Source organism: Leopardus geoffroyi, chromosome B4 (genome assembly GCF_018350155.1).
Source record: "Leopardus geoffroyi isolate Oge1 chromosome B4, O.geoffroyi_Oge1_pat1.0, whole genome shotgun sequence".
In the NCBI taxonomy this organism is placed as follows: Eukaryota; Metazoa; Chordata; class Mammalia; order Carnivora; family Felidae; genus Leopardus; species Leopardus geoffroyi.
Window position 1 is genome coordinate 79,605,659 of NC_059341.1, and position 52,667 is coordinate 79,658,325.

At 49.4% G+C, this 52,667-nt stretch overlaps 2 protein-coding genes across 2 annotated transcripts; both read right to left on the reverse strand.

The window, feature by feature from the left end:
* Positions 1-6,102: 6,102 nt before the first annotated feature.
* Positions 6,103-24,975, reverse strand: LOC123591829 (keratin, type II cytoskeletal 3-like). Its single transcript, XM_045466479.1, is given in 12 exon segments — positions 6,103-6,200; positions 6,203-6,334; positions 6,632-6,666; positions 7,305-7,525; positions 8,137-8,262; positions 9,365-9,529; positions 9,767-9,862; positions 10,488-10,548; positions 11,520-11,740; positions 13,488-13,669; positions 23,082-23,547; positions 24,898-24,975. Coding segments are annotated over 12 exon segments (1,881 nt in total).
* An 8,519-nt stretch (positions 24,976-33,494) lies between these two features.
* LOC123591830 (keratin, type II cytoskeletal 2 oral-like) lies at positions 33,495-47,844 on the reverse strand. The gene is given in 12 exon segments (XM_045466481.1): positions 33,495-33,638; positions 33,756-33,894; positions 41,772-41,880; positions 42,399-42,528; positions 43,091-43,255; positions 43,738-43,834; positions 44,786-44,845; positions 45,862-45,902; positions 45,905-46,087; positions 46,205-46,359; positions 46,648-46,771; positions 47,839-47,844. Coding segments are annotated over 12 exon segments (1,353 nt in total).
* Positions 47,845-52,667: the final 4,823 nt, after the last annotated feature.

The window sequence follows — 52,667 nt, forward strand, 5'->3', positions numbered from 1 at the left end:
ATATAGTTACTCTCAGATCCTGGTAAGATGACCAACTGCCCCGCTTTGCCTGGGCTTTCAGTGCATAAACCAGGATAGTCCCAGGTAAGTCAGGACAGTTGCCACCCTAGGTCTGGCATCTCAGAACTAGGTCTGCACAGCCTTAGTCCTGGCCCTAACCCCCCCCCTCCCCCCCACCTCGAGGAGCTGTTGGTAGGGAAGGGAATCCAAGGCTCAGCCCCAGGCACGGGAGATGTGGGGAGAAAACCAGCAGAGCCAGGGGAAGGACAGGAAGTGGAGCTAGGGGTTGGGATGGGTCAGTGTAGGAGAGGTACCTGAAGGCAAGGATTCTGCGTTGGGTAGAGGCAGAGAGAAGAGGCAGAGAAAACAGAGGGCATATGAAAACAGAGGTAGATCCCAGACAGGAAGCAGCCGTGGTGTGGGAAAAGATCCTTGGGTTCAGCTTTGAATCCTGGCTCCGCCCTTCCTGGCCCCAGGGCTTGGACAAGCACTTGAGCCTCTCTTTCCTGGCCCGTAAAACAAAGATAATAATACCAGATTCACAAGGTGATTATAATGAGTAGCTGAGATCAAACATGGAAAAGCGTACTGGAAATTCCAAAGAGTCATACAAGGCGGGGGGCGGAGGGGTCCCTCACACAACCTCCCCTGAAGACCCCAGAGCATGTGAGCTCACCTCTCTCTCACCTGCTACAGTGCTCTCTGGCGACACTCATTTTCGAGCCCCGTCATGAAGAATGCCATGTAGTTAACTCTTCCACGTGTATACCAGCTAAATAAACAGGAAGCTCACCCAGGTTTATATTCACCTTCAGGCTGGATAGGGAGAATGCTTAAGTTATGGTAAAATAAAAGAGGAAGTCCCAGACAGAATTTAGAAAGCTTCTTTGTCTCTGGCTGTGACCAGCTACCAGCATCCAATGCCAACACCCCAGTCTGTCTCCGGTCAGCTGGATGGCCCCTGGTGGGCTGCTGTCACTCCTGTGAAGGCCTTGGGGAAAGACCTGAGCCTTTGGTATAGGGTGACAGCTATTCTCTGCTCCCTCTCAAGATAAGAGAAACTCGGCATAAGGTGAAGCATGAGAGAGTTTTACTTGACCTCAAAGAGATACTTGTCCTCAGGTCAGTATTAGATGCTGGGTGAGGTTTCTGTAACAAGCTGCTATCCCTATAGGAAACCCCTCGACCAGTTGGTTGGCCAACAAAAGCAGTGGTTTCTAAGTTTGCTGTATGTTGGAATCTTCTGGAAAGCTTCAACAACCACCGGTGCCTGGGCCTCCCCGCACTCCCCCACCCCCAGACTGCGATTTCACTGATCTGGTGTGTTGCGATCTGGGCTCTGGAACTTTTTAAAGGTCCCAGAAGGCTTTAATGGGCAGAAAAGTTCTGAACCCACTGGCATGGAGGAAGCGGCAGAACCAATGAAATCTTGAATCTTGAGATTCTATTCAGCTCAAGGACAAAAGAATACACAATTGTGGTAACCTCTTACCAAGTGCTTTCTGTGGGCTGTGCGTGGGGCTAGGTCTAAAACATGGAGAGTCTCAATCTAGAAGCGACGTTATAAGGAAGCCATTCTTTTAAACTATCTTTTTAAATTTATTTTGAGAGGTGGAAAGAGAGCGAGTGGGGGAGGGGCAGGGAGCGAGGGAGAGAAAGAGTCCCAAGAAGGCTCCTTGCTGTCAGCGCAGAGCCCGATGCAGGGCTCGATCCCACGACCCGTGAGATCATGGCGTGAGCTGAGGTCAAGAGCCAGATACCTAACCAACTGAGCCTCCCAGGCACCCGTATAAGGAAGCCATTCTTATAATTACTCTCATTTTACAGGTGGGGAAAAGGAGACGTAGAGAGCTCAGTAACTTGCTCAAGAATACACAGATGACAACGGTGGTGTGGAGATCTGAACCCAAGCACTCCCACTCCAGAGCCCACATGTACCGCAGAAGATGTGGGGTCTCTGGAGATAGACGTGCCCTCTTCCTCCCCTCCCTGCTCTGCCCACCTGCCAGCAGCGCTCTCCTTAAAGGGAAGGAACAGGTCCGTTGAGGGCTCCAGCTTGCCCTGCTTGTCTCCCAGGTGCTGAAACCCAGGGCTGCCAAGAGGGTGAGGCCCAGGGCACTTATCGGCCACCAGATCACAGTCTCGGGCAGCAGTGGGAGGCAGGGTTCGAGAGGAGTTGCCAGAGTGACAGGCAGGGGTAGCCCCCACAAATCTGCTCCCCATCTCAGCCTGCACCTCCCAGGTCTGGAGGTGGATATCGCCGGGCAGCGCAGAAGTGTGGCAGGGGTGTGGGGACAGAGAAAGGGAGGGAGGGAGAATTTCAGTCACCTCTGCTCAGGAAGGAGGGGACAGCTATGGCCCTGGTGTAGGTATGGAGGCCTTTAATCTCCTTCAGACAGGAGTTTCTGGACCCCTGGGCAGCAGGGGAAGGCAATGATGTGACAGAGATCAGGGAGAGCAGGGTCCTGGGACTGAATCGAAGCTCCTGGCCTGGGCTTCCCATTCCCTCAGACCACTATTCTCCACCAGCCCAGAGCCTTCATATTTTACAAGAAAGAAATAGCTACAAAGAAAGGAAGGCCTTGGTCAGGTCACTGGGAAAATTGGTGATGCAAGAGCTTGGGTACCCTCCCTCCCAACCCAGAAAGAACCAGAGCCTATGAAGAATTCCCACAGCCTCTCTGTTCCTGCAGCCTGGGGGAAATGGATATGGGGGAGCCCCACCTCCAATCTCTAACAGGCCCTGCCTGCAGAGGTGAGAAAGTGGTGCCCCACACAGAGGGACACCCCTGGGAAATCTCTCTCCTAATTTCTGGGTTGTGGTGGGTGTTTGCAGCAAGAGTGAAGCCTTCAGGCCCCAAACCAGCCAGGACCCCCACCTCTGATATCCTTTTGACTAGAATCCCAGGGCCTACCCGGAAACTAAGGATCAGGCAGTGTCTCTCTTTCTCGTAAAACCCAACAGCTGCTCTGGGGCCACAAGCCCTCACAAGGTCTCAGAGCAGCCCTGCACATTCTCATGGCCAAGGTCCAGAGATAATATTGTTCCAGACGTATCAAACCCTTCCATCCAACATGCTGGAAGCCATGACTATTTATACAGCCACTTATAAAGCTGGCACCTCTCTCTGGTCTCTAAGGCAAAGGGAGCAGCGGGACAGGTGTGGGCCCGAAGGAAAATAAGGCTCTGGGTTAGACGGGGATTGAATTCCAAGAGAGACCTCGAGGCCCTGGCAGGGGACTGGGGTTGTCTGGCAGAGGGTACTTCCCTAGGCCGGGCCAAAGAGGAAAATGGGACCAACTCAAGGTTACAGGGCTAGTAAGTGGTGCGCTGGGGACCAGAATCACAAATCCACGGGGGGTGGGGGCAGGGAATGGGAGACCTGTGGGAACCTCCCAGATCATGTCTCCCCTTGCCCATAGTGGGAGAGACACAAACGTAAAGAATTAACAATGTCTTACCATTCCTTCTTTTAAAGAATAGGTGGGTTCCTGAAAGGTCGTCCATTGACAGTAATGATCATTTACTGGGCTCTCACAATGTGCCAGGGGTTAAACAGACGATATCATTCAACCTGAGCAACCTCGTTTTATTGATGAGATTTAGCACGGAGCAGGCGGGGTGGAGGAGAGGTGGGGGGGCCCCAAGCAGCTCGCCCATGGTTTGGCAGCTTGCAAGTGGCCCCCACCACACCAGGAAAGCCTGCTGCCAAAGCCTGTGCTGGATCACGTTCTGCTTTATGAGGCAGGTTCGGAACAGCTGCTGGGGTTTGAATCCTGGCTCCACCACTAAATCTCTCTGTGCCTCGGTTGCCTCATCTGTAAAGTAGAGGCCATAACACTGCCCACCTCTGTGAAGATGAAATGACCTCGTTCATAAAAAGCCGCTAGCAGAGGGACGCCTGGGTGGCTCGGTCGGTTAAGCGTCCGACTTCAGCTCAGGTCATGATCTTGCAGTCTGTGAGTTCGAGCCCCTCATTGGGCTCTGTGCTGACAGCTCAGAGCCTGGAGCTGCTGCGGATTCTGTGTCTCCCTCTCTTTCTGCCCCTCCCCTGCTCTCTCTCTCTCTCAAAAATAAATACACACTAAAAAAAAAAAAAAAAAAAAAAAAAAAAAAGCTGCTAGCAGAGTGCCAGGCCAATCACAAGACAGCATCGGTTTTAACAAAGATCGTATTGCTGCACAATGTGGGCAGATTTCTCTTAACCAAACTGTTTTTTCCGTCCCGCTTCCCTTAACAAATCAGAATGTCATCGTGAGCCAGAAAACATGGCCCTGTGATATTTTGTAAACCCTATGAAAGACTCAGAAAGTTTTTTCTTTAATCATCCTACTTTAAGGAATACGGCAACTTCCTGGTAAGTTTGAAACAAGCCATTAAGCTAAAGGCACTTCTCTCCGCCGCCAGGCATTCACCACCAGGGATGGGATGGAGCGGAGGGGGGTGGATGGAGGGCACCAGGTATGGCCAACAGTGGGTTTGCTTTTGAGAGGTGAGGCTGCAGCCCCTGTGGGGACCGGCTGCAACGGGACAGTCCCCAGACTTCCCTCTCTCCAGTTCTGGCTATTCCGGGTAAACTTTTCACTCTAGAGCTAGAACATTCTTTGTCAAAGCTGCAGTTGTGTGTTGTGTTTTTCTAGCCCGGTGAGCACTTGGCTCTCTGGCAGGTGGGTGTTTACTTAGCTAAGAGTTTCTGTGATCACTCTAAGGTGTGGCTTCTCTTTCTGTTTATCTGACATCCTTTGGCAGTCCTTTATGCTAATGAGGACGATGATTTACAAAGAAGGTATTCATGCATGGACTCACACCTTTGTTCATCTTTGGTTTTTGCTTCTCCCACCTCTATGTCCCCGGTTTGTGAGGGTCCTCCCTGGCCCTGCACTGAACCTGTGTTCCACCCGAGTACCCCTGGATCTGCCTTGATCGAGTGCGATGTCTGAGGTGGGGAAGGGCAGTGACCTGTCATGAGGCCATTCTAAGTTCTTGTCGGTTCTCATAACTCTTCAGATCCGAAGGCTTCACCCCACAGCATATCGAACACATTCGCTTTTGCTATGAAACATTTGAATTTTTATAACTGCCTTTTGAAAATATTTGTCTACCGACAACTCATTCAATTACAACTAGCTGTAATTTGTGGACAATTTCAGACATACTTGGAATTACTGAAAAGCAAGCAAATCTAACCTATAACTTTTCTCAAATGTAATGAAATTTTTATGAGTTGAAAATCTTATCAGTGAAGGACGTGGATCCGTGTCATCCATAGTGTCTGATGGCTGAAAAGGCCTCTGCTGCCTGGAAACTAGAGCTTCCTGTCTCCCTCCAGGCTCAGGAGGAAGTCTCCGTGTGAAAGGGTCTGCCATGACCCATGGGTGGGTGTGCAGACTAGAATCAGGGACCATGGGGGGGCGCGTGGGTGGCTCGGTTGGTTAGACCCCCCACTTCGACTCAGGTCATGATCTCATGGGTTCATGGGTTCTAGCCCGAGTCCACCTGTGTGCTGACAGCTCAGAGCCTGGAGCCTGCTAAGGATTCAGTGTCTCCCTCTCTCCCTGCCCCTCTTCTGCTTGCACTCTGTGTGTCTCTCTCTCTCAAAAATAAACATTAAAAAAAAAAAAAAAGAACCAGGGACCATGGAGGCCAGAATGAAAATTCCACCACCAGGTGCGAACCACAATGCAGTTTACTGAAGCTACAGGACAGAGAGGTCTTTTCTTGGAGCCAAAAATGGACAAGTACCACTCATGGGAAATCAAGGCACAGATAGGTGTGTGCGTCGGCTGCCTGGGGCTTTCCCTCAAGCCAGTGGGATGTGGGGCTGGAAGGGGGGCACCTGAGAGGCAGAGATGATGAAAAACCCGGCTCCTGGGCCATGCCCCTCAGCCTGGCTTTGGGGCGATAGATGGTTTTTCAACCCAATCATCCTCGGCAGCAAATTTTGGGATAAGATGCTAGTCGTCTGGAAAGGTGGGACTCCAGGTCGCAGATCAGAAGATGCAGTGGTAAAGGGTCCCACGGGGGTGTGGAACAGCACGCAGAACTGGGGTGTGCGGGCAGACGAAGGGGGCTGGGGTCTTGAGACACCTAGGGCACCCCCTTCAGAATTTGTGGTGGGACCTCCAGCTCTGGGAGGAGCTTTGCGAGACCTGGTGGGAGCTGTTGCTGCCACCCCCACTGATGGCACATGAGCCCCCGAACTAGAGAAGCCCCCGCGCACCACCGAGCCCCCTCCGGAGCCCAGGCCCCTGCGGGCCCCAGTTCTGCCTTCCAGGGCGGCCCCTCCCTGGGCACAGCCGCTGTCACCTCCGCTGCTGGTGTTGTGTACCATCTCTGCAAAGAGCATTTGGGGTCAGGGAACCTATGGGGCATCCTACAGCCCCGGGGCCACCCCCTCTGCCCTCCAGCCTTCCCCGGTGTCCCGCCCACTGAAACTCCACACAGGGTGGTGAGGGCAGGTGGCTGGCAGGGGAAGGAGGGACTCAGAGCCCCTGGGTTACCCTGGCCACCACCCAAGAGCTCTTCCCAGCCTGCAGGTGAGATGATCTCACACCAACGCTGGCCCACGATTTGAGAAACCTTAATCTCAGCCGTCCAGCCCCTTCCCAGAGAAAGCACTGGGTAACTCACTGATGCTAACAGAACTCTGGCACTCACCAGACATCCTGTGGGAAAAGCAGAGGTCAGTGTTAGCGACCTGTGTGGCAACTCCCTCTGCTAGATGCACCTGCTTAGGTCCACAGCAATTGACGTTGGCAATAAGAAATAGGATGGACTCCGGATGGGTAAGGTTGGACTTTAATTATTGCCCTTCCTACTAACATCCCAGAGTAACAGTAGAGGAACATCCCCTGGCCTACCCATCCTCTCTTTATTCAGTAAATATTATTTGAATCCATATGGGCCAAGGTCCTGTACCCAAGGGTCAGGCTACAGGAACTGACTCTTCAGACCTACAATTAAGCCAATGATAAAGAAATGGCCTAGAAATAATATTTATGCCTATGACTCCTCTTTGCAGACATGTGTTTTACAACTAAGACATGAGACAAGAAGGGTGGGAAGTCTACCCAAGGTAAGGTTCTGGTGGTGTCACTATTGTACAGAAAACACAGCTCTCTGGAGGTCTGGCAGCATCTTGCAGCCCTGAAGAGGAGCAGGCTGGGCCCGCCAAGGGCGCATCACCACCTCCAGCAGTGCGCACGTGCACACACTGATGGTACCCGATACCTGGCAGCTGGCTTAGGCAGAAAAGCCACCGGGCGTCACTGCCTCTTTGGGAACCAGAGGAATTCCCACTAACCTGCACTCCTCGCCCTCCAGGAGGGTCCGGTAGGTGGCAATCTCAATGTCCAGGGCCAGCTTGACATTCATCAGCTCCTGGTACTCCCAGAGCAGCCTGGCCAGGTCCTCCTTGGCCTGCTGCAGGGCAGCCTTGAGGTCTTGGAGCTTGGCATTGGTGTCCCTGAGGGCCAGCTCCCCGCCCTGCTCTGCATCAGCGATGGCCGTCTGCAGGTTGGCATTCTCGGGGGGTGGGGGCGGGAGTTCGATTTAGATTCAAGTGACATACACTGAGGGCCTGCACTGCATGCTTGGTGTCTGCATGTGGGTCACCTCACACTGGGCAGATGAGGAAACTACCACCCACAGAGGTTAAAACCTGGGCCTTCGTCTAGGTCCTAGCACATCAAGGAGTGGAGTTAGTGACACCTGGCCTCAAGGACCCAGCCCGGCTCACAAGAAGTCAGACTCTGCCTTTCTCCGCCTTTCATGGTAAGAGACTGAGCATCTTCCAAAGACCTCCGGCCTCCAAGAAGTCTTTCTGGATTATCAGAGAAACTTTCCTGAGCTACTCTCCCAATTCATTCTCCACCCAATCAGCTTCTTTCCCTGACCTCCTTAACCTTGCCTGTATTTAGTATTTCTGACCCACATCAGCAACCAGACTCCAGGGGTACAGGACCTGGATCCACATGACAAGCTTTGCTCAGCGCCCAGCCCAGAGCTGCACCTGGTCGATCTTGGCACGCATGAGTCCAGGACATGGTTTCACTGCGGTAAGTGCTGAGCCCTGAGATTTATGGGGCAAGCATAAGCCCATAGCCTCAGACACACGCTCTTCCTCCTCTTCCCACCTGCTTCTTGGCACTCTCGATCTCGGCCCGCAGCTTCTGGATCATTGTGTTGAGTTCAGAGATCTCGCTCTTGGTGTTCTTCAGGTCATCTCCGTGCCTGCCAGTCATGGTCTGCAGCTCCCCCAACTGCGTCCAGGAAAGAGTTACCCTTCCAGAAAGCCAGCAGGTGCCTTACAGACCCCCTAACCCAACCCTTCACATCACACACAAGAAAACCAAAACACAGACACGTGACTACTGCAGAGTCACCCAGTTGGCGGAACCGAGTGCTCTCGCCCCTGCATCAAGGGACCTGTCTTCTAGCACAACAGCTGCTGTTTGTGGAGCAGTTTGCACCAGGCCCTGTGCTTGATGTTATACTTCACAATGACCAGATGAGAGAAGCATGGTTACCTCCATGTTATGAATGGGAAAACTGAGCACAGACTGCTTAAGTCCCATGACTAAACTCATCCAGCTATCAAGTGACAGTGCCGGAATTTGAATGCCAACATTGCAGATGCTAGAACCATCTTCTTAACCAGCAGACTGTCCCTCCTTGGGCAGAAAAGACAGAAGAGTCAGCCATACATGGGCCAGCTGATGCCCCATTCAGATTTGGGAACAGAAGGAGGGGGACAGAACTCCTTGTGCCTGTAGCCCCTTTGCTCCACCCCCCTCCGTGTCTCCCCACTTCTTTCCAGATGCTGACTTCAACCCCTCAGTGTGATTGAATCAGAGCACACAATGACAAGGTCCTGATTGGTGGAGGAGTGATGGAAGTGTCTCCAGCAATAAAGGGAATGCAGCCAGAGGAATTAAGGATTTTCTGACCTGGGCATACTGACATTTTGTGCAGCATAATTTCTTGTTGGAAGGCGGGGTCATGCATTATAGGATGTGTAGCAGGATCCCTGACCTCTACCCACTAGACTCCAGTAGCACCCCCACCGCCACCCCAGGTGTGACAACCAAAAGTCTCTACAGACACTGTCAAACATCTCCTGGGAGAAAAATCATGCCTTCCCCTCCTGTTGAGAAGCACCAAGTTAGAGCAAAGTCAGAGCTTTCCGGTTAGGAAGGGAGATGCATGTGGGTGAGATCAGACCAGTGAGACAGTGAGGGGACTGCTATGCTGGCGATAGAGAAAAGAATGACTCAGAGGCAAGGTCTGCCCTTCTGGATGGCCTGCTCATGTAGCTTGATGGGAGAGCAAGATCCTCCAGAGTAGCATGCTGGTGTCACCCACCTTGGTCTGGTAGAGCACCTCGGCCTCTGCCTTACTCCTCTGGGCAATCGCCTCATACTGTACACGGACCTCAGCAGTGATGTTGTCCAGGTTCAGGCAGCAGTTGTTGTCCATGGACAGGACCACAGACGTGTCACTGGTGTCTGCCTGCATCTGGGACAGCTCCTGCCGAGCCAGGCAGACATGCCCATTCCTGAGCAGATCCACACCAGGGCCCCTCAGAAGATGGGGAGCCACCAGCTCTGGAGGGGTCGGGAGTGACTGAGGGCCAGGTGGGAAGGTATCACTTTTGTCAGAAGCACAGACAGGACTCAAGAGCCTAATGGTGAGCTCTGAGTGCCTTCCTCTCCAGGAGGGGGAAGGCAGGTGGGGCAGAGGCTTGCACGTGAAAAGCACACTCACGGCATCATAGAGGGCCTTCAGGAAGTTGATCTCATCTGTCACAGTCTCCACCTTGGCCTCCAGTTCCACTTTGGTCATGTAGGTAACATCAACATCCTGGGGGACAGTTCAAACACTGTTCCCTCCAGCCTGTGGGCTGGCCCAGTCCTGGGCCATGAGGAAGGGGCCACTGGAGCCTCTCCCCCCACCCCCAGGAGCTCCCTCTCAGGGGAAATGAGGCAGGCGTGTCCTCACAGGACTAAACCACTGTCTGACAGGCTGGGCTGGTGCATACCCGACAGAGAGGAGCAAAGGAGCTAAGGGGCTGGGCGGGGGCAGGGGGAGGAGAGCAGGGCTGGGGCCACCACAATGGGCCCAGGGCAGAGGAGGGTTTGTGACTGTGCAACCCTCAAAGTTTCTCTTTAGATGGATTATGGGGATGTACTCCTGAAAACACAAAACCCTGTTGCCTCCTTTGTCCATTTTCTCATCAAAACTCAAGACCTAATGAGATTCATAAGCCCCACATGCCCATCAGGGAGAGGTATCGCCGAAGTCTGGCAGGCCCTTTATAACCTGCCCCTGCCTGCCCACCCTGCTCAGCAGGCTCCCTCCCGGGCCCCGGCCCTCACCCACATAGCCTAAAGGAGACCCTCAGCTTAGCAAGACTAAACTCATGCTTCCCTTCAATCTTCCAGCCACTCTGCTGAGTGGGAGGTGGGGGTAGGGAGGGACCCTTCACCTTCTTCAAGACCACGAAGTCATTCTCTGCAGCCGTGCTCTTGTTGATCTCCTCTTCATACCTGTGAGAAAAGAGCCCCTGTCTGATCTGCCTTCTCTGGCATGTCCCCATGGCCCCAGAGCCCTTCTCATAAGTAACATGGACTCAGGACTTCTGCCAGTTTCACTCAAGACAGGTGTCATTGCAATGCACAGCCCTTCTGAAGTCAAGGAAGAATTCGTTCAACAGACTCTCTGCTATGTGCCAGGTACCACTTAATAACGGCGGTGGTCATTACCGGACACTGGAGTAGAAGCCTGTTCCTATTTTGGGGTCCTATTTTGATTCCTCTCCTAAGGCTTCCTGGAAAATTTTGGATTTTTGGAAACCATTTCTAAGACCAAAGGGAGATGGCTGAGCTGCCAGGTGCTTTTGGGAGGGAGGTGGGTGTTACCAACTAGTGTATAGCGAGTATAGTAGCCCCATGGGCTCCCAGTAGACACTTAACAAATCAGTGAAACCCAAGAATGGGTCGCTAAGAATGTGCCAGTGAATTCTGCTTGTATTAACTCATTGAATCCTCGTTACAACCAATAGGGTAAATGCTCCTGCTCTTTCCATTTTACAGTGAGGTGACTGATCACAGAGCTCCTAAGTGGCAGAATGAGGCTTGGCCAAGGCACAGCAAGTTGCTATTTGCTGAGAAGCTTATTGACAGGGGAAATAAAATTCCGATTCGGAGGAGAACCTGAAGACAGTCTAGCCCAGGGAGGACAGAGGACGTGAGCCGAGTCTGTTAGCTTCGGGTGTCTTGGGACTCTCCAGAATTCTGTGTGTATACCCTTTCACTAAATTCTCAGAAGGACTTCTGCCTCAAGCAAGCCATAAGCCACTCCTTTAACGACTGGGCTACTGAGAGTCAGAGAGGATGGGGTAAATTCTACAAGCTTGCAGCCAGCTGGAACAGAGTGAAGCCAGAGCCCAGGCCTCCTGCCACCCACCCCTGCCACCTGCCAGCTCACCCGCCTCACCCAGGGACGGGGCAGTGCACACCTCTTCTTGAAGTCTTCCACCGTCTCCTCCCTGCTCCTCAGCTCACCCTCCAGCTTGTCCTTCTCCGTGTGCAGCCCATCCAGGAAGGCCTTGAGGCGACTGATGTAGTTCTCAAAAAAAGGCTCAAGGTTGTTGTCGTTGGTATTAGAACTGGGGCCCTGCTCCTGAAGGAGGGTCCACTTGGTCTCCAGGACCTTGTTCTGCTGCTCCAAGAACCACACCTGCAGCCCAATGGGAAGAGCCCCAGGGAGCTGTCTAGGGCCAGCTCCAATCATGGCGGCCCATGGCTTCCCCAAACAAAGTCCCAGGGGTCTCCTCCTCTCTCCTGCAGGGCTGCATTCTGTAACTCTGCAACAGTTTAGTCCTAAACCCGTGTGGACAGCAGCATTGGGGTAACGCAGGGGAGGCAGAGCCCTACTGCACAGGTAAGGAAGCCGAAGCCCAGAGATGACCAAGGGCACACAGCAAGTCAGTAACAAAACACAAGTGACGTTTCCTGATACTTAGGCTTGATGATCTTCCCGCTATATCATTCATTCATTCCTCAGTCATTCGTTCCTCAGTCATTTAGTAGTCAACAAATAGCAGGAGATCCCAACATCCAAGAGTAGATAGAGTCCCCAGGAAGAGGTTTGCAGGACCGCCAGGTACACTGCACTAATGTGGGAAATGGCAAAAGCCATAGGGAACTGGCTTTCAGGCAGCCAGTGTCCCAGGAACAGGGTCCAGACACACCTAGAGTCAGCCTCGTCTGACAAACCTGGTTAAATGTAGGGCTCAGCTGCATTTAAATTGAAGCACTGGTTAAAAGTTCTAGGCCAACTGTACACACATGTAGAATAAATATCAATTGGCCATTCAACAAACATTTGCAGAGCACCAAGCTTGTTGCCAGGGCTTATGCTGGACAGTCAAGACCCTCAAGACCTGAGAATCCCCACTGAATGATGATGAGAGCTGCTGCTTGAGAAGGCCTTGGGCGATGAAGCCCGCCTTCTGTTCTGTGGAGGAACAGCATTGCCACATCCCTTTCTACCTTTCTGTGAATAATTTCTCTGGACACCTGGGTGTCTGCTGGGAACTAACCTGAAGAGTTTCGCCTCTTCAAAGGTCAGGTATTCCAATGTCAAGATTCTTTTACTTCCTTCAGCTTTGCCCAGGACACTTATGTAGGGTGATGGGACCCCAAAGAGTCCCTACGAACCTTCTCTTTAAGGCCTAATGTTGTCCCAGGGTCACAAAGAGATTTCCCCACATCATACTCAACACTATGGTTGAAACCCCCAGTCAGCAGCCACCCAAACGTGCACACCATCTGGTCACCACAACAATTATCATAGTGTTCCTTGCATGGAATATCCAGAGCACAGAAATGCCTAGAAAACATCTTAGCCTCACTTGCACATGTACACATGTATTCAAATGTTGAATGGCCTCAACATCCGCAGCTCTGCACCCTGAAGTCTTCCTGTGAGAACCACCAAGAAGGAGGTATCTCTCGTCCCTACTCCGTCCCACCTCCCAGAACCTCCCGGCATCTCTCTCCTTAGGCTGATGGCAGATGGACTCCTCTCTCAGACAAAGCCAGCTTGGGCAGAGTCAGCCTCTCTTTCAAAGGGAAGCAGCTCACAATTCCCCTGGCATAGGAAGGAATTCTGCGCTTGGGTTTCAGAGGGCAACCGTGAGGGGACAACCATGATGGCAGCAACAATCCCAGCAGTGCCTTTGACAAACCGCAGTGATGGATCATGTGGAGGGGGCAGTAACTCCATCCAATAGGGGGTGAGATATTTCCATCATCCGCTGCTACATTAAGTAGGCCCACCACCTGCTGCCATGCCACAGAAGGCAAGAGGTCCGAGATGAACCCACAAGTCCTTCCTCAGATCCATAATAAGATGAGGAAAAGGAGGCCAAACCAGTTAGGCCAGGTTTTCTCACTGTCCAGCTGTCCCAAGATGGGCTCACCTTGTTGATGAAGGAGGCAAACTTGTTGAGGGTCTTGATCTGCTCCTTCTCCTGGGCCTTTACTTGCCCAATCTGGGGGTCGATCTCCACATTGAGGGGCTACAGGAGGCTCTGGTTCACAGTCGCTTCCTGGATTCCCCCAGGGAAACCACCTGGACCACCAGGCCCACCAAAGCCACCAGTGTAATGCCCGATGTTCCTAAACCTCCCACAAAAGACCACCAGAGTCGTGAGTCAAAGCCAAGCGGCAAGGGGCGTTTATTGCAGGTTCGAACCTGGACCTCTGCGCACTCGTTGCTGGTGACGCTAAGAGGCCTCGATCAGAGTTGGTATAGGGTTTTTATAGACAGGGACAAACAGCATAGGTGAGTGAGGGTCCTGATTGGTAAATTCTAAAGTAAGGACATTTGTGGTTTTCTGATTGGGCGTCCTTTGTCTGTCCTTCGGCGAGAAGGCTTTGTCCGTTACTTGTGGTGGGAGGAGAAAAAGGGGGAAGGGGAGGAATGTGTTAAGCAAGCAAGATTACAGAAGCGAAGGACGCCAGTTAGTTTGTGTACAATTACTATAGTTACTCATTTCATTACATATCAGACTACATTCATTTAGGGAGATTTATAACCCATTCTACTACACGGCGGGTTACATCCAGGAAAGGTCTCACAATGCTCATAGCAAACAGCAAGCAAAACAGACTTCTCAGCAATTGTATTTCTTGTCAAAGATCCACAATACGGGAAGAGAGAACTTAGCTTTAAACTATTTGGATTGTTCTTTTCATTCCCCCCTTTTTCTTGTGCCTAAAGAGCCAATCTTGGATCTTCAGTTTTTTATTTGTAATGTCTCGAGCGGTTGGTATTGAGTTCGTAAGACCATTAATTGTACAGCATTGAACCTGTCTTGGACAAACTTAATAATTTTGTTTATGATGCAGGGGCCGAATGTGAGAGCGAGAAGTAGGATGGCCAGAGGCCCGAGTAAGGCGGAGAGCAGGGTAGTTAACCATGGGGACGCATTGAACCAGGATTCAAACCATCCAGCCTCTTGTTCTCTTTCCTTTTTTCGTTTATTTAGCCCTTCTCGGACCTTGGCCATAGAATCTCTTACTATTCCTGTGTGGTCAGCATAGAAACAACATTCCTCTCCTAGTGCTGCACAGAGACCACCCTGCTGTAGGAACAGCAGGTCCAATCCTCTCCTGTTTTGTAAAACTACTTCCGAGAGGGAGGTTAGGGACTTTTCAAGCGAAGTGATGGCAGTTTCTATTCTTTCTATATCTTTGTCAACCGCTTCTCTAAGTATACTAAATCCCTTGTTTTGTATAGTTAAGGCCGAGATCCCTGTCCCGGTTCCGATGGCCCCGAGTCCAAATATGGTGGCCAGAGTTAGAGCCCCTGCAGTAATGAGTTCTCTTTTAGTCACTTTTTTAGGTGCTATCCACATCTGGTTTACATACTCAGCTGTGTGGTATATGATTTTTGGGAACACAATTACCATTACACAGAATTCTGACTGATTGAACATGTCCTTATAGAGGCAAGGGGTTAATCCCGCATGAGAACAGAGCCACCATGAGTTATTTGGTGGAATAATCCAGTTTTCTGAAGTATTGAATATATTCCTGTTACTTATGCATAAGTGGCTATATTTTGTTGGCACTGTTCCTATGCATGTCCCATTTCCCGTAAGTACTGGTAGTGTGAGGCCGGGTTTTCTCTGTCCCCAACTGCAGGCGTCTGAGTTGTTTGCAGTGCTATAATTTCCTATTATTGCTACTGACTCGTAAAATGGAGGTTTTATGGAATAACACAGCCAACAAGCTTCTGTTTCATTGGGTTTAGTATGGTTTAAGGCCTTATAAGTGGTATTTATCATTACCCATAAGGGGTCATTTTTGAATGGGATTTGAATTTTTTGGGGGTTTTTTTGGGGTCACCTGAGTGGTCGAAGAACTAGTACCCTTGCCCGTGGGGTCAGTAGGCTTACTAGTGGGCCCTGGAGTAGTAGTAGGCTCACTTGTGGCCCTTATTACTGGATTCGGTCCTACTAACACTGGTGGAACCTTGGGTTGTACCTTTAGTTTTATCTGAACAACAGTTGCATAGTAGGGTGGTCCCCGATATAAATAGATTCCCCAATTAAGCCCAGTGGTCCATCTAGTATCTTTTTTCCCGTCTTCTAGAAATTTAATGCGGATAAGGTTACAGGGACCTGTTCCAAAATATTGACCTGCTAGCTTGCGTTTGGGGCAGGGGCTAGCAAATGTCATGTCAATATAATGGGGGTTTACTTTCCATTTGGAGTTCCCATCATTGGAAGTGATGCAACTCCAGGACTTACAGTAGTACTTTAAAATTCCTCCACATGTGGTGTCAGCATTCTGTCCGAACCCTGGGCATGCATAGAATCCCTTCTGGCTTAGAGATCCTCGTTCCCCAGGTATGCCGGGGAGTAATCCCATGGAGACAGCTACATCCTCTAGGTTGAAAAATAGGTCGGGCCACCAAGAATTTAAGGAGGTATCTGGTTTTGTGGTGGTATTATAGACTTCATGGGTTTCCCAATTAGAAACCTCCCAAGTTAAAGTATAGGGCATATGGGGGTTGCTCGCAATACTTATCAGTCCGTAGGAGGTGAGCAGGAGCACGCTAATGAGTGTTCCTCCGATCATTGTGGGTCCAGAGCTGCTGCAACAGTCTTGGTATGGGATACCCAGGCCTTTGGTCTTAGCCGGTTTTCAGGGTCAGGTTTTCGACGCAGAGTCAATTTTAAAGGATGGGTCTTACTCTGGTCAACCGTCCAGGCGGTGTTGGCTTCTGGCACGAAGTCTTTTTGAACCGCAAAGGGATCAGCTGGTCGGGCGTGGGTGTAATGGATCCAGGTAGCAATCCCGTCGACTTTGAGGGCAGTGGGTATGGTTAGGATCACAATGTAGGGTCCCTTCCACCGTGGTTGGAGGGTCTCTTGCTGGTGTCTCCGCACGTATACCCAATCTCCGGGTCGGTAGTGATGGGGCTCAGGAGGGGGCCCGTTCTCATAAATAGCTCTCAATCTGGGCCAAACTTCCTGGTGGGTGTGCTGGAGTTCCCTCAGGGAAATAAGAAGTTCATGATCATCAAATTCAGTTAACACATTAGACTGTAGGTTGGGAATTATAGGGGGGGGGCACTCCATACATGATTTCAAAGGGGGTTAATCCAAGTTTATAAGGGGAGTTCCGTACCCTGAACAGAGCGTAGGGGAGTAAGACTACCCAGTTAGCGCCAGTCTCCATGGTCAATTTGGTTAGGGTCTCTTTTAGGGTTCTATTCATTCTTTCTACCTGTCCTGAACTTTGGGGTCTATATGCACAATGTAGTTTCCAATCGGCCCCAATAAACTGCGCTATCCCTTGTATTACCTTTGAAATGAATGCTGGTCCGTTGTCTGATCCTATTAGGGTAGGGAATCCGTACCTGGGCATGATGTCTTCCAACATTTTCTTTGCTACTACCTGCGCAGTCTCATGCTTGGTGGGGAAGGCCTCTGTCCATCCTGAAAAGGTATCTATAAACACTAGCAAATATTTGTATCCATATTTTCCAGGCTTTACCTCGGTGAAGTCTACTTCCCAATAGGCTCCCGGCCTGGTTCCGCGAGTTCTGGAGCCAGGGTTTTTCCCGTGGTTGGTGGCATTAGTTAGTTGGCAAGCTTTACAGCTAGTAACTATCTGCTCAATTTTTGTCCTAGAGTTTTTAATGGTGATCCTAGCATGTCTTATTAAGTCTTGCATTTTTCTCGTGCCCATATGAGTGGCCCGGTGCATTTTGGATAAGACTTTATTTCCCATTTCCTCTGGGAGGATTATGCTGCAGTCCGCTGCTCTCCACCATCCATTAAGGCACTGAGTCATAGGCAATTTTTGGATCCAGTCTAGGTCTTTTTTAGTGTAGGTGGGACTTTCTGGTAAACTAGCTGGACCGGGGTCTGGTAGGGTGGTCATTAAAGCACAGTCCACCTGTAAGGCCACCTCTCGGGCCACCTGGTCAGCCAGATTATTTCCTCTGGCCACCGGTGTGATCGGTTTTTGGTGGCCTGGGCAATGTATGATGGCTAGTCGTTTAGGCAGCCAGAGTGCCTTTAAAAGAGCCAATATTTCTTTTTTGTTTTTGATGGTTTTCCCCTCTGCAGTTAACAGTCCCCTCTCTCTGTATATAGCTCCATGTATGTGGGCCGTAGCAAAAGCATATCTGCTATCGGTGTACACGTTTAGTCTCTTGTCTTTTCCCAAAGTCAGTGCCTTGGTTAAGGCCACAAGTTCAGCTCGTTGGGCAGAGGTGCCAGCTGGCAAAGGCTCTGCCCAAACAGTCTCAGTTTCAGTTGTGACTGCTGCCCCCGCGTACCTTTGACCCTGATGTATAAAGCTGCTGCCGTCAGTGAACCAGGTAACTTCAGCGTCTGGCAGCGGATGATCCTGTAAATCTTTCCGAACTCCATGAACCTGTGCCAATATCTCAGCGCAGTCATGGAGAGGGGTATCCAAGTCCGGGTCTGGTAATAGGGAGGCAGGGTTTAGTGTTCGGGTGGGAGCATAAATGATTCTGAGGGGATTTAATAATAGTCCCTGGTAGTGAACCAGTCGGGCGTTACTAATCCATCGGTCAGGAGGTTGTTTGAGGACTCCCTCGATGGCATGAGGGGTTGTGATATGTAACTCTTGTCCCATAGTTAACTTATCAGCATCCTTTACCATTAGAGCTGTAGCAGCGATCATACGGAGGCAAGGGGGCCAGCCAGCCGCTACTGGGTCCAGTCTTTTTGAAAGATAGGCAACGGGCCTGGGCCATGGGCCAAGGAGTTGCATCAGCACTGCTTTGGCTACCCCTTTATTTTCATCTACGAAGAGATGAAAGGGTTTGGAGACATCGGGGAGCCCTAAGGCTGGTGCCGACAACAGGGCGAGTTTAATTTGCTGGAAAGCCTGCTCAGTTTCCTCTGTCCACTCAAAGGGCGCCTGTTCTCGGGTGACCAAGTAAAGAGGCTTAGCCATCTCGGCGAACCGAGGTATCCACAAGCGGCAGAACCCGGCTGATCCCAGAAACTCTCTTACCTGCCTTCGGGTCGTGGGTCGGGGGATGCGGAGAACGGTTTCCTTCCGTGCATCAGTGAGCCATCGTTGGCCTTCCCTTAACAGATAGCCCAAGTAGGTTACCTCGGATCTGCAAATTTGGGCTTTCTTTGCTGAAGCCCGGTACCCCAGGGCACCAAGTGTCCGGAGGAGATTTTTGGTGCCTTGCAAGCAAGCTTCGGCAGTCTCAGCGGCGATTAAAAGATCGTCAACGTACTGCAAGAGAGTCACTTTGGGGTTTTGATTCCGGTACTCACCCAGATCCTCGTGAAGTGCCTCATCGAACAAGGTGGGTGAGTTTTTAAATCCTTGGGGGAGCCGGGTCCAGGTGAGTTGCCCATTTATGCCTCTCTCATGGTCGGACCACTTGAAGGCGAAGAGCTCTTGGCTTTTGGGGGCCAGAGGCAGGCTGAAAAAAGCATCTTTTAAATCAAGGACAGTATACCATTGTCTTTCTGGGCTGAGGGCACTTAGGAGAGTATAGGGGTTGGGTACTGTTGGGTGTATGTCCATGACTCGGCGGTTAACTTCTCTCAGATCTTGTACCGGACGGTAGTCTGCACTGTTAGGTTTTCGTACAGGCAGCAGGGGGGTGTTCCAGGCTGAATGGCAGGGACGCAAGATGCCTAAGTCTAGGAGGCGACGGATATGTGGTGTGATGCCATTTTTGGCCTCCATTGACATCGGGTATTGTCGGACCCGAACTGGATCTGCCCCCGGCTTCAGCTCTATGAATAGAGCTGGGCGATGTTTAGCCAACCCCATACCCCCGGTTTCAGCCCATGCTTCTGGAAACTGTTGGAGCCAGGGCTCTATGTTTTGATTTTGTGAGGGTGGCCCCTGATGGAGTCGATATTCATCTTCTAATCTCAGAGTAAGTATGGTAATGGGTTGGTTGTGAGGGCCAGTCACTTGGGGGCCCCCTGGCGTAAAATGAATCTGGGCCCCCATTTTAGTGAGTAAGTCTCTTCCTAATAAGGGGCACGGGCTGTCAGGGATGACTAGGAAGGAATGGGTGACCTTCCCATTTCCTAGGTCCACAGTTCTTTGGGTGGTCCAGGGATATTTTTTTATTCCAGTAGCCCCTTGGACCCAGGCAGATTTTTCAGAAATTTTTCCATGGGGTCTGATCAAGACCGAATGTTGTGCCCCTGTGTCGACTAAGAATTGAACTGGGTTCCCCTCCACTTGTAGCGTTACCCTAGGTTCGGGGAGGGGATCCGAACCCCGTCCCCCCTATTCTGCATCTTGAGTGAAGAGGGCGGGTGTGGTTTTTGGCTGCCACGGTTTTTGACCATGATGTGGCTTTTTCTTTTTAGGGCATTCTCGGGCCCAGTGGCCTTTTTCTTTGCAATAGGCGCATTGGTCCTTATCTAGGGGCCTGTGTTTATCCAGGGGCTTTTGGACAACAGTAGCCAGGACTTTGGTCATTTTCTCGGTGGCTTTAAGTTGCCTGTCCTCTGGAGTCTCTCTATTATTATAGACACGCTGGGCAATGCGGAGTAAGTCCTGAATCTGTTTTCCCTCCAGGTCCTCTAGCTTCTGGAGTTTCTTTTTAATATCAGTGGCTGCTTGATTTACAAAGGTCATTACAACAGCAGCTTGATTTTCGGGGGCCTCAGGGTTCATGGGGGTATACTGTCTGAAGGTTTCCATTAATCTTTCTAAATAAGCGGCAGGGCTCTCTGTCTTACCTTGTATTATTGAATACACTTTTGCCAAATTAGTGGGCTTGCGTGCAGCAGCCCGGAGACCCGCCATTAGAGTCTGGCGATAAATGCGCAGCCGTCCCCTACCTTCTGCCGTGTTGTGGTCCCAGCTATCCTGTGGGGGTCGGGTCAAGGGAAAAGCTGCATTAATGAGATCAAGGTTAGCAGTGGGTTGGCCGTCATCTCCAGGAACCAGCTTTCTTGCCTCCAATTGAATTCGTTCTCGCTCCTTGGTGGTGAACAGGATTCGGAGGAGCTGCTGACAATCGTCCCAGGTGGGTTGGTGAGTAAACATAACGCTGTCTAAGAGACTTATTAAATCTTTAGGGTTGTCAGAAAATCGGGCATTCTGGGTTTTCCAGTTGTATAGGTCACTAGTAGAGAAGGGCCAGTATTGAAGTCGGGGATTCCCCGTATCATCGGGAGGCCCTATTTCCCATAAGGGTAAAGCTACGGTGGAGTCAGGAAGGCGGAGTCCTGGCTCACGTGGGGCCCGCCTACGGGTATGTCCAGCCGGCCCTTGGACTTCGCCCCCACTAGGCATGGGCGCAGGTTGAGCCTCCCTATTCTCCAGTTCTCCTATGGGCTGGGCTACGGGAGGCTCTGCCGGCGCAGCAGGGATAAGGGCAGCTTGCGGAATAAGAGGAGGAACCTGGTAAGGGGGAGGGTCAAGGAAAGGTAAATCTTGGCTGTCGGGGAGAACAGGGGGTGCAGCTGGAGTTGGCGGCTTGGGAGGGCTGATAGGTTTAGCCGCTAGGATTTGACATGACTCTGCTATTAAGGAAGAGGCCATCCAAGGAGGAGGGTTTTCTACTAAATCTTGCCACACCAGAATATAGGGAATCTGATCCGAGTGACCTTCTTTCCCTGGTAGGAAAATTTTTGATTTTACTTTAAGGACCACAGGGAGGCAGAAGGTTCCCTCTGTAGGCCAGTTAACCCCAAAGGTGGGCCATTCAGAGCGGCAATAGGTAATTAACTTCCTTTTGTGAATGTCTAGGCTTAAGCTGTGTCCTCTAGCTTTTACGTCCCTGAAGTTGGCGAGAAGGAGGGAGAGAGGGGTGCTCTGCGTTTGGCCCATATTATGATTCTGAGGAAGAGGAGAGGAGAAGGGGGGCGCCGCTGGCCAGGGGGCGAGAAGGAAAGCTGCAGGGAGCTGAGAAAGGAGGAGAGAGAAACAAAGGATGGAATAATTAATTCTGATCAGCCGAGAAAACACTTAATTCCAATAAAACATCTGACCCATGAAAGAAAAACAAGAACTAACAAAAATCTTTCGCAGCGGTTCCAACTTTCTGGTGCCGTCTCGGCCAGCCCAACAGAAAGGGTTATGGCTAGGACGGCGGTAATTACAAGGGCCCAGGGGTGACAATACATTTAGACTGACAAAGAAGCACTCTTTAGACTGACAAAGGAGCACTCGCGTACTCGCCTGTCCGCGTCCCTCGCGGGAACTTAGGTGCCTCTTAGCATGGGCGGGCAGGTATAAACCCCCTGCTCGGATCAAAAAAATTTTTGACCGCCTTAAGCCGTATGAGGATCACCGCGGAAATCAGGTTAGAGCCCACTCGAATCCCGTAGCTTATGCTGTGGGACTACACATAGGGTAAGTCAGGCACGTGCCCCTGACTCCCAACAATCATTCCATTCAACAGACAGACACACAGACATACATCACATCAAAATACCGGTAACAATTGGCATGCCTAGATGGTTTTTCCTTTTTTAGATGCCTAGAGATATTTCTTAGCACTCTGGAAGTTCATAGAGAAAATGAAAGTATTTAGTTCGCAGGCGCGTTGGGTGTAAGCAGCCCACAGAAAAGAATCCTGATGGGCCAAAAAAGGCCCCCCGATGGACCAAGCAGGTCCCCAGATGGGCCAAGAAGGCCCCCAGATGGACCAAGCAGGTCCCCAGATGGGCCAAGAAGGCCCCCAGATGGACCAAGCAGGTCCCCAGATGTCAGTGGACGTCTCCAACTGACCCTGGCCGGGTGCCCTATAGAGCGTCCGCCAGGGTCACACCAGCTTCCAGACAGAACCGGTTCTCCAGAGAAGAAGCACAGATCAGAGAGAAAAGGAAGAACGTTAGAGCCGGCTTACTTACCGATCAGAATCAGATACGACCCATTGACCAGAAGTCTGGTGGGCCCGGGGGAGATCTCGGTGGAACCTCCAAATGTAATGCCCGATGTTCCTAAACCTCCCACAAAAGACCACCAGAGTCGTGAGTCAAAGCCAAGCGGCAAGGGGCGTTTATTGCAGGTTCGAACCTGGACCTCTGCGCACTCGTTGCTGGTGACGCTAAGAGGCCTCGATCAGAGTTGGTATAGGGTTTTTATAGACAGGGACAAACAGCATAGGTGAGTGAGGGTCCTGATTGGTAAATTCTAAAGTAAGGACATTTGTGGTTTTCTGATTGGGCGTCCTTTGTCTGTCCTTCGGCCAGAAGGCTTTGTCCGTTACTTGTGGTGGGAGGAGAAAAAGGGGGAAGGGGAGGAATGTGTTAAGCAAGCAAGATTACAGAAGCGAAGGACGCCAGTTAGTTTGTGTACAATTACTATAGTTACTCATTTCATTACATATCAGACTACATTCATTTAGGGAGATTTATAACCCATTCTACTACACGGCGGGTTACATCCAGGAAAGGTCTCACAATGCTCATAGCAAACAGCAAGCAAAACAGACTTCTCAGCAATTGTATTTCTTGTCAAAGATCCACAATACGGGAAGAGAGAACTTAGCTTTAAACTATTTGGATTGTTCTTTTCACCAGCGCCTCCACCAAAACCTCCAGCGCCTCTTCCAAAGCTTCCAGTTCCTCCACCAAAACCCCCATCTCCTCCAAAGCCCCCAGCCCTTCCACCAAAGCCCCCTCCCATCCCTCTTCCACCACCTTCAAAACCACTGCCATCTAAACATCCTCCACTGGCGCCCCCAAACTCTCCAGCCCAGGAGCTGCCTCCAGCCACGCTGATGGAGACCTTCTCGTTCCTCCCAGGGTTGTAGAGGCTCCTGCTGCCAAAATCTCCTCCCATTATGGCACAGGCTGCAGACCCACAACTGCCCCTGCCTGAGCGGGACATTGAGAAGCCCCTGGTGGAGATGGCCCGGCTCTGGCCCGACACCACAGCTGAGCAGCCGCTGAAGCCCCCACTGGGAGATCTGCAAGATTGTTGGCTGTGGCCGGCCTGGCGGCTCACGGTGGACAGCAAGGTATTCCAAAGGAAGGGTGAATGGGAAGGCTAGAGGAAACGCAGACACCTTCTGAAGTTCTGGGTCGGGATGGCCCTTATATAGGGCCCAGGAGCTTGGCCGGCTTATGGTGCCAGCCAACTGATTGAAGTATTCTCAGCTTTGGTTTGCCTGGCAGCAAGAGGTTGAGTCCAAAATTTGCAACACACCTTGGTAATCACCTCAAATTTCCAAATTGCTTTGTTTTCTCAGGGTTACTCACCCAAAATAGGCTTAAGTTAGGAGAGGGACCATCCTGCAGGGCTGGACACAGCCTCTAATCCCCAAAGGACTTATACTCCCACCTGAGAGTGACAGGTCAGCATTTCCCTACTTGTCCTGCCTGCCCACGGCCACTCTGGCAGCCGTCAGGACATTACATGATGAGTGCAGTGCCCCAGCAAGGACCTTAGGGGAGAAGAAGCAAGAAGGGAAGAGCCAGGAGGAGAGAGACTAAGGAGGAGGCGAGGAGATGCCGAAGTCAGGAGAGGGGCAGCAGCTGCCTCTGGGGCTCTTGCCATCCAGAGGGGAGAAAGCACGTGTGTGAAACACACACAGGACAAGTTCTCAGCCACACGCGCTTTGGAAGGAGAGCTGGGGTGGGGAAGAGAGAAGGGTCAGACTGAGAAGGGAAGGCACGTGCAGTGGACCGAGAGAAACTACAGACCATGGCCAAGGCTCATGAGAGGGAGGGGAGCAGGCACGGAGAGGGGCCCGTTGGGAAGGGAAAGCTGGAGGAGGGCCAATCCAGCCAGGAAGCGGGTGTAGACCACCTCGTCCAGACCCAAGAGACCACCAGACTTTCCTCTTCCAGGCTCACGTTAGCATTCCCAAGGCCTCCTCCCCCTGGCTCCCCCTCTTCCCATCTGGGAAGGTTGGGTTTCCTCCCCAGGAAAATTTAAGAATGAGAACTATAAAAATCACCACCGTTCTGCAGCTGGGCAGTGGCTACTTAACTTGAGCCAGATCATATGCCAGTGAAGGCTCTTTTCCATGAGTTTTCTGAAGTATCTTTTTTAAAAAAAATTTTAATGTTGATTTTTGAGAGAGAGAGAGAGCAGGGGAGGGGCAGAGAGAGAGGGAGACGCAGAATCCAAAGCAGGTTCCAGGCTCTGAGCTGTCAGCACAGAGCCCCACATGGGGCTTGACTCCCAGACCCGCGAGATCATGACCTGAGCTGAAGTCGGACACCTAACAGACTGAGCCACCCAGGCGCCCCTGAAGTATCTTTTCATTTATCATCATGATGTATATGCTACAGGGCTAGTTACATCCAACACATCGTCCTGGAGGAGTAGATTTTTGTCCTCAAATTCTTTACATTGTTCTTGCTTCCCTATTAGAAACAAAGTTTCAGATACCTTCAGACTCAGTGTTCCAAGTTGTTGGGACACTGTCATCTGTATTTCCCACCAGCCAGTGACATCCTTGTCTGTCATCTTGAATTCCTTCTCCAGGACGCACTGCCTAAAACCCATAAATTTTACAGAAGCCCCATTGAACCTACCAATTTCCCTTTTGTTATTTCCATTAAAGTTAAAAAAGAAAGAAGAAAGAAAGAAAGAAAGAAAGAAAGAAAGAAAGAAAGAAAGACAGACGAAGGATGCCTCTTCCTCAGGTTGTTGAGAGGATCATGTATGAGAAAAGTTCTCTGTCACTTGGGTGCGGTGTGAATGTAGGTCGTGTTTGTAACACTTGTCTCCTCCTTCCCTTCAGCAGCAGAGACCAGTCTTGGTGCCTCTGCTGCTGGCAGCGAAACTGTAGCTCCTCTGGGGGGAAAGAGCCTGCACAGAGCGTGCATTCCCACTAACATATACATGCAGATAGACTCGCAAAACCACACACACGCACACACCTGCTCTCTGATCACAGTGCCCTGCCCCGGGCTCTCTTCCCCGTGAAGCCCTTTATGTCGCAGACGGGGACTGCCCTCCTTGCCCCCTCGCCCCCCTACGTACCTGCCCCACGCCCTCAAGGCCCTGATTCTTGCCCAGAGCTTCTCGCTAATCTGAAAAACCAAGACACCGCAATTGAGTCTGAATCGGGGCACAGACTGAGAGTTCACAGCCCAGGTGCTGTCTGGACACAGCCACCTCCTGCATCTCCTTGTACTCAGCTTCCTTTTCTGCACATACAGGGCTTCAGACTTGAGTGGGCGGGGGGAGGGGAGCAGGGCTCACATTGGACCTACTGAAGTCAGGGGTTCAAAGGAGGTATGGAAATGAGAGAAAGGGCACCAGTGTCCTAGCCCCACATTCCATCCACCGCCTCGGCCTGCTGACATCTGTGATGCTGAGGACAGAGTCAGTCTGGGGAAAGTGGAAGGAGGGTGGGTTTGCGGCTGGGAGTTGTGGGGAGGAGACATTATAACAATATTTATATAAAGTCACCCTGTTTTCGCAGACATGTGAGGCTGGTCCCAACTCCCAAATCCGAACGGTGCGTTTCCAGCGTGGCCCCTGCCTTCCTCGAAAGAGACCTGGGGGGCGCCTGGGGGGCGCAGTCGGTTAAGCGTCCGACTTCAGCCAGGTCACGATCTCGCGGTCCGTGAGTTCGAGCCCCGTGTCGGGCTCTGTGCTGACCGCTCAGAGCCTGGAGCCTGTTTCCGATTCTGTGTTTCCCTCTCTCTCTGCCCCTCCCCCGTTCATGTTCTGTCTCTGTCTGTCCCGAAAATAAATAAACGTTGAAAAAAAAATATATTAAAAAAATTTAAAAAAAAAAAAAAAAAAAAAGAAAGAGACCTGGGAGCAAATGAGGAAATGTGCCACACTGTCTTCCCACTTCCTGCCTACCATTTTCTCCAATCCTTGCTATCAAGGGAAACACTTTGGAACAATTCAGTGGCTTCCACCCCTTGATGGTTGCCAGCAACCTGGCCCGGTTTGAATATGCTGAGAAATCAGGTTGCATTTTAAATATAAAGAACAAATTCCAAAGAAATTGCGGTGGAAGTTTGAGGCTCTAATGAGGGCCCATCCCAAATCTCCTCTTCCTGGCAAAGCCCACTGCTAATCCCCCACACCTGCAGACTATAAACCCACCTGTTCTCCTCGGCTGCCTCTTAGAAAGGGGAGCAGAGCGTGTTATTACCAGCACAGCTGGGCCTTCCCAGAGGGGAGGGCGTAGGGGCTCCTCGAGAGACTCGGGCCCTGTAGCCCCTCCTCTCCATGGCCATGGCTAGGCGTCTCACGAGGGTACCATGACCAAGGCCCCCTCTGCTCTGAGGAAGCCGGGCTGTCACTGGGGGGAATTAGGAAGGCAGAGGAGAAATCGCTCCTGGCTGCAGGGAGCCCTGGCTTCTCTGGGAAACAGGGCGCTCAGATTCAGGCGCTCGAGGTTAAGGACCAGCTTGGCAACGCATAGCACAGCAGATGGCAGATAATGTGGGTTGGGGACAGCGGTGGTTGAGTGGAGCTAGGAAGGAGTTGAGGAGAAAGAAGCGTGTGGGGCTGCGTCAGGATGGGGGCACTGAGTCAGGAGGCCTTGGATCGGGTGTGGGGGAGGTGAGGGACTGTGTTCTGGTGTCCAGACAAACTGTCATCCTGTTGTCGGCAACTGGAGAGAACCCTGCTCCATAGGGAACTGTTCAACACCAGGTGAGCTCTGAGCCAAGTCATACTGGGGAGGGACCAGCCTCGCTGCATCTAGAACCCAGGAAAGGTCTTAGGCCAGCAGCTGCTGTCCTAAAGGACAGGGTCCTTGACAGATGGGCGGCCTCCTCAAAGTGCCCAGACGCTGCCACCCCAGGAGGCCATCAGAGCAGTACCATGGAAAGCACCCTGGACAGAAACAGGAAGCCCTGCTTCCAGGCTCCGGATCCCTCTGGGCTACCATTTAGCCAATCAGAATAGAGCTGATAAACTCCTGCTCCGCCTATGAAGCGGCTGGGAGTTGGGATGTGAGGTAAGTGCTATACAGTGTTGTATAAACCAAAGAGCAGACACGCTGTGTCTGTTTCTGTGTCTTTGTCTGTGAGGGACTATAATAGCGGCAGGTAGGCAAGCCGTGGCGTGCTGGCCAGGGGGCGGGCTCAGTGATTGACATTCACAGACCTCTTCCCTTCTACCCTCCCTCCCAGCAACCCTGTAGGGAAGGGCACATCATCGTTCCATTTCACAGATGAGGAAAACTGGGGCTCAGAAGTTAAATTGCCTGTCTGAGGGCCCACAGACAGTAAGTGCCAATAGCCTCCGATCCCATTCTGTCCCAATCTGGAGCCCGTGTTTGTGGAGCAGCCAGGCAAGACTTGGGCTTCCGGCAAAGGCCTCCTGTGGGGACCCCGCACGGTGCTCTGTGTCTGTTCCTACCCAGAGCTCAGCTCACGGAACAGGCCCCGACTCTGAGCAACTGACTCGGATTTGATCAAGTTTGGGAAATGGCAGATGAAAACACAGTGCAGAACCAGGAGCCAAGGTACAAGCAGGACCCTACTCTTGTCTAAGCCCCCAGCAAGGGCACTTGGCGGTAGTTCCCCAGCAGTGGGGGTAGTTGATGGGTGCTATATCATCTTACCTTTTTCCAGTGAGTATCAGAGTCCCGGTTTTGCAAGCCAATGGGCCGCAGGCCAGGGCCATGAACCACCCTGACACTAAGCGGTTCACAGTTAGTAGCCCCGCCTCTAAATGAGACCCTAGTGTGAGGCTCCTCTGCCCTCCCCCTCATCTGCTCCCCAGCCACCCCTTCCTGAACACCTTTCTGTGCTGGGTACTACCTTGACCTCTTCTGACTGGCTCCTCCTCTGTACCAGGGATCATGAAAAATCCTCTGGCTTCAAGCCCCCCTCCCCTTTTCTTTACACCCAAACTGACCCATAATTTAGAAACCAGCAAGCACCCCAGCCCCAATGGTGTCCTGTCTTACAGCTCCTGGGACACCATTGCCCCTAAGTAAGTCAGACGAGAATGTCTTTCCTCCCCTCAACCAGTGGGAAAGCCCGTGGAGGGCAGGACCATACTTGGGGCGGTCTCTAGACCCTCAGCACCCAGCCAGCCAGCCTTGTACAACTTGAGCCATTCTTGTTTCCAAAAAGTGCCAAGCCACAGCCTCGTAAGCATACGTGCCAACACTTAATAGCATCTGACATTTGTGGAGTGTCTTCAACTTTTTAAAATCCTTTCACTTATCAGGACTGACAGACAAATGGGCAAGCATGCCACACAGAGACACACACCCTCCCGTGACTCACAGACAAAATGCAACCCCAAATGAAAACGACCAAAGCATTAAGCACGAACGAGGTTTGAAGACTGATAACAGTCAGAAGGTAAATGCTGTCCCAACCTACCCTCTGACTCTGCTTTCTCCCAAGAGGCATGGAAACCAGAGCTGGGAATGAGGGTCAGGCACAATGCTCAGAGAGCCCAGGCAGGGATAGCCAACCCTTGTTTTCCCCAGGACTCCATTCCCAGCAAGGGGTACAAGGACCACCATCCATACCATTATCTTTCCAAACGTCCATTCATTCTCTCAGCGGTCATTCGTCAAGCACCTACTTACACCAGGCACCAGGCTACCCAATAGGAACACGATTCTTCACAAGACAAGGTCCAAGGTCTGGAGAAACTCACAGTTGTATTGAAGGAGGAGCCAGTCATGTGAACAACTCCTTATATCACATTGGGTTCAGTGTTTTGGACAGCGGTACTATAGGCATAAGTGGAAGAAAGGCTATGGAAGGCATCATAGAGGAGGCAATTTTGAGTGGGGTATTGAGGGATGAGTAGGAATGGGCCCGGTGGATGGACAAAAAGAGAAAAGCATCCCCAATAGAGAGGAAAAACGTTTCAGATACAGGTGAGTGGGGAGGGTTAGTGAGAGACCCCACATTCTTGCAGAATAGAGGACATGGAAGGGGGGGACAGGTGATATGGAAGGTTGAAACTGATTATGATGGTGTCTTTGTGCTATGCTCCAGAATCAAGGCTTCGCTCTGTGGGAAGTGGCCTTGGGCCTGACTGCACATCAGGACCACTGGGCAGCTTTTAAGAATCCAGATCCTCAGGCCTCACTCTTGATCTCCTGAATCAGAATCTTAGGTAATGTGGCCCAGGCACCTGTATTTTTTTTAAGTTCCAGTTTGCTTTAACTCTGATGTACTAATCCCTAAAACATAAGCAACCTTATTATAGGAGGAAAACTTCCACATCATTGTGAAGGGCTAGGGGAGCCATAAGAGAGAGTCACCCGTCCTGTCTTCAGACCAGGTATAGACTTTTATCCAGACCAAGAGGCTGGGCCAAGCAGCCAGTCTTTAGAGGCAGGTGCAAATGCTGATGACTGAGAAGCACCACCAGAGTGCTGGAGAGCCGGCAGGGAGCTTCGAAACACGTCACTGAGAAAGGGCAAGAAAAGGTGAACCACAGCCTAGGGCAAACATGTATCTGATGGGTCTCCAAAACATCATGATGAGGGAAAGAAGCTAGACACAGAAAGAATATATTCTGTATGATTTCATTGACATGAAATTCTAGAAAAGGCAAAGTAACCTGTAGTGACAGAAAGCAAGCCCCAGCCTGGGCCTGAGGGCTGGAGGATGATTGACAGCAAAGTGGCGTGGGAGAAAATTTTGGAAGATGTCCTATATTTTGATTGTGGTTGTATTTACACAGGGATACACCTGTGAGTCAAAACTCACTGAAATGTACTCTGAAAATGACTGCATTGTTATTGTATGCAAATTATACCTCAGTGAAATTGATTTTAAAAAGGGGACAAGAAGGGCGCCTTGGGTGGCTCAGTCAGTTGAGCATCTGACTTGATTTCAGCCCTGGTCATGATCCTAGGGTCTTGAGATCAAGCCCAGTGTTGGGTTCTGTGCTGAGCATGGAGGCTGCTTAAGATTCTCTCTCTCTCTCTCTCTCTCTCTCTTTCTCTCAGCATCTGGGTGGCTCAGTCAATTGAGCGTCTGACTTCAGCTCAGGTCATGATCTCGTAGTTTGTGAGTTCAAGCCCCACATCACTCTGCTCTCAGCACAGAGCCCATTCTGGATCCTCTGTCCCTTTCCCCCTGTCCCTCCCCTGCTTGGGTGCTCCCTCAAAAATAAAACCATTTTAAAAAATGTTTTAAGAGAGCCAAATTATGGAAAGAGCCTAAATGTCCATCAACTGATGAATAGATAAAGAAATTGTGGTTTATATACACAATGGAATATTATGCGGCAATGAGAATGAAATATGGCCTTTTGTAGCAACGTGGACAGAACTGGAGAGTGTGATGCTAAGTGAAATGAGCCATACAGAGAAAGACAGATACCATATGTCTTCACTCTTACGTGGATCTTGAGAAACTTAACAGAAGACCATGGGGGAGGGGAAGGGGAAAAAAAAGTTAGAGAGGGAGGGAGCCAAACCATAAGAGACTCTTAAAAACTGAGAATAGGGGCGCCTGGGTGGCGCAGTCGGTTAAGCGTCCAACTTCAGCCAGGTCACGATCTCGCGGCCCGTGAGTTCGAGCCCCGCGTCAGGATCTGGGCTGATGGCTCAGAGCCTGGAGCCTGTTTCCGATTCTGTGTCTCCCTCTCTCTCTGCCCCTCCCCCGTTCATGCTCTGTCTCTCTCTGTCCCAAAAATAAATAAACGTTGAAAAAAAAATTAAAAAAAAAAAAAACTGAGAATAAACTGAGGGTTGATGGGGAGTGGGAGGGAGGGGAAAGTGGGGGATGGGCACTAAGGAAGGCACCTGTTGGGATGAGCACTGGGTGTGGTATGGAAACAAATTTGACAGCACGTTTCATATTCAAAATAAATAAATAAATAAACCATATTCAAATTGTAAAAAAAAAAAAACGAATAAAACAAAATACACACTTGTCAATAATTACAGTTTTTATGAAGGGAAATAGAAACCACGTCTACTGTGGTCACTAAACCACTTAGGATAAGAGTGACTTGAAAATGGGACCCAGAATTAAAGACAGTTCTTGTGTGTGATGCCAATCCCTCACTGTAGCGAAAAGGTGGCATTATGCTCCAAAGGGCTGATGTGGTTTGTCTACCGTCAAGTCCTTATAATCTGGGAATAGCTCAATCTCCGGGGGGGGGGGGGGGGATGAAAAAGAGGGCAGGATTTATGCCTTTCAAAGAGTTCAGGTAGTATGATGGTGGACGCAAAAGGTTCATGCATGGCCCTTTCCACGGCGGGGGAGGGTCACTCTCTCCCATCGCCCTCACCCCCTCACCTCACCTCTCTGACACAGATCGAATGACAAGGGAAGTAGAGTGTGTCATTCCAGCTCCAAGAAAGTCCTGGGAGGTCCAACGGGCACAACAGGAACTGGGCTTTACCCCCGAGGAGTGCCATCCCACCTGGCTTCGGCCTCAGCTCCCTGCTTTCCTCTTCCTTGCCCGGCCCCACCTTCATGTGCCTTCCTGAGAAGCACAAAGCCACTCTGCTGCTGTGCACTTGTCCATCTGGTCACCATACCTGCAAGAGGAGAGAAGCCTGGGCTGGGCACAGCTGTGTCAGAGGCATGCTAGGAAGGTTCTCTGGCTGGCCCAGCTCACCCCATGTTCCAGCTTCCAGGTTCCAGCCCTGGGATTCCATGGGTGAGCCAAACAGAAAGCCAGCCTGGGCAAAGGGACCCACTGAGTCCTGTGTCCTCCCAGCTCATCCCGGCTCTGGCATAAATGTTCAGGATGTTGGTAATGGACCATAGAATGGGGTAAGAGCAGTACTTCTCCAAGCCCAAACAGACCTAGATGTCACACGGCCTCCTTTCCCATTCTGCAGCCCTGCTACTCAGGTCCAATCCTCTTTTCTCCCATATTCCTCCGCTCCCCCACCCTGAGGCTTGGGGACCCCCCCATGGCTCGGGAGTATCTCTCTGTTCCTCAGTCAGCACTGCAGTTAATATCCCTGCAGTCTACCACGGGGCTAGGAACTCCCAGAGAGCGACCCCGGGCTTCTGTCTCTGCAGCCCCTCTCTTAATCTAATCCCTGTGCCCAGTCACGCTGAGGCCCAGCTCTGCTGCTCTGGTCCCCAGACAGAGGGCTCTGGGAATAAGGACCATGAATCAACTCCTTGGTCACAGGAGCCCCAATGCTTAGCAGAGGGCCAGGCACAGACTAGGCACTCTATTTGCCTTATTATTATTTACATTTTAGTTACTATGATTGTAATAATAATAAAATAATAATTATTAAGAATCTGGTTTCTGGACACTTAATATGAATTATTAATTCATATTAATATGAATTCATTAATATGAATTATTAATATGAATTAATAATAACAATGTGGAGCACCTGGCTCAGTCATTTTAAATGTCAGACTCTTGATTTCGGCTTAGGTTGTCATCTCACAGTTTCATGAATTCCATCCCTGCATCGGGCTCTGCTCTGACTTCGTGGAGCCAGCTTGGGATTCTCTCTCTCTCCCTCCCTCTCTCTATCTGCCCCTCCCCCACTCCCACTCTCTCGGTCTCTCTCAAAATAAATAAACTTTAAAAAGATAATAATAACATTGTATCACTATTTGCCTGACACTTTTGATTTTTTTTTTTCAACGTTTATTTATTTTTGGGACAGAGAGAGACACAGCATGAACGGGGGAGGGGCAGAGAGAGGGAGACACAGAATCGGAAACAGGCTCCAGGCTCTGAGCCATCAGCCCAGAGCACGACGCGGGGCTCGAACTCACGGACCGTGAGATCGTGACCTGGCTGAAGTCGGACGCTTAACCGACTGCGCCACCCGGGCGCCCCTGCCTGACACTTTTGAAATGTTCAGTATATGTTCAATGAATTCACTCTCAGGACGAACCTCTGAGTAGATACAATGATCATCCCTATTTTACAAATTAGGAAACTGAGGCACAGGATAGTTAGGTAAATGACCTATGACTAAGCAACTAGAAAGTCACATAGTCAAGGTTAAACCCAGGCAGCGTGGATCTAGAGTCTGTGCTCATAAACACAGTCTACACTGCAGGTCTACCAGTGAGACGCGTTAAGCTTCTTCCCTATTCCTCACTTTGCAACCTGTCCAGGTGGGCCTGCGGGCAGCTGGTGTAGGACTCAAAGAAGGGCTGCAGGTCATGGGCACTGGCCCTGGAGGTGGCCAGCTGCTCCTGCAGGAGGCACCCCTTGGTCTCCAGGAACCGTACCTGCGGTCAACCAGGGAGGAGAGGTCATGGCCTGCCTAGCCTCCAGCTCATGAGCAGACCCACTGCCCCAACCCAGGCCTTATGTTCCCAGGCCCCCTCCCCACCACAGGCCCTCACCTTGTCGATTAAGGAAGCAAACTTGTCATTGAACATCTTGATTTGCTGCTTCTCTTGGTCTTCACCCTCCTGATCTAGGGGGTCGATTCCCATGTTCAGGGACTGAAGGAGGCTCTGGTTGATGGTCACCTCCTGGATGCTGAGGGGAAAGCCCCCTGAACCCTCACGGCCCCCAGATCCACCAGGAATGCCTCCAAAACCACCATATCTCCATTGCCCCTTCCTCCAGCCTCACACAGGCTCCCTCCAAAGGCGCCCAAACATCCCCAGCATCCCCACGCTGAGCCCCCAGCCTGGGTGGCACACGAAGCAAGATTTTCTTGCTTCCCCCAAGGCTGTATAGGCTCTGGCTGCCAAAGGCACCCTGTATCATGACACAGGCTATGAAAGCAGGTTAGATAAAGGTGCCCCCTCCAAAAATGATGTAGTCCTAGGAGTGCAGAATTTCGTCATAGACAGTGGGCTGAATCTCTGTCCCCCACTCCACTCCGCTGCTTGGGCCGCAGCTAGAAGTCCTTTGTGGTAAAGCCTCATAAAGATCTGCTACAGCTCTGGTGGAAATGCGGTAAGAATGCTTGAGAAGTGGCACAATTTGTTTGTTGTAGGGAATTTAGCGTAACCAATTATCTGCTGCCTTCTAAGTCTGCACCAGCCACCAGGATTTGGCATTGACTTTGCAGTGTGGACTACTACTCAGTAATGGCATTGCGTTTCCTCAGGACAAGGTTATGTTGTATCCTGATCCAATAAGGGAGTCCGTCTCAGATCCTCTCCAATCACCAGGATTGGATAGCAGGGGGTGGGGGGGGGAAGAAGACACAGAAGGCTCCTCCACTGAGAACTCCCCGGCTGACAAAGGGAATGGAAGTGCACGCAGCACATGGAGAGACACAGAGACCCTAAAGCCACAGCAGGGCCATGAGCCTCAGGACCCGATCTCAGGATAAATTTGGAGCAATTCACACACACACACCACACACACACGCACGCGCACACACACACGCCCTCCATGAGACCTGAAAGGCCAACAGGGCTTTACTAAAGACACATTATGACAGACTAGCTTTATCTCATTTTCAACAGGGGCCACTTGCCCAGTAAGCCAGAGGATACTACAGGTGTAGGGAAACAGGGTCCCAGAAAGACGCCAACTGGGTTGCTCATGAGGCAGGTGGAGAAAGACCTGGAGGAACTATAGCACCGGTAGCACATCCAAGGCCAGCTGACTCCCATTCTCTGACCTGGACAGTGCCCCTTGACACGATGCTCGATCCTCCGCCCTCATTCACTATGCACTCATCCAGTATCTGCCCTGGGCCCAGAACTGCCAGGTGCCGCAAACAATGGCTGTTGCCTGCTCAGTCTGCCAGTTCACGGGCCAGCAAGGAAGGCAGACATGTCAATACAAAGGTACTGAGAAAGGCAGGTGTGTTCAGGGCCTGCTGGCGACACGATGAGGGGGTGAGTACCTCTGCTGGTAGGTGAGGGGCAGACATGGAAATCTCTCCTCAAGAGCAGACGTCAGAGCTGAAGGAAGATGGGGTCTCAGAGAGTATGCCCGCCAAAAGGGAAGCATGTGCAAAGGACCCAAGACTTGGAATAGTTCAGAGTGTTTAAGAAAATGGAAGCATTTTTGCTCACTGGTAAAGGTAATACGGAAAAGGGTGTGGTGTTCTGGGACCGCGTTGGAGAAACAGGCTGAGCCCCTTCAAGAAGGCCTGATAGGTCATATGAAGATGTCAGATTGCATCCTCAGGCAATAGGGAGCACTGTAGGACTTAATGGGGGAATAACATGGTAAGATTTGTGCTTCAAATGCAATGCAGACACCCTCAAAGTCCTCCAACCTCCCAGGTCTTGCTTCCCTTTAATAACCAACCAAATGTCCACCCTCCATTTCAATTCTGCAGGGAGTTCAGTACCTCCCTCTCCCACATACTCCTGTGGAGGAGCCCTGAGCCAGACCTTCCCTGGTCAGTCTACAGTACGTCTTCCTACCTGTTGCTCCCAGTCCCCAAGACCACCGTCCACCCCTAGCCCACCCTGGCTGATATCTGACCCCAACCCTCTTCCTTTGCCAATGATGTACTGTAATGAGAGTACAGTAAGATCCAGGAATGACCCCAGTTCCTTATCTGACATCCCTGTGATAGAAATGTCATGGGCATCCCCTGGGAAATGCTTCCTTGACCGTGGCCTCCATGTGTGATCTCCTGACATGTTGTAGGAGCCACTCTTCCTCCGTCTCTCTCTGCCCCTCCCCAGCTCACATGCTCTCTCTTTTGCTCTCAAAAATAATTTTTTTTTATTTTTTTTTTCAACGTTTATTTATTTTTGGGACAGAGAGAGACAGAGCATGAATGGGGGAGGGGCGGAGAGAGAGGGAGACACAGAATCAGAAACAGGCTCCAGGCTCTGAGCCATCAGCCCGGAGCCTGACGCGGGGCTCGAACTCACGGACCGCGAGATCGTGACCTGGCTGAAGTCGGACGCTTAACCGACTGCGCCACCCAGGCGCCCCTCAAAAATAATTTTTAAAAAAAAACTTAAAAGAAAAAAAAAAGAAGTAAGGATATAAACAACCCATAGTACTTCAATTCTATGGAATACTCTTGGCAATAAAAAGAAGCAAACTATTGATACACACAACAAAGAGGCATCTCAAAGGCATTATGCTGAGGGAAATAAGTCAGTCTCAAAAGGTTACCTACTGTGTGACTTGTTTATATGAGATTCTCTGAGAGACTAAACTATAGTGACAGAACAAGTCAGTAGTTGCCCATGGTTAAATGTGGAGGGAGTGTGTCACTATACAAAAATAACATTCAGGGGTTTTGGGGGGTGATGAAACTATTCTGGACCCTAACTGTGGCGGTGCCTTCACGAATCTATACTGCATAACTGTTAAAATTTATAGAATAGTTCACCCCAAAAAAGTCCATTTTAACATATGATAATTAAAAATACAGACAAAGGAAAAAAGAACATGTTGAACAATATCACGGCAGAGGGGTGGAGGTGGGGGAACATTAAATTATCAGGACACTAAATCTACAAGACAAATGACCAGGTTTCTTCAAGAAATAGATTACAAGGAATAAAAAAGAGGGATATGACCCAATTGCAATGCATGAACGTTTTTTAGATCCTGATTAAACAAGTGCTTTTAATGCAAACATTCACAAGATATTATGGGAAATGTGAACTCAGACTGGATTTTTTTTATTTGAATATAGTTGATAAACTGGACTGAATTTTTTTTATCATATTAAAGAATTAACGTTTATCCTGTTAAGAGTGATAATTTTAATATGGTTGTATTATTTTAAAAGTCCTTATCTTTTAGAGAAACTTAAGGACTATGTATGAATAAAATAGTATGATGTCTGGGATTTGTTTCAACATAATCTGGAGGGGTAAAAGGAGTGGGGAGAATAGAAATGAAACAGAATAATGAGTTGATTGTTGAGTTGATCGTTGATGGGTACAGAAAGAAGCATTCATTTACTCTTCTGTCTATTTTTATATTTATTTGAAATTTTCTATAATAAAAAAGTTTTTAAAAAGCTGCTTCCCTTAAAATTAAATATAACACCTTTCTCCTCTATTCCAGCTCAGGATGAGTCAGTGGCAGGAGCTGCCAAACTGCCAACTGCAAAGTTGGAGGATACATAGTGAGAAGCTCCATGCCCACTCTTTTCCTTGGGCTAGTCGGGCCACTCTTGGAAGTTTGGGTTGGGTTCCAGACATCCAGGGGATGTGATGTCTATGACAGAGCACCCAGAATGGTAAGGGCACCCAAAGCAGAGTTGGAAATGGAATGATTCCACAAGGAGAAGGAATCCAATAAAGGGGAAAAACATCCTCGAACATTTGTAGACTGTTGTGCACAAGAGGACTTAGAATTTTCCCCATAGCCACAGAGGGGAAAAAACTTGGACCAATGAGTAGAATTTACAAGGTAAAACTCAGTTTAGTGTCCATTATGAAAGAGAGGAGTTACTTTCCACAGGAAGCTGCTGACTATAGAATGGTGTTTTAGAGAAGACTTCAGTATCCAAATGGGGATTCCTTTTCAGGGCCTCTGAAGTCATTTCTAGCCTTGAAAGTCTGACTCCTCAGAAATTAATTAACAGTGGTAACCCTCAAAATAATAGTGGTAATATCTCCCATATATTGAGTACCTATCTTGTTCTAGGAGCTGACCTCTGTCATGCATTGTACAATTTAATCAATACATCAGTCAACAAGAACAAATTTTCTGTCTGATATTACATAAGATACAAACAATATACGGCATAGTCCCTCTCTTTAAAGAGTTTATAATCTAGGGGCGCCTGGGTGGCTGAGGTGGTTAAGTGTCCAACTTCGGCTCAGGTCATGATCTCACAGTTTGTGGGTTCAAGCCCCACGTTGGGCTCTGTGCTGACAGCTCAGAGCCTGAAACCTGCTTCAGAATCTATGTCTCCCTCTCTCTCTGCCCCTCCCCTGCTCATGCTCGTCTCTCTCTGTCTCAAAAATAAATAAAACATTTTTTAAAACTTTAAAAAAAAGTAAAGAGCCTATAATCTAGTTGCTAATCAAAATTTGTATACAAGTAGTATAATATCTGTATGAATATTTTCACTTTATAAAATACTTTCATGTATATTATTTCATGTATTTTTTGAAACATCCCTGAGAGGTAGATATTGTTTTTATTATCACATTAGCGAATACTAACAGCTAATATTTTAAATTACTCTCTTCCTCTGTGAGTGTCCAGTTTCCAATTTGCTCATCATGAGCCTAGCTCTGATCAAGAGAAGAAGACTATCCTCTCAATTTTCTTTATTTTCACTTCTCTCTCATCCCAATAAGGGAGTTAAATTAAACATAATAATCCAAAAAATAATAACAGTAATAATAGTAATAATCCATGTTTTTAAAAAGGAAGCAAGTATGCTAATCATCCAATGACAAATACTGCCCAGCAGCTGAGACAAAAAAGCAAACATGCTAAATTAGGTAAGTTTTATTATCTATAAGGACTCTGACACTTGTTTGTTGTTCCCGGTTTTAAAAGAAACAAAACAAAACAGACAAAGCCTGGGTCTATTTTAAAGTTGAACTTTGAAACAAATATTAATATTAACATTACTTGATCTTAAGTGGAAAATCTGTGAGCACATGTAAATAGTCAGAACTAAAGGTGGGACTGAGAAATCAGGTTTGGAGGGATTGAGTCCCCCAGGTATCTGGACCAGATCTCAGAACCAAGGACAGAGCAGGGCTGTGAATAGTCAGCTTCTGCCTTCAAAGACCAAAGACATTCCACCCCACAAATCTATCATGAAACAAACAAAACCACACATGTGACATTAGTACACCATGCAAGTCACAAGCATGGACTCTAGGGTCCAACTACTCGTGTTCAAACCCTGGCTGTACCACCTGCTAACTGCATCCTTCGGCATAGTGTGATCTTTATGTCCCTGTGCTCCTTTTTCTCATCTATAAAGTGAGGATAATCATACTTACCTCATAAGATCATTGTGAAGATTAAATTATTTATGTGTGAAATTCTCCGAACAATGTCTGAGGAGGTGAAAATTACTTAATAAAACCTTTTTTCATTTATTGATTTTCCAGAGCCTTGAGATCTCAAGATGTGGGAGGGAAAGGGAGACAGAGAGCTACAGAGTCTTACTGGGAAGAGGGGCAACTGTCATTGAATCATAAGGAATGAGGACACAAGGGCAATGTTTGACCACATTCTCCTACCACTGTAGCCTAAAGCCCCCAAGGGAGGAGATAAAGGAAGGCTGCCCCTGGAGGTGATCCAGGCTGGGCACTGCAGTTAGTCAGTTGGCTGTCACTGAACCATTTGGAATTCTTGGCAAGGATTACTGATGCCAGTATGAGAAGTGTGCCAGCCCCAAGGCGTGTCCTGCCCTGGGATAGATCCAAAAAGAGTGAAGCACAGCATGGTAACTGAGCAAAGTCTGACCCAGTTGGCTTAACTCCAAAGACACCCTCAGCACCCTCCTCCTCTCTTCTTCTCTCACTCCATACATAGCTGCTAATGTAACGTCCTGCAGGCCACATTTTGAGTATGTTGCTCTCTGATTCAGCAAACATCATGGGTCCCTATTATTCTGAAAAACTCATAGAGTCAAATACACCATCACATATTATAATTTAATGAAGAAAAGGGAACAGAGACCTGAGAGGAGACAAGGAAGAGTTTCTATATAAGAGAACAATGGGCAGGTGATACGCTCAGGGACAAACTCCTAACCTGACAGTGTCTACCTGGGTCCCCTCTTGGCTTTGAGCCTCCAAGTGGATGAGAGTATTTTAGGAGAGAGGAGCGATTATAGAGAGGTGTGGCTAAAGGCAGGGGAAATCCTACAGTTGCACATCAAGGTCCAGTCTCAGTATTTGATGCAGGAGCTCTGGTCACTGTTGGTGGCAGTCTGCGCGATCCTAGCCGAGGAAGAGGATGAACTGCTCAGTCTGGGACTCTGATCCATGGAGATGCTCGTGCTTCTGGACCGGATGCCTTTCCCACATTGGTGGACTCACTGTCCCTTTGGATGCCCTGGCCACCTCTGTTGCCCAAATGCCATTGCTGCTGCTGCTGCTGCTGCTAGTGCTCCCAGCACTAATGTTCTTGCTGCTGGATGTTTGGCTGACCACAACTGCAAAAAAAAAAAAAAAAAAGGGGGCGCCTGGGTGGCGCAGTCGGTTAAGCGCCCGACTTCAGCCAGGTCACGATCTCGCGGTCCGTGAGTTCGAGCCCCGCGTCAGGCTCTGGGCTGATGGCTCAGAGCCTGGAGCCTGTTTCCGATTCTGTGTCTCCCTCTCTCTCTGCCCCTCCCCCGTTCATGCTCTGTCTCTCTCTGTCCCAAAAATAAATAAACGTTGAAAAAAAAAATTAAAAAAAAGGGGGGGGGCTGCTCAATGTCATCTGTCTGTCTAAATGCCCACTGTATGCATTCCTATCTTTGGAATGAGTGTCAGAGAAAATTCAAAAAAAGGTGACCACCCTCCCATGGTAGGGAGTTCTTTGTCTGAGGGGGAATCCAGGACACACACTGGATAGGACATTAGATAAGTCCTACCCAAATACGACTCTCCCTTTGCCCCTCCCTTTCTTTTACTCTTGGAATCAAACCGTGGAAAAGACAATTTGCAGGTAGGCAAGCTGAAGCAAAGCCACAAGAAATCATCTCAAACAATAGAAATGGAGTGTGTAAGATACTCACAGATGCACACTGGGCTCTGACACTCCCCAGACATCTTGTTTAGGAAAACAAAATAAATATGATGGGAACCTCATGGTGGTTCCTCTCAGCATCTCTGTTCAGAATTATCCCCTGGGATGCCAAAGTACAATAACCTGAGTTGCAGCATCAGGGATTGAAATTAGACATGAGAAGGGCTTCCCTGGGATTCTAGGATGGGGATGCAGAGAACAGAGATATAATGTGTCTCTGGATACTTGGCTCTGTCATCACCTTGGCCTTGATTCCCTCACTGACAAACCTGGGATAATATACTGCTTCATCAGTTTGTTGAAGAGAACAAATTAAGCCATGAAGAATGTCTAGTACAGTGCTTGGCCTATACCAAAAGTGACACAGCTTTTATCTGTGCCAGAGATATAGAGTCAAAGAAGAGAGACTGATGCAGAGAGGAGTGGAAACCAGTTTGTAGAACTGGAGGAGCAGGCTACCAGGACCACCTAGTACCCATCTTGTATTGTCCACCATCCCAGGATTGACTGACACTGACCTTTGGGAAGAACCATATGCCTGTTGGAAATCACTAAGTATTCAGCTGTAACAAATATATAAAGTTGGTGTTGTCCCCGAGCCCAAAGGGGAGTGCTAGGCAGTATAATTCAGTTAAGCGAGCATTTGTTAAGACCCTCCTTTGTTCCCTACCACTGTGTCTAGCCAAGGACCATACAATCCTTTGAAACTTGATTCTCAAGTTGCCCTCCTTGCCTTGGCCAGAGTCCCCACACACCTGCACTCCTCGCCAGCCAGCATCTTCTGGTAGGTGGCAATCTCCACATCCAATGCCAATTTGACGTTCATCAGCTCCTGGTAGTCACACAGGAGATAAGGCTGGTATTCTGAAATGGGAGGAGAAAAAAGAGAAGGGCTGAATCTTTAAACCCACCTGGGCACATAGCAGGTGACCACAGGTCTCCCTCCAACTGTCTTAATGAAAACTTCTAAGCTGTGTGCTGTGTTGTTAACCATGCTAACTTCTTCTGCCCGTATCATTCATATCCATGTAGCTACACTATGCTAGGAAATTCCAGTGGTTATTTGAATCCTTACTCAGAGATATTGGTCACCTGCTTCCCAATCTCTTAAATCTCATACCCCATGGTATGAGACCCCAGAAACTCAATGCCACATATTTCATGGAGTCTGGGGCCACACCCAATGAAATGAGGGAAGACCATTCTATCTTGAAGATGATGGCTGGGAGTAAAGGTAACATACATGAAGCCATAGCTCTGTATGGTGTATCCTGGGAAGTCCCCTGTAGGTTCCAATGAGGACCTGAGAGGCTTTCCAGCCTGCTAGGTTCAGATACCCCACCAGCATCAGAGTTACAATCCTAGGCTTTGGGGAGCCACACCTGCCTGCTTCTTGGTGCCCTCAATCTTTGCCCACAGCCTCTGGACCATCCTTTTGAGCTCTGCAATCTCATTCTTGGTGCTCCTCAAGTCAACGCCATACCAGCTGGCTATAGTCTGCAGCCTCCCAAGCTAGAAGGTGTGGAGCAGATAGGGAGGGATTATCTCTAACCCTCAAATACATGTGTGTTAAAAGGAGAATAGGGGGAGCCTAGGTGGCTCTGTCAGTTGAGTGTCTGACTTAATTTCATTTCAGGTCATGATTCCTGGGTCGTGGGATTGAGCTCTCCATTGGGCTCCATGCTAAGAATGGAGTCTGCTTAAGATTCTCTCTCTCTCTCTCTCTCCCTCTCCCTCTCTCTCTCTCCCTCTGCCCCTCTGCCCCCACCTAAAATGAAAAAATAAAATAAAATGAGAATAGAAGCGCAGTTAATCCAGAAAGTCCTAACATTACATGGAGGTCCAGCAGGCATTTAGAATGAAAAGTATTGCTTAACTAAAAATCACAGTTGCCCCTAAAGATATCAGGTAGTAGAATGAAATGTACTGCAAATTATGGAGATTTGCAAAAGTTATTTCAGTGGGTTTCCCATTGAACAAAATGTGCATTATCTGGGATGAGGCCAGGAGGGGCTGGAGGTGAAGGAGCAGGAGCCCTGGGTGAGTCTAGACTGATGCAGTCACCCTTATTTACCTTGACCCAGTACAGCCTCTTAGCCTCAGCCTTGCTCCCCTGGGTGATCTCCTCATACTGGGCCTTGACCTCGCTGATGATGCTGTCCAGGTCCAGATGCCAGTTGTTGTCCATGGACAGAATAACAGACATATCACTGGATTCTGACAGCACCTGGTTGTACTCCTACGTGCCCACAGGAGCACACCATTGCACAGTGTTGCCTTCTCTCTGGGATGCCCTAAACCTTCCATGCACTGGCTCCGGAATGTTGTGAGATCTAGAAAACTAAACCTTACTGGGGGGAAAGGAAGGGGACAAGACAGAGACCCAGAAACCAGGCAGCAAGAAACTTCCCAGCAGGCAGTGAGGGATTTCCCTTAACTCTCCCGAGGATTTCCATTGGGAGGCTATGGACATGGAGATTCTAAAGATATGGGCTGCAGATTCTGAAAGCTTGGAGCCAGGGGAAGGAGAACATAAGCAATATTACCAAGGAGGTATAAAATTGAAAAAATGAAAAAGAAATAGGGATAAAGATGGGAAAGACTTTGCAAGTGTTTGCTGCCAAATAGATTTCACAAAGGAAGCTGAATGCCCAGAATCAAGCAAGACCTGACACCACATGTTGTGGCTTCCACTCTACAGGATAGTATAGCGGTGCTTACCGCTTCAAAGAGGGCTTTCAAGAAGTTGACGTCACTGGTCAGACTCTCCATTTTTATTTCCAAGTCCATTTTGGTCGTGCAGGAAGTATCCACATCCCGAAAGTAAAAAAACAGAGAACCAGCCTTCTTAGCTTTAGTATTGCTCTCATTCATTACCATTGCATTTAAGAATATTGATACTGGGGCACCTGGTTGGCTCAGTCGGTTAAGCATCTGACTTCGACTCAGGTCATGATCTCACGGTTCGTGGGTTCCAGCCCTGCTTCAGGCTTTGTGTTGACAGCTCAGAGCCTGGAGCCTTCTTTGGATTCTGTGTCTCCCTCTCTCTTTGCCCCTCCCCTACTTGTGCTCGCTTGCTCTCTCTCTCGCTCTCGCTCTCTCTCTCAAAAATAAATAAACATTTTTTAAAAAGATACCATGCTTATGTAGTTGTGGGAGCAAAAATCACTTAAACCAGACATTACACTTGCAGTAGAGAGTTTTGACAATTAAGCTCAGTGTTAGAAAAGATCTTTATTATCGATTTTTGTAATTTTTTTTCAACATTTATTTATTTTTGGGACAGAGAGAGACAGAGCATGAACGGGGGAGGGGCAGAGAGAGAGGGAGACACAGAATCGGAAACAGGCTCCAGGCTCTGAGCCATCAGCCCAGAGCCCGACGCGGGGCTCGAACTCACGGACCGTGAGATCGTGACCTGGCTGAAGTCGGACGCTTAACCGACTGCGCCACCCAGGCGCCCCTCGATTTTTGTAATTTTTAATAGTTGGCAATAAACTGTAATATGTAAGGACTGGCTTAAAGCCATTTTGCAACTGATAAACCAAACACACTTGAGAGATATCTTAGCTACAGAAAGAAAACCCTCAGGATGTAGGTTCAGACTCAAGGCTGGCACTGTCCTGGGTTCTGGTCATCAACACTTGGAATCCTGCTGGGGACAAAGTATTCTCCAGTCTCACATCCCTGGGAAGGCACCACCATTCCCCCTTCCCTCATGCCATCTCCTCCCTGTGCTGTCTTGTTCTTCCCCACTGGCCTGCTCATCTTCTTCAGAACCGTGAACTCATTCTCAGCCTCTGAGCACTTGTTAAACTCATCCATGTACCTATGAGAAAGGAAGGAGGTCATGCTTAAGGGTGGCTGAGCCAAGGGTATGTGCACATGTGCCCAGGGAAAGGTGTTTTTTCCAGGAGCTAGTGTATAACCTGGGGCAGGGCTGCAGGTGGCTATTCTCTGGATAAAACCAGGCTGAAGCCAGTTGAGTGGCATGCTTTATTATGATGGTAGGGCCTTTAAGAGCACATTGGCACCCCGTTTCTGACACTACAGGGTATTGGAAATAAGGGGGGTGGGGAAGAGGGGAAAGTGGGTAATGGGCATTGAGGAGGGCACCTTTTAGGATGAGCACTGGGTGCTGTATGGAAACCAATTTGACAATAAATTATATTTAACACACACACAAAAAGGAGATAAAACATGTGGTGGAACTGGTACATAACCCTTGGTGTCCTTGGACACCACATTCATAGAGGTCTCTGGATTCTCCACTGCAGGAAGTCAGTCTCATCCTCATGAACAAAGACCCATGGTCACTCCCAAGGCCACCTTCCATCTGCCCCTGAAGCTCCCAGCTGTTCTGTTCTCCATCTGTGTCCTACCTTCCCTTGAATCTCCCTCATCACCCAGGACAAACACATTTTCTAACTGGTCCTCACTCTTGTTGGTACGTTGAAATCACCTGGGGCTCTATAAAAGCTTCCAATGCCCAGAAAACCAATGAGTCATGAGTGCAACCTGGACATTCCGAAGTTATAAAGCTCCCAAAGTGATTCTGGTAAACAACAAAGGATGAGATCCACTGTTGTTAATGCTAGAGTGCCTGACACTTTCCTGTGTCTAAAGGAGCTCCCTAGATGCCCATGCTGTGACATACACCTCATTCTCCTTGCCACCAACACAAATATCAAAAAAGAGCAGATCCTCCTGTCATCAGACCCCCAACCTGATACCCCATCCTTTGGCCTACAGACACAGGTCCTTGAGGACATGCACCAACAATTTCCTGGCTGGAAAGCCTCCACACCTCCTGACCTGCACCACAATCACCTAGACTTCACTCACTTCTTCTCATATTCCTCCACAAGAGTCTGCATCGTGCTCTGCATTGTGCTCCATCCAGCTGATGCCGTTCACTCAGCAGCCTGTCCAGGTGGGCTCACAGGCAGCTGGTGTAGGACTCAAAGAAGGGCCTCAGGTCATTGGTGCTGGCCTTGGAGGTGGCCGACTGCTCCTGCAGGAGGCACCACTTAGTCTCCAGTACCCTGTTCTGCTGCTCCAGGAACCACACCTGTGGTCAACAAGGGAGGAGATCACATGGCCTGCCCAGCCTCCAGCTCATGAGCAGACCCACTGCCCCAACCCAGACTTCGTGTTCTCAGACCTCTTCCCCACCATGAGCCCTCACCTTGTCGGCGAATGAAGCAAACTTGTCATTGAACATCTTGATTTGCTCCTTCTCTTGGTCTTCACCCTCCTGATCTAGAGGGTCGATTCCCATGTTCAGGGGCTGAAGGAGGCTCTGGTTGATGATCACCTCCTGGATGCTGAAGGGAAAGCCCCCTGAATCCCCAAGGCCCCCTGATCCACCAGGAATACCTCCAAAACCACATCTGTCTCCATTGCCCCTTCCTCCAGCCCCACACAGGCTTCCTCTAAAGACACCTGAGTAACCCCATCAGAGCCCCCAGCCTGGACAGCACATCTGGCCACACTGAGAGAGACCTTCCTTCTCCTCCCAAGGCTGTTACATGCTCTGGCTGCCAAAGGCACCCCCTATCATGGCACAGGCTGTGGAGGCACTGCCTCCCCCAGAGTGCGAGGCTGAGTGGGACCTGGTGGGGCTGATACAGCCCTGGCTGGATGCCACGACAGCAGAGCGACCCCTTGAGCCCTTGGTGGCCTGGGACAGCCTGCTGGACTGCTGGCTCATTACTTTCTCTGGGCACAGGTAGATGTCCTGGTTCAGATGTCTCTGAGGAAAGGGCACCTTCTGACACAGGGAGATAGGTGGCCCCTTTTATAGGTCCCAGTGAACTGGTTCATTAATTAGATGATTTCCAAGGTTTCATTCTCTGGCTACAACTAATCCCCACACCAATTTCGTTCACTGTAATCCCAGAGTCTCTATTTCAAGTCTTTCCTGTAATTAGCCTTTTACAGACTTTGCGCACTACTGAAACAGGGCCCTCCCTTGATGAATGAGCTTGGCTCCTGCCAGGCATGGCTCAGTCCCAGGGCCCCAGGCACCAGCTTCTCAGGAGGCAGCAGGTTCAACTGGGTGACTCTGTGGCTTTTTCATTCCCCCAAAACTCTGGGCGTCCACTGGTGTCACTGTGCTGTCTGCCTCCCAGAACGAACTCTACACAGGAGTCTGGGAAGAGTTTGGGAAGACAGAGTGGAAAGTGGGCTCCCTCCTAACTGTAGCACCTACAAATCTCACAGTGTGTCCCCATGGAATTCACCAGAGAGCCTCTGCTGGTGCATCCCTGGCTCTACAAGCAGCACCTCTGCTACCCCAGTCACAGGGGTGAGAATGTTCCAGACTGACCCAGAGGCCTGAGTAAGTGGACTCAATACCAAAGACATTCATCTGAGCATTAACAGTGTTCACTATTGGGGTGACCAAGAGATCTCTACTGTCTCTTCTGTCTCCCTGTGGCTCCCTGCATGGTTTTATTGCTCCTGTTCAACTCATTGCCATGGGAGCCTCCACATCCCCTTTTTCACTCCCATGCCAGGTTTCTTCCCTTTTCAAACATGCCTCCTCGGTTCCCTTTCCAGAAAGCCTCCCCCTTTCAGGCTCCTGTGGGTTCTGCTACCTGCATTCCCTTTCTTCCTCTTTCCTGCATGAAGGCTGCAGCCCTGCCCCCTCAACAATAGACACCATGGGCAAGGGCGGAGGGGTCTTATCTGTCTGGTGCAACAGTGCCCCCATCACCCAGCACTGCACCTGGGCCCAAGTTTTGTAGAATGAATGGCTGCCCAGCTTTTCCTGCTTCTGGTACTGCCCCTCTACATGAGTCCCTGTGTGTGGCCCACCTCCATTGTCACACTGGACAAGAAAGCCTTTTCCCTTAGGACATTCCTCCCACCCAGATTGTCTCTTACTCCAAGCTCAGGACTGAGCCTGGCACATGTAAGTTCAGGATACGGTTTTAAGACAAAAACTGGTAAATTAGCTGCCTTTTGTGTGGATGGCTTCTCTCTCTGCTAAATATGCCAGCTGTGTATCAAACCCATTTTAAGTGCACGGGAAATGCAACCAGATAGCCCATGGGTGGGAGAAGGGACCCGACTCATCAGAAGGCCTTGAACCTCCCTTGAACTCTCACATTCTCTTATCTTCATAAGCCCCCTTAATCTCACCTTGGATGCTTGTTGTGGCAACCTGACCACCTTGGGAGCCTGGGAGAGAGGCTGCATTATCCTCAAAATTTAAAAAAAAAAAAAAAGTGATTTCATTAAGAACTCCACACTTGGGGTAATAGCAAAAGCCACCCTAGCTACAAGGAGAGATCAGAATCTGGTGGTTTCTGGTGAACCTGGGCCAAGGAAAAGGACCCACTACAGTGGGAGGGATGCCAGAAGACCTTCCCAACAGAGAGGTTAGGAGAGCTGGAGCACTCAGGGCTGCTGTGGTATCTCCCCTGGAAGGAAAGGAAGTCATGATTGGGTGTCAGACATGGATCCATTGCCATCTGACCCTGTGTGAGAGACCTGAGCACCTTCTAGTCACACGAGGTGGAAAGAAGGAAGGGAAAAAGTCAGGCAGGGTCAGGGGCACTAGAGTTTACAGAGTTCTTTCTGCTTCCAGTAAGAGCTTACACTGGGCTTGGAATACACATTTCCTCACACCCCAGCATCTGCATGGACCTAACACCATGCCTTGCCTCTATAGACAGCACCATGGGAATAGCTCACCAGATGGCAAGTCAGCTCTCAAAGATTTGTGGGAAACGTACTCATTGCAAGGCACACAAGACAACACAAGAGCTAAAGTTTAGGCAAAAACAGGTCTATTCAAACATTTATTGAGCATCTTTTAGGTCATAGAGCAAGGAATTCAGAGGAAAAAGGAGATGTGTTCTATATATGTAGGAAGCAAACAGACTGACACTCTCACCCAGAACACGAGACAAGCACAGATGAAGCCAGTAATAGCCATGTGTCTATTGCAGTTATTGGAGGGGATGGAAATGGGATCTGTGGAGGGAAGTTAGCCATGGAAGGTTTCCCAGAGGAGACATCATGAGCCAATTTGATAAAGAAGATGCACAGCATCCCATGTTGGGATGAAAAGACTTGCAGGAACCAGCCTGTGCAGCAAACATTACAGTTTTATTTGAAGCAGGATCATCAGAAGCTACTTAAGGCAACAGAGGGTAGTATGTTATATACACAGATGCAGAGGCGTGTACCAGCATGACCCATTGCGTGGGAAGAAATTATGCCGGTCATGGCAACCTGGAAAACTATGGTGGGTCATGGAATTGGACATGGTTCACTTCTCCCCCAAAGACCCACCCAGAACCTCTACTCTAGTCTTTCCTTGCTCCCATCCACCCCTACATCGCTGCCAACATGATCTTATACAAATACCACTTTCAACCTGTCACTCTTCCACCCAGAAAATGACTAGGCCTCCTGTTCTAGAAGAATGAGCTTCTCCCTTGACCTCTAATGCCCTTCCTCCTCTGCCTCTTATTCTTTCCTCCTTCCCCAGTGCCTCCCTTTAATATTAAGGCCTTACCACTCCATCCAAGTCAATTTTCTTGCTATCGTTTGGTGGGAAGTTGGACCAAACCACTTCCGAAGTTTCTTCCACCCCCTGGGTTCTGGGATGCTATGATGCTTCCCCACTTTCTCTCGCCATCACCCTTGGAGACTTTTGCCTCTGAGAGTGTGACCCACCCTGCATCCTGACTGAGGAATTCCTTGATCTTCTCAATTACACTCATCTTCTTCCTCCTCCACCTCAGCCACCCACTCAGGGCCATGCCCTGGGTCATCACAAAGAAATGTTCCCTCTTGGAAGCTTAAATCCCAAATCCTACTCTCTGGCCATAATCTTTCATCCTTCAGTTTACTCCCACCTACCTCCCACCTCACCTGCTCTTCGGTGTTATAAATACTACCATTGTCTTCATCCCTTCATTTTCTCCTAGCCTATTAGCCCTCTCACGGCCTCTTTTCCTGTTCTTCCCAACCTAAGCATTACTCATTCATTCAACAAATACCTTTTTAGTATCTATTATGTGCCATGCACTTACCAGGTGGTAGGGAGTGGTGAACAAAATTAATACTGTCTCATCCCTCATGGAACAGTCTACTGACCATCTGAACAACCTTCTCACCAGCATCCTCCATTTCCTTATTCTGCTATCTTCCACCAGTCACCTAACGAAGTCCCATGTCTAGGAGGAGGCTACAACATTCCTTTCCCTCCTATCCCAAGAGCTGAGCCCTGCTGGGAGAATCACACAAGCATGTAATCTGGGGCACAACAGAGTCCTGATCTCCACTTCAGCTGGGGGTTCAATCCCTCTCTTGTCCTGTCATCTTCTCATTCATGCCTTTGACCTTTGTCCCAAACTTCCACCACTCTCTTCCAGCCGCTTCTTAGTCCCCACTTTCCGTTCAAAGAAGATGACCTGGCTTCCTACTTCCCTGGGAAAATTCAGGTTATCATAAGTGATCTGCTTTTGGTATCTCTTCCATGCCTTCACTCTTAGCTGCCTCCACACCCACCTTATTTTTCTTCCTCTTGTACAGGGTTACAAGACAGCCTCCCTACCCACCTCCTCTAGTTTTTTACTCAGTTACCCTCTTTCCCACCATGTCCTCAATCTCTCTTCTATGCCCAAGTCTTTCCCATCTTTAAAGTCCCTATCTTGACCCCATGACACCTTCTTGCTATTATCCTGTCTGTCTCTTCCCCTTCTCAACTAAAGGTCTCAAACGGGTAATCAAAATTCACATTATCCATTTCCCTATCACTGGTCAACTCCTAAACCTATGAAGTCTTCTTCTGCGTATAATCACCATATTATGGGCACCACAGTCCTGAGAGTACATTCTTTGCTGGCTTCCTAAAAGCCAAATGCAGTATAAACCCTTAGGCCCTCATCTCCTCATAGAGCTCTCTGCTACAGTTGAAACATGGTAGTAGCATGTTTTCATGGAAACCATTGTTTTCAGTATCACTTCACTAACTTGCACATATTTTTTTGAATCTCGTCATTCCTTAAAGGGCTATAATACACATAAAGAGGTTCCAGTCTTCATTCTCATGTAACTTGGCAATTTTCTTTCGGATGTGGTGGATAAACCATGGATAGATCCAATTTATCAGGAATTTGGACAGAGCATTCCTTGCCGAAGAAAGCACATACCCATTCTTTGCAGGCTGAAGTCAATCTAAAGCCCTACGATTCTGTGGGACCCTGGGCCACAAGGGTAACTTGCTCACTTGGGTGAGCAAGTTAAAAGAAGTGGTGGTGTTCTTACTGTCTCGTTCTAGAAAGACAGTGCCAACCCTGGATGAAAAGGTGTAGAAGCAGGCCAACTACAGAGACTAGAGACCAATGAATCAACAAGGAATTAGAGATATTTCCCCTCTTCCCAGATCCCAGCGTTCAAACACAAAACCACCTGGGTGGCCATGTACATTTATGTGGGTTGTGTCCTTCACAAGAGTGTGATAAAGAGCCAAAATTTGACTTACGGTCTGGTAACCAACCTGTGTGTGGTGGCATGGGCTGTGTCCATCTGGAGCACAGGCATCTTTTACTTTACACAAAGTGTTGTCCTCTGCCAAGCCTGTAGAGCTGTATCTGCACAGAGTGGACACCTGTTTCTAATTCACAGAAAGACCAGCCAGGCCAAGAAGACCTTGGAACACCAGAGTTGGACATAATAAGCCTTGGGACAAAAAGAATCCACTACTAGAAAACATTTGCTTCTCTTGTATCCCACTGGAATTTGGGTCAGTCAAGTCATGTTGTAGTAAAACTGCCTGAGTTCAAATTCTGACTCTCCAGCTCCTAATTACATGATTTTTCATAAGTTGCTTAATTAGCACGCTGTGCCTTGGCTTCCCTCAATAAGCTAAAGATAACAATATGATCTACTTCATAGTGTGGTTGTAAGAATTATTTTAGAACAGGCCCAGGTGTATAACAGCACTCAGTACACATTAACTCTTAGCTAATAGTGTCATCCTATGTATAATGACAGAAGATCATCTCTCGCATATCAACCAAACAACATAACTGTCTATTACCAGGGTCCTTATCATGGTGTGTGTGTGTGTGTGTGTGCATGTGTGTGTTTGGCGGCGGGGGCGGGGGGTGGGGGATTCCCTGTTGCTGTTTAGTGTGTTAAAAAGAAAGCCACAGTCCCTTGGGGCGCCTGGGTGGCTCAGTCGGTTGAGGGTCCGACTTCTGCCCAGGTCATGATCTCGCAGTCTGTGAGTTCGAACCCGCGTCAGGCTCTGTGCTAACAGCTCAGAGCCTGGAGCCTGCTTCAGATTCTGTCTCTCCCTCTTTGCCCCTCCCCCACTCATGCTCGCTCGCGCTCTCCCTCTCTCTCTTTCTCTCTCTCTCCCTCTCTCTGTCAAAAATAAAAACAAAAAAAAAATTTTTTTAAAGAAAGAAAGCCACAGTCCCAAAACAGAATCACTTAGGACAAGTCAGCAAACCAAGAGTTACTACCTACACTAACTGCACTTTTTGACCCCCCCCCCCCAGAAACGTAACCTTTAACTAGCCAATGCAGAATTTTCTCATCAATACTAGGAAATTTACTGATAAACATCTTCCACTCCTCTTAAAAGGATTACCTTGTCTGAACAATGATTCCTTGCTAAT